Source organism: Cavia porcellus, unplaced genomic scaffold, assembly GCF_034190915.1.
Source record: "Cavia porcellus strain 051 isolate PalLab524CR breed Dunkin Hartley unplaced genomic scaffold, mCavPor4.1 scaffold_31, whole genome shotgun sequence".
Classification (NCBI taxonomy): Eukaryota; Metazoa; Chordata; class Mammalia; order Rodentia; family Caviidae; genus Cavia; species Cavia porcellus.
This window is the reverse complement of record NW_026947514.1, coordinates 41,717,046-41,789,134: the sequence shown is the minus strand read 5'-3', so window position 1 is coordinate 41,789,134 and position 72,089 is coordinate 41,717,046. Positions and strand designations below refer to the sequence as shown.

At 42.1% G+C, this 72,089-nt stretch overlaps 1 long non-coding RNA gene across 1 annotated transcript; it reads right to left on the bottom strand.

Annotated features, from left to right (window-relative positions):
• Positions 1-35,814: 35,814 nt before the first annotated feature.
• Positions 35,815-58,364, bottom strand: LOC134474176 (uncharacterized). Its single transcript, XR_010044831.1, has 2 exons — positions 58,202-58,364; positions 35,815-48,677 (listed from the first exon to the last, which is right to left on the bottom strand). It is a non-coding gene; the product is annotated as an uncharacterized LOC134474176 (long non-coding RNA).
• Positions 58,365-72,089: the final 13,725 nt, after the last annotated feature.

Below are 72,089 nucleotides of genomic sequence, written 5' to 3'. Positions count from 1 at the left end.
TGGACTGGCTGTGCAGAAAAAGCAGACGTGCATTTCTGCTCACTTGCTCCCCCGTCTGGCTGGGGTTAGATGGCAGGGAAAACGCTTGCAGTCTGTCAGCCTGGATCCCTAAATGGCCACTTGAAGTAGAATGGTCCCTCTATCTTCGCTTTCTCAGAAGAAACACCAACATTTGACTGCTTTGTGAGGATGAAATGCAAGGTGTAAAGTCAGTGCAACTTGTTCGTTACAGCAGCTCAGTTTCCCTTTAATCACTGGCCTTTACCACACGGATGAGCGCCCGATCATACCCGCATCCTGCAATCTTAAAGCAGCCCCAGTGCTACAGACTATTTTTAATTACCTTGACCTATGTCTGCTTTTGGTTCTCAGACCATATTCCATCTTAAACTTCGCCCCCAAAAGGGAGCTGGGTCAGTTCACCCAGGATTGGGGACCTCATTAGTTTGAGTTTTCCTAGCATCTGTTTACAAGGCTGCCAACTTGGCAAACACATTTGCCTTCCTCCTTAGCAGGCATCCTGTGATCCTTGGACATCAGTTATACAATTCTGACCTCGTCAAATATGTATACATTCAGTATTCCCAAGCTATGGGCAAAAGTGCCCAGCACTTTCCAAATGGCCTGAATATGCTGTCTCCAATACAAGTTCACATGTGGTTAAAAATTACATCTTCTGACTCCAAAACTGGTTTAGGCATGTAGCCACCTCTTTTCTCAGTCTCTAATAGAAGTCTGCACATTCTCAACTCCAGCTCCAACGTATAATTTTGTGCTGAGCTCTCAGGATGCAGGAGCTCCATTGGAAGTATCGTGCTGTGAAATTCATGTGAAGAAACTTCCCTCTTGTGCCCGTCAGCTGCCCAAAGCTCTGCTGGACAGTCTTAGTATAATAAAGCCATTGACTGAACCCATTTCTTCCCAGCTCACATTCAAGGATATCACACTGGTAGCTGGAAATCAGTTATGGAGAAAGTAATTTACACTTTGGATATTGGTACACAGATAAAGCAGAATTTTTTATGTACCAGAGAATTGATTGTCAATCACAGGTCGGCACAATGCTATGAGAGAAAAGACTGCAGACTTGACAGGGACAAGGCACCAATCTCCAAAGCAGTGACAGGCCCTGTTGCATTCGCAATGACGTTTATAGGGATTTGTTCTAGATTTGATGAAAAATTGGATGACAATGAACTTCCGTGGCAAATGGATACAATGATGTTAAACTGATCCAGAAAATAAGCTTCAAAAGTGGCACAGTACAATTATTTGGATGCCAGAAAGTTGGATCCAGTCAGTCATGAGATTCTGATGTTTGCTTTGCCATGGCCTGGGTACCTGCGTTGGTACCCAGAGGAAGAGAATCAATAGAAATATATGTGTCATCATGCAAGGAGACTTACAGAGGTGTCCCAGAGTTGAACTGTTCGACTCAAAAATATGGAAGCCAAAGAATAAGGACAGGGGACCTAGCACTGATATGAGGTCGATGCCTAGAAGCTCCCTGAAGAGTTGTTGGAATAAGTCTATGTTGGAAAGATGAACAAGCTGGAGCCTGATGTCCACAACAGCAGCAAAAGACATACACACAAGCAGAAAGGAGCTTCCCAGAGGAGTGCCCACTTCCCTTTTCTTTCCCTTTTATTCCATTCAGATACCAGCCTTTTGCTCTAGGCCACCCACAATCAGGTGTGTCTTCTTCCTCAGTTTGGGGGTCTACGTGTCATTCATCTCTGGAAACACCCCCACAGACACTCACAGCGTGCTCTCTAATCTGTTGGGTGTTTCCTAATCAGATCAGGTTGATATATGATTAATAATCACAGACTATTTCAGGTTTTCTGTGATGGAGGAGGGAAGGAAGATGGCCAATCTTGACGTGGCCCATGGAGCATGATGGTGTGCAGTGCACCGTGGCCCGTGCTGTTGACCTAATGCACAGCCTCAATGGTTGGTATTCTCATGTCTCAAGGTCCCCAGAGGGCAGGACAGGAGCTTCTGAAGGTCACATGATAGCAAGGAGTCTGGAGACAAATCCAGGGGTATCTGACTCCAATATGTACCCTATTTTCATCATGCCACACGGCCCAAAACCTTTTTTTTTTTTTAACCAGCGATTAAACTTAGGACCTCATGATTGCCAAGCAGGCCTAAGACAAACCCCAAGCCCAAAGCTTTATTTTCCTAATCTATGCAGTTGGGTTAAAAACCAACTATCTATACCTTAAAGAGAATTAATAACATTTTGGATCTTTTTAAAATAATCACCCTTCTAAAGTATACCATTTGCTGGTATTGGGTTCAGGACACGCTAGGCCACAATATGGCATCTTGGAAATTGCAAGAAACTACAGAAAGAAAAAGGCTGTCCTTAGACCCCCTCCTGCCTCTCCGACCTGTCTCCCCTGAGAGTGACAGCTGCCTTACCTTAAACGCAGACGAAAGGGATGAAGACACAGAGCCATCAAGAAGAATCTGAAGCACAGGAGGCACTGAGTTCTTCCTAGTTTATGACCAACTTTATGACCACCAGCTTTTGTCCAAACATACATCCACCCACTGTGCATTCTTCATCAAAACTAAATATAGATACGGTTTTCCCTGAGTCTCAAGGGATTTATTTCTGAAAGCTCCTGTGTCTTGTAAAACTCTGTTTAAATAACTTTGTATATTTTTTCTCTTGTTCATTTGTTTTCAGTTACAGGGGTGTCAGCTGTGAGCCTTGCTGCAGTGAGGAAAGCATATGCTTTCTTTCACCTACAGTGGGTATAACCTGTTTTCACAGATACTTTAGCCGTCACTACTAATTCCAGAGCATTTCATGACCCCCAGCACAGAGAAATTGCTACCCACTAGCAGTCACTCCCTAGCCGCTCTTCCCCGCCACCTCTGGCAACTGCTAATTTTTTGTCCCTGTTTATTTGCCTGTTCTGGATATTTCATATAAATGTAATCATGCAATGTGTGGCCTTCACATCTGCCATCTTTCACACAGAATAATATTGACAAATCTGCTTTAGAGTTTATGGATTTGTACCGATAAAATCCATTAAGTCAAACGGAAAATATATGCAGTTTTATTTAAAAATCAGTAAGCAGCGGAAGCAAGGTGATAAATATGAAGCATAAGAATAACATATTTTTAGATTCAATTTTACATTTATTGAATGCCTTTCATATACCAGACACAAAACACACAAAATCCCTGCCCTCATAGAACTTACATTATGGTGGAGCGAAACAGACAGATTATGATTATGGGTAGGAAAGATATGAAGATGTTTCATAACATAAATACTAGTGGAAACCTTCTCAGTGGCCTCCAAAACTCACTCTCCCTCTCCTTCTTCTGCCCTGTCCCTCTCTTCCTCCCTGTCTTTCTGTCTTTCTCTCCCTCTGTCTCTTCCTCCAAACTCTTCCATTTCCCATGTGTTAAGGCTTGTGTCAAGATGTCCCCCTAAATCTCATGCAGTCATAGCGGGGGCCAGGCTTTCTTGGATGTAGCTGAATCTAGAGTTTATGACTGATTCCTAGTGCAATGCTGGGATTACAGGTGCTGGGATTAAGGCTGGGTGATTGATGGATCACTCTGCTGATTAGATTGGCACTCCCCTAATCCTAGCAGTCTGAATAAGATAAAAGGGGCAGAAAGAGGCTTGTTTTTCCCTTTTTGCTTTTGTGTCTTCTGCTCCCTTGGCCACCATGAACTGTTGCCCCTCTGTCATGGGCCAGCCTGCCTTGGAAGTAACCAGTAATGGACTGACAGCTCTACACACTGTGAGCTGTATAAATCTTTCCCCCATTAACTAGGGGTGTTGAATATTTAGTCTCTGCAGTGAGAGAAAAGTAACCAGATACCATGCCTGACAGCAGGAGCCTCTGGGTGCATGGCATTGCCTACTTCTGATGATTGATGGGCATTTTTCCTTACCTGCAATGGACCAGTCCATGACAGTATCACCTTTCTCTTCTAGACCGAGCTCCCTTCCTCATTGAAGTCCTGAACTGAAAGGATAGTTTTTTTTCCTCTGCTTTCAATTTTGATCTTTTCCCTTCATGGCCCCTGGCAAGGAGAGAAGCATCCTGTTCCATCTTCTGCATGGCCCTTTCCCTGCTCCAAGCTGCACCCACGCTGACAAGCATGAATGTGACCTGCCAGACCCTTGCCAGGTGTCTTAAGTGTAATGTTAGCTCTGGTCTGAAGCTCCCTGAGCCCGGTGAGATGTCCCCTACCCTCCACAGCCTGCATTTCACAAATGACAGCATTGTCTACTTTAGCACCTCTACTGCTGCTAAACTTTAACAACCCAGCATTGATTCTCACAACTAGAAACATTCCAGTGTTTCCTCATACCTGCTTTACCATCTCAAACACCAGTCAAAGGTAGTATGCAGAGTTGAGTGAAAATCGATACTTTGAATGTAGATGAGACCAACAGAAATCCTAATTTTTATCTACAGATGCTATACGTGTACTTAATCATGGTCTGTTCATGGCTTTTTCATATTGTAAGAGTATTATGTGTATTTAGAAAACAGATGAGAAAAGTGAAACCAGCCAGTGTGGTCTGAATTCCTAGGCAGCAATCTAGCCCCCACTCACCCTACCCCAGCCCGCTTCTGTTTCCCAACCCTTGCTGGGGGCTAGACCTGTGCACAGGCTCATGTCTAGGTGCAGAAGGAGCCATGGCATCACTGCGGACATTAGGTCTTCATGTGGCAGGCCTGGCTACTCTCCTGGAAGAAGCATTCGCAGCAGACTGGTTCTTAGCTGGCATCTGGGAACTCAGATTTTATATATGAAGTTTCCCACCGTTCCCTGACATGAAAGGTTTCCTGTGCCTAAGCTGTTCATGCAAACAAAGTGCAAATAATGAACATTGGTCTTGCTTCCAGAAGTCTGGAGTACTGGTAAGTGCTAAAGATACAGCACCAGAGACTGGCCCACAAAAAAATCTTGGATTGGAGTCTTTAATGAGTGGTCTGGTAGACCACATTTGACAGGTTGCAACTCCTGACCCTGGGACACTGGGTCTGTCCTGCATGACTTAACAGGGAGAGGACTTGACCTTGGTTTCCCTGCATTTCACCTCGTGCACATTTTCTCTGCTGATTTTGCTCTGCCTTTGCACAGTTATAAGTCAGAGCCATGAGTATGGCCATATACAGAGGCCTGTGAGTCCTGACAAGTCATCAAACCTGGGGTGGGTCACGTGGACTACTAACACCTTAGGTATAAAGAGTTTATAACCCCCACTTTCTACACACACACACACACACACACACACACACACACACACACACACGGAACAAGCTGGCACCGTGAGAGATGCCTTCCTGATCACCCCAGGCAGTAAAGAAGTGATGCTTCTTGCTGCCTGCTGACAACCAGCACCTCAGACTGCCCCACAGCCACCTCAGATTACATAAAAGCACTCTTCCCTCTGGTGCACCACTCAGCTCACCCAGCCACCACCTTGACTGCAGCTCTTGAGAAATCTTGTGCCAGAGCCACACCCAGACCTCACTACTGAAACTGCAAAATAGTGAATGTCTGCAGTTTTAATGGCTGAATGTTAGGATAATGGTTTATTACAATAATATTCTAGGGCATTACTCTTCATTATACTACATCTGTGACTCTGTTGAAACTTATAATTGCCACCAAATTCCTTTTTTGTTGTAGTGAACATTATCAGCAAAGAGCAAAATCACAAGACAAAGGTACCATCACTTCCACTTACTGTTACAGGTAGCTTTCGCCTTCCAGGATGATCACTAGTGTTCCTTTCAGGATTTTATTGTGCCTTTTTGGTTTGGGAAGTAGAAAGGAAAGGATGTCGTCTTTCAGGGTCTTTGGGTCATGCAAACATGAGGTCCTGTTCAGAAAGGAGAGATTTTAGACACTGGGTTCGGTTACTTCTCATACATGTTATGACTCTCCTCCAGTGGCTGAAATTAGTGTGTAAAAATATGCTTCCTTTCAGGAAAGCCTTTTCCTTTCTTCAGGGTCTCAGAGGAATTGGCAGAAAGGCCTCTTGGAAGCCGAGATAAACTTGAAGGATACGTGCAAGGAGGTGGTTTATTTGTCCTTACAAAGTGGGGATGAACAGCAGGAAAAGGAAAGAAACTACCAGCAGAGGACAGAGCAGGTGAGAAGAATGAATGATCCAAGCAGAGGTTTCCTGGAACCAAGTGTATTTAGTATCAAATTTTAAGTTTTCCTTTCTTTGGTGTGCAATTCCCACATATTACACTCAAGTGCTTGGGCATCACAGCTCTATTTTACTAGTGTTTAGGGAAACAAGGGACCAGCGGATCATGCTTCTGCAAAGCGGAGCCAGGAAAGAGCCACTCGGAGAAGCGGCCTTTCCAGGAGAGGAGACAGTGACGGGCTGAGCTGACAGAAGAGTAGAGGCCATTGTCTGAAGGGGTTTTCTGCAGTCACCCACCGAAGGCTACAGAGACAGGCTGTGAGTAGGTATTACAAAGAGGTGTAACCTTTGCTAGCTAGAGGAAGCTGCAGAGTCAAAGTTGCACAAGCTTATTCTTTATAGCAAATTGCAGTCAAACCGAACTTGCTGCTTACATCCTACCTGATCCACTTAGCAATGCACTGCATTATTGAAAATTTTTCTGTGATAGTTTATATTGGCCACAAAGTATTCTATGGTATGAAAAAAACCTATAGTTTATCTTAAAATTTTTCTAGAGTTTTTTTTTGTCATATAAGTTATTTCCAAATTTTTGTCACTATTACAAACAATGCAGTAGTGAATATTCCTGTTGCTAAATTTCTTCCCCAAATAATGACATCTTTAGAATCCGTTGCAAGGAATGGGATTATTGGGGCAAAAGAAAGACACTTATAAGTAGTTAACACATTTTCTGAATTTTCTTTCAAAAAATTATACCAATTCAAACTCTCTGCCAAGAAGAACTAAGACTTTACTTTGCCCCGCCATGTAGTCAGAAATTTTTATGATTTTAACATGATGTATGTGTGCTTTTATATACTTAAATATAACATGATTGAGAATTACTTTCTAATCTGGTTCTTATCTGCAGCCTAGTTACTGTCTGTGCAGCAAAGGTCACTGCAGGCAGCGCTCGGAGCCAATGAAGTAGGCAACCAAGAAGACCACAGAACTGGCAGCTTCGTTCCGCACCACTCCCGTTTGTGGCTGTCTCTTTTTGAAGGAGGGAGTTTGAAATGGGCTCTCACTATGTTGTCCTGGCGCCTGGAACTTTCTATGCAGCCCAGGCTGACCTCAAACTCCCAATTCTCCTGCCTCAGTCTCTTGAGTGCTAGTATTACAGCCATGTGTCACAAACCCACAAAGAAGTAACCACTTCTTAGGTCAGCGCAAGCATAAACTATGGGCACTATAGAAGCACACCTGTCTTGCATTTCACATTACAATTTATTCATACCCAGGTAAAATTTCTTTGCCAAAAACAGAATGCTAAAAATGGAGAAAACACACCTTTTAAAGAACTAAAAAGAAAGAGGGGAAAATGCTCTTCTAGATAGGGGATGTGATTACTGCTAGTGCAGGGTAGGGAAGATTGTTTTTTAAAGTGAGGCTTTTGTAACAAAAGATCAGAATGGAAAATCTTCTATTTTTATCTCATTGTCTCATTGGAAATTGTGTCCTCTGCTCTTTACCATGTTGTCACTGTGGAAACTTCCCTAATAAGCAGTTTTGAGCAGGACAAAAACAGTGTCAGAACTGCTGGGTTTTTAAGTTTCCCTCTACTACCAATGATCCCCATTCTTTCTACAGGAAATACAAACCATGTTCAGATATTAAAGGTAATGAATTTGAGAACTTTTAAATAACAGATCAGCTCTGCACAAACATATGGAATATATACTAAGTGCCTGACGGGAACAAAGAAGAGGGTGACGAAGGAAGAGGCACAGTCACCAAGAGCAGCGTCTGAATGCAGGTGCGCACACGCGCGCGTGCACACACACACACACACACACATGCCACAAATCAACAACCCTTGCCCCAGTGGAAAAACTGGACAGAACTGTGCAGCACCTTGTGAGCAAGAGCAGAGAGCGTCACTAGGTGTCTGAGAACTGAGACACCTTTGTGAGAAGAGAAAGCTGCCAGAAGAACACAGCGTGACCGTTAACTCTCCCCTCCTCTGATACCTAAGAAAATCCACTCATCAGAAGAGGCTTACAGGGGCTCTAAGGTTACTCCAGTCCACAATTAGGGAACTCAAGGCTCTGGGCTGCCCGTGGGTACGGTAGGTGGCAGGTGGCAGGAGAAGCAGCCATGCTGAGGTGGACACTACTTCATGGCCAAGGAGCATACCTGTAAAGCAGAGGGGTCAGGCCCATGGCCTGTTCCTACCAGAACCTCCCTCCAGGCAGCTCCCACAGTCACACTAGGCAGCGAGACTCACAGAGGACCATGGCCAACTAACACACTCAGACTGCAGCAGCGGGCACCAAGAAAGTGCTCTGACAGGAGAGAGTGCCGCCATGCTTCCAAATCAAGGGAGCAGAAGGGCATGGCACAGTCTGCTCTGTGCTACCAAGAAAGAGATCACAGGCTGGGAAACTTAAAATAAGCAATCCTCACAGCTCTAACTGCAAGGCCTGAAATCAAGGGGTCTGGCCCTGGTGAGGCCTTCTCGCTGTGTTCCCACAGATGGAAGGGCAAGGAGGGGTGGGAGAAAATAAACAAGGCCATGTTTCCCTTTGATTGTAAGCTCACCCCTGGGATGATAGACTCATTCTGATGGCAATGGCACCATCTGTCCACTTCATATTCGTGGCCACTTCTCAGTTTCACCCAACTCTGTCACTCTGGGGATTTGTTTCCTGATGTCTGCATCCTGGAAGACACATTCACACCACAGCTGTGCATGGGGCATGGGTATGGCCAGTGGGGAAAGCTATGGGGGGACGGTGGGAAAAGAGATGGATGATACAATCCGAGGCCTGGCTTGCACGCCCAAAGTATAGGAGCCACTGCTCTGCGCACTACATGTAGTAGAAAATCTCAAAACAATCTAAGTAAATGTAAACATTTTCTTTTCTCCACCATATATACCTGGCATTGCGCATCATATAGAACATGTACGCCTGTATAAACCCAAGAAGGTGCAACTCTAATACCCAGTGTCTTGCCTACTATGGTGGCTGTGCATGGGCCCGAGTCCAACAAGACATATATTTATATAATGACAGCTATATTTAAAATTTAACTTGGCTGAGTCCTCTTGGTAACCTTGAATGTGTTTAGCTAGCTTCTTGCTGGAGCTCCTACAACCAGCACTGCCATGGCTTCATGCAATGGATCTGAAGAGCTGCAGCCAGGTCCTTGGCTTGTGTGGGCCTCATCACGTAGCTCTCCTGCCTTTCAGGAATTCTCGGGTTCTAATCTACTCCCCTGGTGTGATTTAGTTAAAATGACACTGAACTTTCATTGTGGACTCCCGTTGATGGTGGCATGAGGATGAATCCAGGAGCAGCTTTGGCTCCTTCTTAGTCTAGCAAGAACCCACAGGAGATAGGTACTGGTTCACAGACAGACTAAATCAGAATATTTTTGCTGTGCAGGTATACACAGCTCCAGAATCCCTATGCTCCCTCTCAAGGAAGACCTAGGGTGGGGTTCCATCATGATAACCAGTTACTACTTAGATGATAGGAACCCCTGCACATGGGGTGGGGAATGGAAGGTTCCAACCTGTATTTTAGGACTTGCTCACCGGTGTAGGTAGGTGTTCAGGGTTCCCACCAGGAATTCCTGAAGGAAATTGTCTCTTGAATCCAGGCTGGAGACAGTGGAATCTAATTGCAAACATGTCAAGACCAAGTACAGCACCAAGTGGGATTGAATTTGAACATTTTCACCAGCGTCTCAGCCCATCAGAGATCCTGTTCCTTTCCATAGTGTCACAGCCCCTATTTCAATTGCTTGTACTACTTCTGGTTCCCCAGGCATGAACACGGTGGCTGAGATAGTGAGCAGAAAGGCTGGTGTGAACATGGCTGGCATAGGAGTCAGATGAGCCGACACTGATTTTGGGAGAAAGCAGAAGTCAATGCCAGAGTTTCTAACCTGAGTCCCCAGAAGGAAGATTCCTCCACTAATCTCTTTAGGAGAGGCAGAGTCTGACAGGATGAGCCCCTGCTCATCTTATTTTGGACATGTTGAGTTGAAGACGCCACTGGATCATCCACAAAGAAATGTCCTCAAGGGCAAATCTGAAGCAAGCCTCTACACTGAAAATAATGCCTCCCAATGCTTGCTTGCCTGAAACCTCAAACTGTAACTTTTTTCAGAGTTAGGTGTTTTACAAATGTGATGAAGCAAGCTAAGGTAAAGTCAGACAGTATTAATACAGCAACTGGTATCCCCACAAAAAAAAGGGGGAATTTGGACACAGATGCAGAGAGAAGAGCATCATGTGAAGATGTAGAAAGACAGAAACCCAAAGATGATAGACCTGTCGGGGCAGAGGTGGTGATCAGAGATACACATCTACAAACCATGGAATGAGTCCCGAGGGTTGCCACAAGCTGCCAGCAAGTAGAACAGGCCAGAAAGAGGCTCCCCCGAGCAATGTTAGAGAGAGTGCAGGCCCCTACCACCTTGAGCTTAGCATCCTGTGGTTTTAAGCCATCCAAGTGGAAGCGCTTTATTATGGCTGCCCTAGGAAACTGGCCCAGGAGATTCCCAGGGCTGGATCAGGGTAAGAGCTGATGCTGTGGGAGGCAGGCTGTCCAGCTGGGAAGACACCCGTTGAGAGAAGGAAAGAGCCAATCTAGAGTGGGGAAAAGAACCATGTGCAAGGATAAAAATCAGTGAAAGGTCACATGTGCAAGGCTGAAGGGGGCCAGTCATGGTTGCTGACGGGAGAAAAGGCAGTGTCATGATGTTAAAGCAGGAGGATTTTGGAGAGGGAAGGGCTTGTCAGTTGACGAGATGTACCCCCACTAGTTAACAAGTTAGAAAATAAGAGAAGCTCTTAAAAGGCAGGTGATTGAGGAATACATGGGATCCCCATGTTCCAAGGAAATGAACCTCTGGATGCCCCCTGGGCCCAGTGACCCCATCAGGATCAATTAGGATTGGCTCTAAAATTCCCAATTGAGAAGTTCCAAAACAGGATCAAGAAAATCAGGGACAACATATATCAAATGATTAAAATGCTGATCATCACAGGAGGGGCTTCCATATCTGTGTCCTACACTTGGAAAAACATTTAGCCTCAAATGTTTGGGCTGAAACAGATAAAGACTAAAGAGACAACAGGAGACGAGCTAGCATGTGCAGTATCCTGCTGTAAGGTGGCAGACCTACCTCCATGTGGGACCCTAAAGGATGTCAGGATGCTCCCAGGGTTTGATCCAGGAGATGTTTACTTCCTTTTTCTGTATATCTCATTCTTTTTTGTTTTAGTTTTTAAATTGAGCGTACATGATTATTTTTAATAACATGGCTGTTGGCGCTGAAGTCTAAGAATAAAGGCCTCCTCTCAGCCAACAACACCCCCGGAACAAACAAGCGTGAAACTGAAGTTTATTTCTAATGCACTGAAACTTTTCCTGTGTTAAAGCTCTTAATTTATTCCAAAAGGACCCAATGAGGTAAAAGATATCCGTGCAACACCAGCACGTTCTGCACCTGATCACACCAGCCTGGCCACCCTAAGATCGTGTGACCTCACACCAGACCTGGCCCTCCTGCTCACAATCCCACTCAGCTTCCTCTTTCCTTTCACGGTTTTGAAGTATTTCATTCCTAATTGCCTGAAGCGTGAGTTAAATCGTCTCAGCAACCACATTTTCTGGGGTTTATTTTTTATTTTTCCTTATTGGCAAATCTTGCACATACAGAAGCATGCATGCCTTAGTTTCTTAAACCACATGTTATCTCCCATTTTTATCATATCGCATTTCCTTCCCAAAGAAAAGTGCACAGAATTACAGGCAGTAGTCATATGTGGGGGAGGGGGTACTGTTTTAATAGGAGATTGAACAAATCACTTCCAAAGTAGTGTGTCACTCCAAGAGTGCCTCATACATGGAGCGGGGAGGCTTCCTGTGAGGCCCCAAAGGAGAAGCTGACCTCTGCCCCCCAGGTGGGAGGGCAGAATGGCTGCTGAGAGAGCAGGTCCGTGGTGCGGCTTCACCTCATCATTACAGCTAATGAGTATTTCTTCATTGTCAAGGTGATCATGTGCTTTTCTCAAGACGACAAAATTTGAACTTCATGCCACTGACTATGCCCTGAGAAGGAGATATCATTTGAATGTGGTTTGTCCCCCAGGATTTGTGTGTTGGAAGCTTGGTCCCTATTTATAAGAGATGAGGGACCCTGAAGGAAGGCCAGTGGGATATTATTAGGCCACTGGGGTCCTGCCCTGCGGGGAGCTGACACAGTTCTTATGGGACCCTAGTAGATGCTGAAAGTGCTTTGATACAAGAGCAAGCCTCACCCCTCTCTGTCTCTGTGGTTTTCTGTGTAACCATGTGACCTCTCCTTCTGACACACACTCTCACCATGACGTGACACAGACCGGAGGCCTCCCCTCAGATGCTAAACAAAGGGCCCACCCAACCTTTGGACTTTCCATCTCCAAAACTGGAAACTAAATGAGCCTCTGTTGTGTCGAAAGTGCTCAGCCTCAGATACTTTGTTAAAGAGATATAAAAAGAACAGAGAAAAAAACCAGCATTTCTTGTGATATTCTTGCCAAGAATGAATAGTTTGAGTTCAATCATGAGGCGACATCAGAAAAATTCAAACATGTGGATATTCTACCGAATGACTAGCTGGTTAGCATGCTTCAAAAGCGTCAGTAAAAAAAGACAGAGGAGAAACTATTTCGGGTTAAAAGAGGTGATGGTTAGCCTTGACTGCTGACCTGGTTTGTTTGATGGTGCCTAGGAAATTAGTGAATAACACTTTTGGGATGTGAAAGAACAAATTGAGGTATGACCAGAAAAAGTACATTCACAGGACAATTCAAGAAATCTAAAGGAGATAATTCATAATTAAATTGAAATAACAGTCTATAAAATTAGTCTATAGATAAATAGTTTCATCTCAATATTAATTTACTGGTTTTGCCCATCATCCTGATTTTTCTAAGAAGTTACTATTTGAAAAAATTGAGTACAATGTGTACAGAAGTCTTTGCACTATTTTTACAACTTTTTCATAAACCTGAAATTATTTCAAAATTAAAAATGAAAATGTCAGTGGTGCACACACCGTTAGGTGAGGGAGATTGTCCTCCTTTGCCACCCTGCCTTCCTTTCAGGAACTGGCTGTGCTGTAACTTCTCAGATTGCCTTCTGGTCTCCCTAGGATTCTGGAGCTTGGAGTCATCCTCTCCCTCTCTCCAATCAAAAGGGATCTGTGTTGAGCCTGTTTCTCCAGGAACTCTTAAAGTTGATGATATGCTAAAACCATCTGAGATGAGGCACTGGCAGTTAATAATGGCCCTCTGTGTCTGCCTTTTGAAAGAAGCTCGCCTTGCAGTCAAAGGTAACCTCATGGGAGTCTTACACATTTTACAGAATTAGACGGGTACAATGTGAATGAGGGTAACACCCTTTTCAAATCATGCAAAAGGCATAAGGAGCAGGATTTTTGAGTTCCTCCTGAGGCAGAAGTGCTCACGTTAAGCTGTGTAGCAGCAGCAGGATCTGGGGAGCTTTCAGCCCTTTGGACTCCACCAGCCTCTCCTCATCTCTGGATCCAAAGTGCCTTGAATGAGCTCAGCAATCCAATTTTAAATCTGCCAGAAAGTTCTAACCCAAAAGACCCAAGGAAAGAGATAAAATTCATAGGCACTGTGCATCCTGGGGCTTCTTCCATACAAAGCAGAGTCAGAGAAATGAAGTGATTAAAAGTAATAAAGGTTCCATGATTGTGCTACAAGTGTCCTGCAAGAGGTCCACTGTATCAGTTCTCCCAAATCTCACACAGTTCTGTGATTGGGAGGCCATTAGTCAGCTTTCCATCACTGCAACAACATGCCCAAGGTAGGTGACTTAAACAAGGAAAAGTTTATTTTGGGTCGCAGTTCCAGGCATTTCAGTCTGTGCTCACTTGGCCCTGTTGCACCTGGACCCGTAAGGAGAAGAATATCATTGAGCAGTAGACCTTCTCACGTCATGGTGGCCTGGAACAAAAAAGAGAAAGAGGGCAAAGCAGGGTCCCAAAGTCCCCGCAAGAGTCATGTCCTTCCGCTGGGCCACCTTCTCAAAGTCCCACCACCTCCCAACAACACCTTCAACACAGGAGCCCGTAAGAGAGTTAAGATCCAAGCCGGGTGGAGGAGGAGGGAATGCTGGATTCTTTGCCCATTTTATAAATGACAGAAGTGAGGATTTATTGGCTTTCAGCAACTTCTTTGAAGCTTCCAAGATAAAGCAGATTGCGTTTTGGTTTTACCTGCCCAAATAACTTTTCTAATAATAGACCAAGAGAAAAATAAGCCTCGAGGATACTTTTCTTACTCTTTAAAAGCTGGGGGGAATAAGGTAGTGTGGGGAGTACCTTTCTCTCCCCAGAAACTCAGTCCCCAAATCTGGTCTTACTGGTAGCAGCAACTCCTGGGGCCTCTGCAGAATTCTCTAGGCCCATGTGAGCTCTAGGTTCTCTGTCCACTACCCCTCACTGTCAGGGTCCTGGCTGTCTATCCAAGAGCTCTTTCATTATGCTGAACTTTGGTGGGAGCACTGGAGGAGTCTGCAAAGTCTGGTGTTCAGCAAAACTGCAGCCAGTTTGTTTTCCTTTGTGCAGGTACCCAGTCTCCACAGATGGCATCAAGAAGGGGACTGCATCCCCTCTCCCATGCTGAGATCCAGCCACCTTCACACACATGGCCTGAAAGCCAGGAAGTCCACCCCTCCCTGCCTCCCACAGAGGCTGGAGAGAGGCTGAAGAGAGGCTGGAGAGAGGCTGCTGGGAGGTAGCAGATAGCAGCAGGCCCCATCTTGTTGGTCTTTGATAACCCTGCCATGGCATGTTTAGCCCAAACCTTGGCAAATAATGGTGTTCCTCTGCACTATGTGGCAGGATGTGATGCTTCAGCTTCCAGACTTGGTTTAGATCTAAAATATCCCCTTAAAATCTCATATGTTCAGAAATGGGGCTTTTGAAAGGTTATTTGATCATATTGATATGGGGGAATGAAACTGTCAGCCTATTATGAATTTTAGGATGAATTTTAGAATGAATTTTTGGAACAACGGAGGTGAAGAGTAGAATATATTTATTGAGAGAAAGAAAGCTTCTGTTTGAGAGAGAGACAGAAGGGACCTGAGCAGGTTGCCCAAGTCTCTGTCATTTTTAGGGACTTTTATAGAGTAAAACCATGGGTTCAAGGCGGGGAAAAACTGAGAAATCACAAGGCAGATGGGCATAAGGTGGGACATAACTATAGTTAGCCAAATAAGATCAACAGTTCAGGTAAAATTAATTACATTAGTGACTATTGGGGAAACCAAGTCATGTAGGAAGTGGGCAATCTTGGAGCTGTGCCTTTCCCATAGGGAGATGGGACAGTGACTCCAGGGTGATAGGGAACTAATTAGAATATCAGTTTTTAGGATGTAGGTGCATTTGTTTGACCCCTTGTCTTGAGGCCTGGCCTACGTCAGAAGGTGTCTGTCTCCCCTGCAGTTGCCAGGTATCTGCACTGGCTCCATTGAGGACCTAGCCCTGACTCACTGCCTATAATATTTCTAACTAACTCAGCTGCCTGCAACATTATGGTTGTTATGTGTACTCATCAGTGGATTAATGAGTTCATGAGTTCATAGCTGGGTGTGCTGTTGGGAGGTAGCGCCTGGTAGACGAGGTGGAGGTGTGACCTGAAGGTTATGTTCCCCTTTCTACCTCCCTCTCTACCTTCCTCTTTGATGGCTGCTATGGTGAACAGCTCTTCTTACTCCAGACTTGGTTTAGATCTAAAATATCCCCTTAAAATCTCATATGTTTGAAGCTGCTTTGAAGCTAGTCAACCCTGGAATGAATGCTCTGAAATTATGAACTATATAAATCTCTCTTTCTTCAAGTTGCGGGCATCAAATATTTTGCTCTGGAGATGGGAAAAGGACTAATACATCTCCAGTCAAGACCGCGTATAAGTCCCACCTTATGAATGAATGGAGTTTGGCAACAGACAAATCTGGATTCAGATCCTGGCTTCTCTACTTCTGTATCAGTCGCTTCATTTTTTCTATTAATTGTGTTCCTTCTCTTTGCACTTATCAGAAACTGTTTACCTAACTGATGTCTTTCTAACAGCCTGACACTATGGTGTGTGCTTCTGGGTTCCTTCCATGCCTGGCCTTCCCTATACCTCTCTCCGTCGAGTTTTGATTATTTTACTTTCAAATCATAAACAGATTTGTTAAATATTTCAGATTCCTTAGAGTAACAGGGAGTGAAATAAATAAACTTTGCTAAGACCATGCCTCTTCAACTAGAAATGATGATGATGATAACTCCCACTTCAAAGAATGATGGGAAAGATAAGCCATATTAACCTGCATAATGTGACCCATGTGGAGCAGATCAGAGTAGCCTTGGCTGACCTTTGGGTCCCCCAACACCTCCCTGGCCTTCTTCATGTCAACTTATTAGAGCTGGGGTCATCAGATCCATTTCCCAGAGAAACATTTCACTTTTTGACCAGTATAGACCATGAGCCTGTTAGACAACACTGACCTAATCATCCAAATAAAACAGCATCTGGTGGGAGCCAGAAGGTAAAGCAAGGTACTGAGCCTCCTTGTGGGGACAGGATTTGCTAAGAGAGAGCTCCGTGCTTAGTCAGCCCATGGAAGCAACCCCAAATCTTACTTCTTGCTGTGTATTGATGGGGTCCTCCTCCCTGTTTCTAATGCTACGTAACTTTTTGACATCAGCCTGTGGGCAGAAGACCCAACATTCCTTCCACTGTAGGTCATGAGATGGTAGGCCCCATAAAGCATTGTTGTCCTGGAATTCTCAGAGCTGGCCCTCATGTTCTTTCTGGAAGGTCTCCTGATAATGATGTAGAGGGAGGTGGCAGGGGAAATTTCTGCTTGGTTTTTCTTAAAAGCAGCTGGGGTAGGGGAGAGACAGAGGGAGGAAGTGGTGGAGACTGTGCCATACTGGGCTTGCATTCAGGGCAGTTGGGAGTTGAAAGGTGTCCCTGGGTTCCTTGCCTCGTAAAGCTGCACAGAGCCTCCCTGTCCCCAGTTCTGAGCCGGCAGGCATTGTCCTAAAGCAATGTGGCCTGGGCCTCCCCATGCCATCCATGAGGCCCTTCCACCTCACACAATGTGTTAGTCATCCCAGCTTCAGGAAAGGCCTGAATAAATATGGGACTCAGGCCCCGCAGCACAGGAAGGCTTTATAGGTTTTTGTTCCTAACTCATTAGATATGTTTGGATGGAGAAAGGCAGGCAAATATTTCTTTCATCCAGAACAGAGCTAAAATATTTTCCATTGTGAGCGCTCATCTCACTCTAGTAATGCCACAAGTACAAACTATAGGAGACATTGAAGAGGCGAGCAACAAGAGGCCACAAGGCCCCGACACTCTGCAGAGCTGCGCAGAAGTGAGTTTCCCGTATTTCCGTGGGGCCTGTCTGTACTCCGTGGTGGAAAACCCTCCATACATTTAAAGAGTTAGCACTCAAGCATGTCAGTACATGGGGGTTTTACAGATGTGTAGAGTCACTTCAGGGTGGTGGTAAACCCTCTCAACACAGAAAGTGAGCCAGAATTCTTGCCCTGGGACCAGAAAGACAGGGACAGTTGCTGGCCATGACATCAGTGGACGGCTTGTGACATCAGGAAACTCAAGACATCCTGGATGGCTGCGGAGTCATCGGAACCCAAGCCAGAACTGCAGTTGCCCCTCAGAGGTCCAGTCAGGCAGCATTTGTTGTTGCTGTTAGCAGGGTGGGGAGCTCAAACTGAAGAGTTTTAAAATCCCTCTCACCTAAGCCTTCCATTCTGCACTCAGTTGTGTTAGTACTTGGCACACATAAACCCCTGAGGGAGCTTAGTATTTCCAGGGGCCCCACTCCCAAGAGAGGAAAACACAACCCCAAAGAGTGCCAGCCACTTTGCAGGGCTTCTGTCAATCTCAGCACCTGAGCTCTGTGCTGGGGTGGAGGTGGGGCGCTCTGAGCCTGCAGAGCACTTGGGGAGCACTGAGATTAAACAAAAGGCAAGTTTGGGCAGGGAGTAGGGAAGGCACCCTCTGAGAGAGACGGGCAGCCATAGTGGAAGGCGGCTGGATGACTCCCACGTGGACATGCACACCCAATTGGGGTGCAGAGGAAGGTGAGGGTAGTTAGGCTCACTCAGGAGGTGGATAAAGCCAGGAAGTCCATTAGGAAAGGCAGGTGAGCACGTCGGAGGCTCGAGCCCTGCACGTTGAGCTTTGCCTCTTGTCAGACATGGCTTAGAGTTCTCTGCCCACAAAAGAAAGTAAACCAAGAGAACAACCTTTGAAAACGAGGTGGTGGTAATGGCCAGAAGGAGGAAGCAACTGAGATGCTTTTCAGTGGGCCAACTGGGTGCAAACAATCCACACTGGAAAATTATTCCGCCATAAAAAGTAAGGGAATATGAACACATGCAACAGTGGGGATAAGTAAATCTCTACATGGTGCAGTAAGGGGAAGGAGTCGTATGTAAAAGCCATACACAGACTGTATGATTCCATCATGTGGATTACCCAGAACAAGAGAACCCTTAGTGACAGGAATCAGATCAGTGGCTTCCCAGCGTGCGGGGCTCAGGAAAGAATGAGGTCTGACTGATTACACGGAGGTTCTGTTTGGAGCAATGAAAATGTTTTGAACTACTTGGAGGTGATGGTTATGCAACATTGTGAGTGTATATTGTCACCGAATTGCACACTTAAAATGGTTAATTATATTTTATGTGAATTTCACCTAAAAAACATCATAGCATCACTCAGACAAATTCACCCGGGCTTTTAGCAGAACAGATGGCAGATGTGTAAGCTGAACAGGAAGAATGAAGGTGAAGGACAGGACAAAGGGGGCCCTGACCATCATCGGGGTGGCCCCCAAGGAGGGGGTGCTCTGCACTGTGAACGTGGCTCTGGGGGGAGCCCTGGGTGCAGGTCAGCCGCTCTGCCCTGACATGGGAAGGACTCAGAGAGAAAACATTTTTTTCTGAGGCCACACAGAGCCTTTTTCCACGGCCCGGTGAAACAAAGGCCTTGGTTTCGTCGTTTTGTCAGGCCCCAAGGAGAGCTGGCCTCACAGACCTCCTTTCCACAGCATCACGGGAAAGGACCCTGCAGAAGGAGAGCTGGAGCCCCTTGCTGGGCTCTCCGCACAAACACAGCCGCGAACCCTCAAAGCCCGCCTTTTCTGGGCCCACCGTGCACCTCTCGTACTGGACGCACGGGTCGGGTGGCTCTTTTGCCCTGTAATTGCCAGTGCCAGTTGGCAGTCACCCTTGCAGGCTTTGAACCCCCATCAGGAAGTACCCAGGGTCAGAAGGAGTGACTGAAACATCACCACCACAGCAAAAATAACTTGATTTCAGAGTTTCTTATTATCTTTCTTTGATGCTTCTTAATGAATTTAAGTTTTAGATTAAAAAAGTCACACTGTTATCTTCTTAGAAGTGAACTTTCAATGAAATAAAAAAGATGGAGTTTATAGATTCAGTTACTTTAAGAGAAGAATGTTACATAATAACATTTAGTGCTCTGAAAGGCATTTTTAATATTTATAAATTTTGATATATACATAGTCCGAAAATACCTGAAATGAATAAACAACTTTTCTACATGTTGTCCATGGCCAAGTCTGAGATCAAGTATTTAAATAATGAATATAAATGCTTGAAAAATCAATTTTATGACTCCAGTAGACTAAATTTCATAAATGATTAGAGCTACGTAATGATTCTCATGAGCATGGAGTTAGTAACTACACAGTGTACTGCTTTTTGCATTTCTAGCTGAGGGCTGCAAGTCTGTTTTCCAGCTGAGTAGCTGTGGTTTTCTGCTGCTGTTGTAGCAAGAGGAGGGTGGGCAGATGCGTAACTGGATGAGTTGATGCTGATAACGATGATGAAGGGTTTTTTAAATGTTTTTTATGTTGTCTGAAGTTTCTAGTCCGTACCCTTTTTAGATTGCTTGATTGCCATTATTATTAGTCTCTGGCATTTATAGAACACAAATTCTCTTTAGACTGAATTAAATGTTAAACTCAAACAAGAACACAGACTATCTGAGATTTTGAGGACAAGGTCAGTTCACCTACTTTACTCTGGGCAGACAGACGTTGTTGACTGCCATTCAACTGGGGATTGAATTGTGTTCCCCTAAAAATTCCTGTATTGAAGTCCTGACCCTCGACACTCAGACTGTGGGCTTCTTTGGGGACAGGATCACAGTGGATATGGTAAGCTGAGGTGAGATCCTACTAGAGCAGGTTAGGGTCTGATCTCGAAGCACTGGCTCCCTTAGGAAGGGGAGTCTGCACACAGTGTGCCTATGAGGGAAGCACCATGTGGAGATGCAGGCAGAGGTAAGGATGCTGCTCCTACATGCCAAGATCCCCAGAGAGTGCCAGCAAAACACCAGATGTTAACAGAAGTCTCAGAACAAGTTCTTTCCCATAGCTTTAAAAAAGAACCAACTCTGCCAATGCCGTGGTTGGAACATCCAGCTTGAATACTACAATACCATACACTCCTATTTGGAGACATCCAGTTTAGGGCACTTTGTGATGGCAACCCTAGCAAACAAGCATGCTTCGGTGCAGAGGAGGAGCTGGGCAGATCTGGAGTGCCTGCATCAGCCCCTTCCTTTGTCTGCAGGACTGTGAATATCTCTGCAAGCAGGGAGGGATCGCAGGTTCCTGAGGCACCTCGGCCTGTGGTGAGTGCTCAGCACACTCTGCCCAAATCTCAGACTGTTCCGGACCCCCCAGGCTTCCGGGTGCAGTGAAGTGGAGCAGTGGGTTAGAGGCCACTACATCCGCTTCCCCATCCCGGCTGCACTTGGAGAACTGCTGAGCTCCCGACGGGTGGGCAGGCCCACACTATCCCTCGAGCCCAGCCGGTTTGCTGCCTCGCCTAGCCATCTGTGTGCAGAGGAGGAGCAGGGTGGATCTGGAGTGCCTGCATCAGCCCCATCCTTTGTCTGGAGGACTGTGAATATCTCTGCAAGCAGGGAGGGATCGCAGGTTCCTGAGGCACCTCGGCCTGTGGTGAGTGCTCAGCACACTCTGCCCAAATCTCAGACTGTTCCGGACCCCCCAGGCTTCCGGGTGCAGTGAAGTGGAGCAGTGGGTTAAAGGGCACTACATCCGCCTCCCCATCCCGGCTGCACTTGGAGGTCTGCTGAGCTTCCGAAGGGTGGGCGGGCCCACACTATCCCCCCAGCCCAGCCTGTTTTGCTGCCACGCCTAGCCATCAGTGTGCAGAGGAGGAGCTGGGCGGATCTGGGGTGCCTGTATTGGCCTCTCTGTGTGTCTGGAGGACTGTGGATATCTCTGCAAGCAGGGAGGGATCACAGGCTCCTGAGGTACCGCGGCCTGTGGTGAGTACCCTAACCCGGCTGTGATTGAAGAGCTGTGGAGCTTCCAAGGGGCAGGTGGGTGCACAGTGTCCCTGAGGCCCAGCTTGTCTGGAACTGCGGAGTTCTGAGCAGGCAGAGGAGGGCCATTGGTTCTGCAGGCCCAATGGCTTGGGGTAGCGTGGTGCCAGAGTCTCAGTAGCTGCAAACATAGAAGGGGATTTTCAACAGATCCTGAGGAAGCTTTCAAATAACACTTGAAACACAGAAATATAGGAAAATGACAAAACGAAAGACCAAATTACAACCTCAAACCTCCAGCCCATCTCAAGAAACCCTAGGAGGAATGTATTTAGAAGAAAATATATCCCATCCACCTCATATATCGGACACAATAGCTACTGAAATTGACAAGCAACTCCAGGAAGCTTTAAAGAAATTCAAACTCAAAATAATCTCCCAGATAAAAGAAGAAATGATAAAAGAAATGAAAGAGATTCTAAATATATCTAAAGAAAACACAGATAAAAAATTGGAGGAACTAAACAAAAACATAGAATCCCTAGACGAGCAATATAAGAAACAAACAGAATACATAATGCAGATGCACAGAGATATACAGGAAATAAAAAACTCCACTGAAAGTTGTAAAAACCGCCTTAATGAAAGTGAAGATAGAATTTCAGACCTTGAAGACAGGATTGCAGCTAGTGAACAGGAAAGGAAAGATCTTTTAAAAATAACAAGGAATCAGGAAACAACAATTCAACAACTGCAAGACAATGCAAAGAAGAATAACATAAGAATGATAGGGATTAATGAAAAAGAAGGAGACAACATAAAGGATATCAAGAGGATATTTAGAGAAGTAATAGCTGAAAATTTCCCAAGCATGAGATCAGAAACTGACATCAGGATCAGTGAAGCATATAGAACTCCAAATAGTCATAACCAAAATAAAACTACACCCAGACATATAATAATCACCATCCCAGAAATCCAACACAAGAATAGATTATTAAAAGCTGTCAGAGAGAAAAGACAGATCACTTATAAAGGAAAACTTATCAGAATCATAGCAGACTTCTCAGCACAAACAATAAAGTCAAGAAGAGCATGGAGTGAAGTATTCCAGATCCTAAAGCAAAATGATTTCCAACCTAGACTGATATATCCTGCAAAACTATCATTCAAAATAGATGGTGAAATACGATACTTCCATGACAAAGAACAGCTGAAGAACTTCATGAACACCAAACCAACCCTGCAAAAAATATTGAAAGACAGTTTAGATACACAAAGGAAAAAACCACTAAGCAAAGCAAATAATTAAACAGAACAGAAAGATAAAGATGCAACAGCAGAGAGATAAGATTCCTACAATTAACCAGCATTTAACAGTAATAACCATTAATGTAAATGGTCTCAATGCACCAATCAAAAGAAACAGACTAGCAGAATGGATCAAGAAACAAAATCCAACCATATGCTGTTTACAGGAAACCCATCTAACCCAGAAGGATACTTACAGATTGAAAGTCAAAGGATGGAAAACAATTCTTCATGCAGCAGGAATCCAAAAAAAGGCAGGAGTAGCCATTCTGTTTGCAGACAACGTGAACTTTAAACCAACAATGACAATAAAGGACAAAGAAGGTCACTACATACTCGTAAGGGGAAAACTCCAAGAGGAGGAGATAACTATCTTAAATATATACGCACCAAACTCCAGAGCACCCAGTTATGTAAAACAATTATTAACAGAAATGAAAACTCAAATTATCAGTAACACAATTGTAACAGGAGACCTTAATACGCCATTGACACCAAGGGACAGATCAACCAGACAGAAAATGAGCAAAGAAATAACAGAACTGAATCACACCTGTGAACAAATGGGTTTGATAGACATATACAGAATGTTCCACCCAACAACACCAGAATACACATTCTTCTCAGCAGTACATGGATCATTTTCTAAAATATACCATATATTAGCTCACAGAACATACTTAAACAAGTGCAAAAGAGCTGAAATCATCCCTTGCATGTTATCAGATCATAGCGCTCTGAAATTAGAAATTACTGATAAAAGATACTGCAAAAATCCCGCAAACACATGGAAACTGAATAACACTCTTGAGTAATCAGTGGGTCACAGAAGAAATTAAAGAAGAAATTAAACAATACCTAAAAGAAAATGAAAATGCAGATACAACCTACCGGAATCTGTGGGATGCAATGAAAGCTGTCCTGAGAGGAAAATTTATTGCACTGAGTTCCCACATCAGGAAAACAGAATGAATACAAATAAATAACTTGATGCTACACCTCAAACAGCTAGAAAAAGAAGAGCAAGTCAAGCCCAAAGCAAAAAGAAGAGAGGAAATTATAAAAATCAGAGCAGAAATCAATGCAATAGAGACTAAGAAATCAATCCAAAGAATCAACAAATCAAAGAGTTGGTTCTTTGAAAGAATAAATAAAATCGATAAGCCACTAGCCAACCTTATTTTAAAAAGGGAAGAAAAAGCTCAAATTCATGCAATAAGAAATGAAAAAGGAGAAATCACCACAGACCCATTAGAAATACAGAAGATCATCAACACCTATTTCAAAAACCTCTACTCTCAAAAGTTTGATAACACAGAAGAAATAGACAGATTCTTAGAAGCATATGAAGTGCCAAGGCTAGATCAAGAGGATGTAAAACTGTTGAACAACCCAATCTCTGTAAATGAAATTGAAAATGTAATTAAGTCCTTACCCACCAAGAAGAGCCCAGGCCCAGATGGATTCACTGAAGAATTCTACAAGAAATACAAAGAAGACCTAATGCCGACACTCCTCAAACTCTTCAATGAAATTGAAAGGGAAGCAATCCTTCCTAAGTCATTCCTGGAAGCAAATATTACTCTAGTACCAAAACCTGAGAAAGACCCAACTAAAAAAGAGAGCTATAGACCGATCTCCCTAATGAACACAGATGCAAAAATCCTCAATAAAATATTGGCAAATAGGATCCAGCAAATCATCAAGAAGATTATACACCATGACCAAGTGGGATTCATCCCAGGAATGCAAGGATGGTTCAACATACGCAAATCAATAAATGTAATCCACCATATCAATAAAGCCAAAAATAAGAATCACATGATCATTTCTATAGATGCAGAAAAAGCCTTCGATAAGGTCCAACATTTATTCATGATAAAAACTTTACAGAAAATTGGAATAGATGGTCTTTACCTCAATATAATAAAGGCCATTTATGACAAACCAACAGCCAGCATCATACTAAATGGCCAAAAATTGAAAGCCTTTACTTTAAAATCAGGCACAAGACAAGGATGTCCTTTATCACCACTCCTATTTAATATAGTACTGGAAGTACTAGCCAGAGCAATTAGGCAAGAAAGAGAAATAAAAGGGGTAAAGATAGGAAAAGAAGAAGTTAAGTTATCATTTTTTGCAGATGACATGATACTCTACATAGAAGACCCCCTAAACTCCATTGAAAGACTCTTAGATACAATAAATAAATTCAGTAATGTGGCTGGATACAAAATCAACACTCAGAAATCAATAACATTCCTATACACAAACAACAAAATCACAGAGAGGGAAATAAGAGAAACTGGACTATTCACATTAGCAAGCAAAAAAATGAAATATTTAGGAATTACTCTTACAAAAGAAGTGAAAGACTAATACAGTGAAAATTATAATACACTGAAAAAGGAAATTGAAGATGATCTCAGAAAATGGAAAGACATCCCTTGCTCATGGATAGGAAGAACAAACATTGTGAAGGTGGCCATTCTCCCAAAACTGTTATACAGATTCAATGCAATCCCAATAGAAATACCATCAACATACCTTATAGAGAAATCATTCCTAAATTTCATTTGGAACCAGAAGAGACCTAGAATTGCAAAGGCAATTCTAAGCAGCAAAGACAAAGCAGGAGGCATCACAATCCCTGACTTGAAGTTATACTACAAAGCAACAGTAGTAAAATCAACATGGTATTGGAATCAAAACAGAGCTGAAGATCAGTGCAATAGATTAGAAGATACAACCACAACTACAAGCACACTCAACCACCTTATCTTTGATAAAGGAGCCAAGCAGGTTCACTGGGAAAATGACAGTCTCTTTAATAAATGGTGCTGGAAAAACTGGCTCTCCATTTGCCGAAAACTAAAGCTAGACCCATGTCTATCACCATGTACTAAATTAAAATCTAAATGGGTCAAAGATCTGAATATTAAAACAGAAACACTAAATCTATTGGAAGACAAATTGGGTAGAAACCTTGGAGACATAGGAGTAGGTAGAGAATTCATGAACAGGACTCAAACCGCACGGGAAATACTTCCCAGAATCAATAACTGGGACCACTTCTTATTAAAAAGTTTCTGCATGTCAAAAGAAATCTCCAGCATGGTGAAAAGAAAACCCACAAACTGAGAAAAGATTTTAGTGAACTCTCTCTCAGACAAGGGACTCTTGTCTAAAACATATAAAGAATTAAAAAAACTCAGACCTCCAAAATTCAAAGATCCAATCCAAAAATGGGCATCTGAGATGAATACGCAATTCTCAGATGAAGAAATGCAAATGGCAAATAAATACATGAAAAAATGCTCATCATCATTGGTCATTAGAGAAATGCAAATTAAAACCACACTGAGATACCATCTCACTCCTGAAAGAATGACCAGGATCAAGAAAACCAACAACAAATGCTGGAGAGGCTGTGGGGAAAAAGGAACTCTCCTACACTGTTGGTGGGAGTGTAGACTGGTACAGCCTTTGTGGAGGTCTGTCTGGAGATTTCTCAAAAAGTTGGGATTGTAAATACCATTTATTCCAGCTATTCCACTTCTAGGCATATTCTCAGAAGAACTGAAAGCATCATACCACAGTGATATATGTGCACCTATGTTTATAGCAGCACAATTTGTAATCGCCAGATCTTGGAAACAACCCAAGTGTCCATCAACTGAGGAATGGATAAAAAAGTTGTGGTATTTTTATACAATGGTGTACTACTGAGCTATAAAGAAGGATCACATTGAGATATTTATCAATAAATGGGCGCAGCTTGAGACCATACTCATAAGTGAAATAAATCAATCTCGCATGTGTGAATACCGAATAGTTTCCCTAATGTAAGTAATGATTCAAATATATAAAAATATGTGGTAATCATGATTCCCCATTATGTGGCCTTGAAGCCTTATAAAATTTTCACTTATTAATTAGAAAGGCTTTATTCTGGGCTTCTTGATATGAAAATATTTGAAGCTATAGTATATGAAGTTTTATCCAAATATTTCAAGGAAAAAGACACACTATGGTAACTACGATTAAATCGGGTTATTTGGTGGTGAAGCATGAGGTTGCTGAAACAGTCATGCTTTGACCTCTATTGTTATATTGTTATGTCCTGTTTTATCTCAATCTCCCCCTTATTCTTTTAAAAAAATTATTTAGTCATTTCTTATGTTTGTCTTAATTAAAGAAAAAATTTAAAAAATTAGGATATATAAATAGTAACACTTTTTGATTTCCTATTAACTTGTTTTGAAGTCCTGTGATACTGCCACGTTCTTGTTTTGACTGATTAGACTCTGTTCCATTCTGTGCGATATTATCAAGTTTGAGGGTATAGGCAACTACTTTGAAGGCAATAAGATTCACTAAGATGCCCATTCTGGTTTGACTATTGTCTCCTTTGGAAGTCCTGTAATGTTTACAATGCCTAAGTTTTATTGGTCTTGTTCTCTACTGTTTTGTCCAACTTTATTATATCTAATGAGATAGAGAATTCTTTTTAAGGAAACAAGAGACAACGTTGATAACCATTGTTGACAACCTTGTACTCTGTTCTACATCATGTGCTATGTCTATCCTTGGTTTTGACTGACAGCTTTGTTTTGCCATATTTGACTTTATTCTCCCCCCCCCAAAAAGTAATAAGAACTAAGGAGTAATAAAATCCAAAATGTGTAAATTTTGTTGTAAAAAAGAGAGGGGGAAAAAAAAGGAGCTCTAACGGATATAACAGCAAGTGTGTTTAGGGGTGTTAAATAGCTGACTATATTAATGTTTTTGGATCATTGAACACAGCTGTTTGCAGTCTCTCTGTTTGAATGTCCACTTTGTATTCTTTGATACTGTGATTTGAGCAACTATTTCCAAGATGATAATATGTAATCTATTAACAGGTGATTTCTTACTGTTATTTTTTTTTGTAGTTCTGTATTATGTATAACCTTACACTGCTTTGTTTTGTTTTGTGTTTTTCTCTTTTTCCTCTTAAATAAAATTAAAAAAAAACAAGCATGCTTCTCACCTGCAGCCACTCCTCTCTGCTTCTGTAGCATGTTGGAATCTTGCTATCATTTTAGACCCAGAGAATGAACTATGGTTACTCTTCCCTGTAGCCCACAGGCCACCTGCAGCTCTAGACAGTGAGGGCTGCAGCCCCACAAGCTCATAAATTTTTAACAGTGTTACAGTGACTTTCAGAGATGCTTTCCATGACTTGATTTCATAGTGTTCAGGTGTGTAAATGACCAAGGACTGCTGTGCAGAGGGGGACACCCTGTGTCACTGCCTCTACATACAGTCAAATCAATCCCAGGAGCACCAGAAGTGATGTGTGCCTGGGTGAGTTGGCAAATAAAAAGCAAAGTTACCAAGAATAGTGTTTTAACCTACAATAGTAATAAACAGCTATTTTCAAGGACGAGGCACAAGAAAAAGTTAGATCAAAAAGCTCTGACGAACACCTTGAAAACTCACTAGAACTTGCAGCCACTTCATTGATCCAGACCCTGTGCATCAGTTTCACCAAAAAAGTCCAAGTATGCCACTAGTTTTCTCATATTCTTCCAGAAGACCTACAGAATGGGAGAGAAATTTGCCAAAGATTTATCTTTCAGAGCATCAATGTCCAGAACATATAAGAAACTTAAAAAAAAAAACAGCTACAACAAAACAACCCAATTGAACAGCAATTGGCAAATGATACAAGCAAGTAAAAAGATACTTCTCAAAATAAGTACAAATGATGAATAAATATATGAAAAATGCTCACTAACCATCAGAGAAATGCAACTACAGTGAGATATAGTCTCATCTCAGTTAGAGTAGTTATTATCAAGAATAACAACAAATACTAGTGAGAATGTGGAGAAAACCAAATCCTTGTATACTGCCTGTGGCGATACATTAGTATAGCCATTATAGAGAACAATTCTGAAGTTCTTCGAAAAACTAAAATAGATCTACCACAAGCTCGAGCTATCCACCAGGAATATACCCAAAAGAAAAGAAAGGCGAATAATGAAGAGATTCTTGTGTTTCCATGTTTACCACTGCACTATTCTCAATAGCTTCGATATAAAGTCAGCTTAAGTGTCCTTCAACAGACGAAGGGGTAAAGAAAATGTGAGATAGCTAGAGAGGCAGGTAGACAAAGAGAAACACACACACACGCACACACACAAAATGGCATATTAGCCAGTCATAAAAATAATAAAATCCTGGCATGTATAACAAAAAGGACATTACAGTAAGTAAAAGGACCCAGAAAAAGAAGTGCCTCGTGTTTTTTCTCATGTGTGGTCGCTAAGAAAAAGTCAGTGTGCAGTCAGGGATATAGGTTGTGAGTTCGATTCCCAGTACCAAAAACAGAGAAAGACAATGGGAGAGTGGGATAGATTTTTGTTTTTATTTTTTTAATTTCACCAAGGCCAACTAAGTGGCAGCAGTGAGAGTAGGGCAAATACTGATGCACTGGAACAGGACAGCCAAGAAAACCAGGTACAGAAAGGAAAACTGAAGGAAGAGCACCCAGATCCAAATCCACCCTCAGGGGCTGGCAGGGGAGCAGGACCGCTCCTGGACAGGACCCCTTACACCCAGGGCTCATGCATGAGCCGTGTTGGGAAAGGGTCCATTCCCCTGAGGGGGCAGCCTGCACTTCGGCAGCAGCCTGGCCGTTGCAAGAGACTTCTGACCTTCTTCTACCCACCCCGTTGAGAAAAAGAAGAGAGAGCAAGGAATTTGCAAACCAGGGCATCAGAAAACCTGAAAGCCAGGAATCGGTGTCTGAGAAAACACAGATAGCTGCTTGCAGAAATTGAAAACAGTCACAAAACCCTTTAGGAGCCTGGCTCTGACCTGAGAAAACTGTCACTGGGGGTCATGCCAGCAAACTGTGATTCCATGATAACAAAAGGAACCAAGGCTGGTGCAGGAATTGGTCCTCACCCATTCTTCCCCCAAATGCCAGAGTATTCAGCCCGCCCGATGTGCTGCTGACTGCCATTGTCCACTATTAATCCCTGCCAGGGGCATCGAACACAGTGGGCCCTGAAGTTCTGCTATTTTCAGGTTGAAGCATGACACTTTGGAGAGAGTGAACAGGAAAAGACCTCAAGTGCAGAGTTTAAAGTAGCAGCCTCCTCACGTGATATCCAGGGGTGCACTTGGCAGAGGGCTTGGGGAATGTTATGGCTTATATCTAGATGTCCAAAGACTCATGTAGTCCTAAGTGGAGCTTTTCAGAGGTGGCTGCATCTAGGTGTGTGATGCTCAGATCAATGGTGTGATTACAATCAGCCCACTGATTAGACTGGCACAGTTCTAGGTGTAGATAATGGAAGGTCTACCCTTCTACCCCCTCTACGCGTGTGTGGACAGGACACATTATAAAAGACAGAAAGAAGGTCCCCAACTGTCACTTACTGCTGCTTCACTACTTCACTGCTCTGCTGCCTGCTGCCTGCCATGAACTGTTTCTCCCCTGTGATGCCCCTCTTCCATGCCCCCGGCCTTGGAGCTAGCCAACTGTAAACTGAAACCTCTACAAACTGTAAGCCAAATAAACCTTTCCTCTAACTTTGGGGGTTGGGTGTTTTGCCTCAAAAACAAGAAAAGTAACCAAGGCTGGGAGGGAGACCACAGGAGCAGCTAAAAGATTTGCTGTCAGTGAAGGAAGTGGGTGTTGAGGGGGTCCTTGTGGAAATCAGCAGAAAACTGGGTACATTAAGCTAATCATGCCAGGTACAGCATGATCCCTCATCATATTAACCAAGGGGGTATATCAGTACTTATTAGACAAGGAGATTTAATGCAAACTATGCAGCTATACACGAATTTACAACACTGTCTTACAACGGCTCCTAGAGTTGAGTGTAGAAGAGCACAGAGGGTCTGTCTACATGCTGGAGATCTGAAGGTTCCTGTCAAAAGCCTGGAGCTCACTGTAGTGACCTGTGTGAATCTGTATTAGATGATTAAACGAACTGCGCTGCAAGCCAGGAGAGGACGTCTGAGGTGAGGGTAAAGACTCCTCAAAGAAACAGAGGCAGCCTTCCTTCCTTGTCTCCCTTTTATTCTGTCCAGGTGATAAGCTTATTGGTTGCCAGCATGCACACCCTGCAAATCTTCAGTAAATCCCTTCAGCCAAACCCAAAACTGTGCTTATCCCATTTAGTTGGGTGTTTCTTACTCAAATTGACCAATCAGTTACTGACAGTTTGATCTTAAAAGTGAAGGTCTGTAGTTAGCTGTGAGCAGAATGTGATTTGCAGGAGCAAAGTGAGTTTAATAAGTCATCCAATCCAAGCCATCAGACACCAATAGGTCCAGACTTTCCCACGTGTGGACATGAAGGGGATAAGTTCACCCCTCAATTTCAGACTGTAGTATATATAGGAAAGCTTTAGATTCCATGTTAAAGATACCAAGCAGAAATACAAGGTGATTTTTTAAAAATATATAAATCAGACAGAGAAGCTTAAATTTTGCATGGCTTCTCTTTTTTTAAAGAGAAAAATCAGAAAAGAAAAACAAAAAGCAAAAGACATAAACTATAACAGCATACTCAAAACAATAACAATATGGGTTTTCAAAACAGAATGAAAAAAATTTAACAATGGTTGTTATATTGCATATTGTCTTTTCTTTCAAAGAAAGAAAAGAAAATAGAAAAACAGAAAAGAAAGGTAGAACAATACTGAATTTTAAAAAATTTAACATCATAGATTCACTGGTTGATGCATTACTCATTGTCATCTTAAAAAATAGTTGCCAAAATCACAAAATCAAAGCACAAATAGTGGTTAGACACTCAAACATTGACAGTGCAATCCTTCTGTTCAATGTTCCAACAGAAATTCAGTAATATGGTCATCTATCTTACACACTATACACACCATTAATGGCTTCTCTTATATGAGAAAGATAAAAAATTTAAAGAGCAAAATAAAAATGTTTAGAGGCAGTGGAGACAGACCTTTTGCAAATGAGAAGAATGTCTAGAGACAGAAGGAGGAGGAAGGATGGGCAGAAGAAGAGGACTAAAAAGTATTAAGATGAAATAAATAGGGACTGGGGATTTAGCTCAGTGGTGCAAGCACTTGCCTGGCAAATGTGAGGTCTTGAGTTAAACTCTCAGTACCAAAAATAAGGAAGATGAAATAGGTACATTTTTACCAACTCCCCATGATGAGTCACATATATGTATTTTTTAAAAATGGGACGCGATTACTAAAGAGTAGGAAAGGGTCCGGTAGAGGACTGGCAAAAGGAAGCCTGACTTCAATCAATCAATAATTTATGCAGGATGAAAATGCCACACTACACCCCATTAGTATACGAGTAAAGCACATTAATAAAAATTTTAAATATTCTTCTGTAACTGCGTTTTCTTACTTTGCTGCTTCTGCTCCTGTTAATTTTATGCCATCACAGAATGCGTTCCTTAATGTAGACTCACCAAACTCTGTCTCTCCCACATTCTGTCTGTCTCCTGAAGTCTAGGGAGAAGACAAGGAGGGAATTCAAGTGACCTCAGGGTTTTTTGTGTGAAGATAACATTTTTCTGCTACATATCACCAATTTTACTACTTCACCAGGAGATGTGGCAAGGGTGAGATAGACAGGACCAATATCACAAAGCACAGTTTTCATGTAAATTGTTTTTAATAAGGAGAAGGAATACACCCTACAATAATTACAAAATTATAACCATTGCTTATGCCAGTAACATAGTGGTTTGTTATCATCTCCAGAGTGAGGATCTCATATTATATACCCTGCACTGTGCTGAGAAGCTTAAACGTGTGACTTCACTTACATTCCTAAGCCCATGACTGTGTCCTTCTGTACCCAGTTTCACGTGAGCACAGGTACATGAGGAGCCACCCTGCCCAGATCTGTGCCTTGGCACAAGTGCCAAGCCACCACACACTTAAGCAAAAATCCAGAACAAGACCAAGATCTGACTCTGCATGCCACCCATGTGACCTGGTCAGAGGCATCAAGGGAGCCTCAGCTAATGCCTTGAGCTTGGATAGAGGCATCTGTTGCTGTGCAGCTCCAACACCGTCTATCCCAGACGTGACATTTTGTGAGATCAGCTCCAACATGGTATAATCTGGATGTGACACTTTGTGAGATCAGTTCATTTCCCATCTCTGAACTCTGTCCTCCAAACAAAAGCAGGCTGGCACAGCCTTCAGCCTCAGAGAGAAATATCTGACTTCTGAGATGACTGGAAAGGCTTACCCAGGCATGATTTTTGAGAAGCTTCTCTTCCCTGGTAAGACGAGCTCTGACTTACAGATGTGCATTATCACTTCCTGACAATGTCTACAGGGAAAGTGTGGTTCTCCCTGTGTACATCCTTGGAAATGCCTGGTGTGCATGAGCTCAGAGCTCAGAATGGACTCTCTGTGTCATGTTCTTCCATTAACAGTCCTTGAGCAGGTCATTATCTGTGGACCACAGATGCCCCAAGCACTTTGCTCCCCACCTGCCCCATGAACATGCCACCTATCTCCCTTCATGGGGGAGAAACTTTTGTTTGGACCACTCAGAATACATTTCCGCCAATGCTTGGAAAGAGAAATTTAACTTTTATTCAACTATGCATTTCCATTTCATGAACTGAGAAAAACCAACCCTACTGCCTGTTCCATAGCTGAACCTTGACACCACCGGCTCTTGAGTGTCCAGAGAAGCTGAGGTCACTCTGAAGAGTGAGGTGTCTTCCCTGCTTAAAGCTGTGGCCCTGCCAGCTGGGTCTCAGATGAGTCCTCAGCAGGGGGCTCTTGAGCTCAATACAAAGGTCGAGATCCTGGTCCTAGAAACCAGGGATCCTCTTCTCAGCCGGTTGGCTTGGTAGCAAACCCTGGGGCCAATCTCAAGATCAGCAGGCCAGAATCAAGTGGTGACAACTCCCAGAGAAGAAAAACAAAAAGAAAACTCACAAAGTCCTAAGGTCAGAATCAGACAAAACCAAAAAGGCAATGAAAAGAGCAGATGAAGAGAGAGCGGCAAACCTCTCCTGACTGCACACCTAAGCTGGGCTCACCTGTTCCCCTCCTTCTGGCAGCTATCTGCTGTATTGCAATGATAGTTTCCCTCCACACCTCCAGTGAGAATTTCAGAATCACCTTTGGCTCCTTTTTTTCTCTCATTGATACAAATAACCCATCAATAAATCTCGATGGCTCTTTTTATGGTTTTACAGCAAACTGACAAATTATAGTTACATATAGTTATAGGGTACAAACCAATATCAGTACAGTGTGGAATGATTAAACTCCAAGCTAACTGGTATATCCATCACCTAACACACTATTGTGTTGAGAACATTTGAAATTTACTTTTTTAGCAATTTTAAAACATAAGTGATTATTAACTAGATCCACCAGGTCATGCAATGAATCTCAGACTATTGATTCCTCCTGTGACTTTGTATCCTTTGGCCTATATCTCCTATTTCCCTCACTTCTAGCAGTGTGGTCATGTGGAGTTTGTCTATCTGTACCTGACTTAGTTCACAGAATAACACATCTTCCAGGCTCATCTATGTTGTTATAAATAATAGGACTTCATTCTTTCTTAAGGCTGAATGGTATTTCATTGTTTACATATACTACATTTTTCTTTAGTCATCCATCTAGCACTAGGTTGACTTTATAACTTGGTAACTGTGAATAATAAGGCGATAAACAAGAGAGTTCAGTTATCTACTCAACACCTTGATTTCAAATTATCTGAGCACATAGAAATAAGACTGCTGGATCAGAGTGTAATTCATGTATTTTGAAGATCCTCGTATGGGTTTTCATAATAGCCTTACCAATTTATATTTCTATCTTATCAACTTTATTTTAAAACTATTTTCCCAATAGAATCACTTCTAATTTATTCACAACTACCATCCTAGTCCAAGTCACTATCATTTCTTGCCTGGGTTAATGATAACGTCCTCTTAAGTGGAGTCTCTGACCATCCTCATTTGGCCCTTTTCCTTTATTATCCATCTGGCAGAGAAAGTAATATTTTGAGGAAGTATTTATTTTAAAACTTAGGTTGGACTCTTACTTCTCTGCTAAAAGTTGTCCAATGAATGTTCAGCCTGAGAGCAGAATGTGAAGGTCTCCCATATGCCCACCCTCACGAAGCCTTCACTCTGCTCTGGTTGTTTGCCTCCTTGCCTGGAGCCTGGAGCACACTTTCCAGGATTCACACCATGGTTGCTTCCCTTTCTTGAGGGCTCTGCTTAAACACCACCTCTTTGGGTCTTCCTGATTTTCTGCTTTTCACCTGCTGAATTTTTCTCCAAAATGCATATTATTTGCATATCGTCTGTCTCTTATTACTATAATGTAGGAGACCAATATCAAATTGTGTCTTTACTCAGTAATAGTTGAAATGTCAAAGGGACACATGGTCTAACCTATGAACTGTACTGCTGCTCCACCTTCATGCATTTGGGCAGCCGACTTAATCTTTGCATCTGTTTCCCCACTGCAAAGTGGATGCAGTAAAATGTGCAAAGGAACAGACAAAGCTTTCTCTTCTCACTTCATTACTCAAGGCTGGCATGGCATCTATTATATCCACTCAAAGGATCTAATAAATTATGAAAACATGCTTTGGAACCTAGAAGAGTTTCATTTTGACACATTACTTCCTTTTTCTTTTATATGTTAATTGACCATTTGTATTTCTTCTGTGAAATACTTGATCATAGCCAAAAACCTAATATAATTGTACAAAATAATCAGTTTTTAAAAATCCAATGCAGGTTCCCATAAAAATGTAATCTTTTTCCAATAAAATTATTTCTTGGGGAACATAGTTTGATGAGATATAAAATAATTGGGATTTCATGTAGAACAAAGGAAGATTTTTCATGGGCAACAAAGAATCTTGTTTATAAGGTATTCTTTTTATTTTTTAAATTTTATTTTAAAGAGGGTAAAATTAAACAGAACAAAACAGAACAAAGCAGATCAGAAGAAAACAATGTAAGAGACACAGATTTCAAAGCAAGACAAAAACAGATCTTCACCATCATTTTGTCTCTTGTTTTTTTCTAAATAGTTGTCCATATCTTCACACACAATGAGTCCATACAAAACAAAATAGTATTAAACTGATCAGAACAGGATAATGAAGGCATTTTAGGTCTGCAAAACCAGACAAAAAGAAAGTTAATAGTGGCTGCCATAATATCTCTCATTCTCTTCAAAGTAGCTGTCCATATCTTTATGTATGTTGAAATTAAACAATACAAAACAGACTACAATCACTCTGAACAAATAACAATAGTATTTCTGGATTTCACAGCATGATAATATGCTACTATGCGATCAGCACTGGGTACCTTAGTGTCTCTTTCTTCAAAGTAGCTATTCATTTCATCATGAATTATATAATCAATTCTCATAAACTGTTTAGGAGAAGTTGTATGCATGTATGAGAATCTACATGTGTACCTATCCTTTCTGTATTAAAGGGAAAAACAAAACAAATTCCTAGAAAAACATGAAACAAAAAAGATAAATAGATACCAATAGCAAAGAGCCCAAAACACTGAAAATACAGGCCTTCAAATCAAGGTGGTAGGAGCATAACTAAGGTTGATATTTTTACATAATGATCTTCAAAAGTTCCTCAGATCACCATACAATAATATGCACGGTTGTTCCAATCCTACGAATGTTAGCATTTTGTTCTAAGAACTTGTAGAATTTGTAGCATGATCATCTTAATTATCCTGTGTGTTTACCTAATTTTAGATATTTTTTCTTTTCCCTTCATTTTTCTTCTTCCTCATTTTCCCTGAGATATTATTTTTCCCCTTTAAACAGATTCTTAACCTTTTACTGTACTTATTGAGTATTTTATATCTTAGGTACGCTTGCCATTTTTTATACTAGGGAGACTACACAGTATTTACATATGTGAGTTTGATTTATTTCACTTATGAGTGTGGTCTCAAGTTGCATCCATTTACTTATAGATTTCTCAATGTGATCATTCTTTATAGCTGAGTAGTACTCCATTGTATAAAAATATCACAACTTTTTTATCCATTCCGTATTTAATGGACACTTCGGTTATTTACAAGATCTGACTATTATAATGCTGCTATAAACATGGGTGCACATATATCACTGTGGTATGTTTTCAGTTCTTCTGGAAATGTGCCTGCAAGTGGAATACCAGAGACTCTGCATGCCGCACTTTGTTCCCTCTCGTCCTGGATGGGTCCAGTAAACCTTCTGAGGTGCAGTGCCTTTTAAAGCCAGGCTCTGGGTAGATAGCTCAACTTGTGGAATGTGCTTACTTAGCTTACTGAGCCTGCAGATGCTGTGCAAGAGCAAGAGGTGAGGGTTTCCACAGAGCAGGACAAAGGCAGCCCTCTTCCCTCAGGGCAGGGACACAAGGACCTGTTACCTAAGCTCACTGGAAGAGTCTCCTTTGCCTTGGAACCTTTCATCAGCCCTCAGAGAGAAACCTTGAGATCTAGGAAGAAACTATTCTATGACAGACTATAGGGTACTGACTTATCAATATTCTGTTTTACTGGCCTGTTAGTATTTATTGGACCACTGGTCACCAAAGAGAAAGCCAGTCTCCAAGATGGGAATCCTGACCAGTGTGTGCTAAGTCCTGTGGAAGCTTCTCAGTGATTTGCACATTGGTGCCTGAGAGGTAGTTCCATCTCATCCTAGGCAAATATCTGTGGCTTGCTTCCCTGCAAGATGAAAAATCTAGTGTTCATACTAGAAAATACTCATGCCCCAACCTGTTCCTTTCTCAACTAGAACAAACATTTGGAAATGTTTCAGAGCTCAGGAGTCCTGGGGGATCAGTTAACCCAGTAAGCTTGGTAACTTGCCCATCCCCTTGATGTGTCCAGGAAGAGTCCTGACAAGATGCACCCATGTCCTCCAATGAAGGGCTCTTCCCCTTGAAGCCTCCATTCACCCACTCATTCATGGACAGAGACAATCATTCACTCAGCGGATTTTGGTAAGCAGCACTGTGCACCAGACCAGGTGCCAGTGGCTAAGGGTATCGTGGTGAATTTAGGGAAACAACATCACAGAAAAACAGCTTGTTCAGATGTTGGTAAGGAGAATTAAGGTGATCAGCTAGCATGATGTAATGCACAACAAGAAAGCAAGACCTTACTAGTGGTGGTCAGTAAGTTGTCATGGGACGGTGATATCCAACTGAGATATGAGTGACACAAAAGAGTCGTACATGCAAATAGGTGAGGTAGACTGGGGACAAAATGTTCCAAACACAGGCTCCCAAACACAAGTCCTAGAGCAGGAAAGACAGACAGCATCAGAAGAGCACAGAGCTTGAAAGGAAGGGAGGAGAGACTGTTCAGGCCACAGGCACCACTGATGTCAAGTTTTGTAGACCCACTGAAAGGAGTTTCATATTAGTCTACCTAAGGAGATTCTGTCTCTTTGTTTGCATGCACTTGAACAGAATATGAACAGGGTTGTGGTTGGAATGTGATCCTCAGTGCTAATTAAAAGATAATAATGAGGTACAAGGACATGGTTACCAGGTAATTGCTTCCATCAGTGATGGAAATGCATTCATTTTTCCAAACCAAAGCAATTGATCCTCTTAGTGATATCCAGGGGCACTGATGGCACCTGCACTGGGCCTGTGATTAGTGCAGATTTAATCAGCTCATGGATGGATATCAGCACAGAGCTTGACAGTGCCCTAAGGACCCCACCTCCCTGGTTGATGTTTACAATGGGATTATTGTTTGACTGCAGCAAATCAAGGGCCAGAGCAGCTCATCCTGCAGGCACTGCACTGGTGTGGATAAGCTGCCTCCTGACTATTAATTTTGCCAATGAATAAGGCTTCCACATATTGATTTGATCCAACTGGCTGGCCAGCAACTCACACCGTATAATAAACAGCACATTGCTTTGGAATATTCCTGGGCTGACATGAGACAGGCAGAGAGACTCTAAATGAGCTTGTCACCACCTGGGCTTTAACCAAAAAGAGTCAAATTAATGCAGAACAATGAATCAGCCAAACAGCCAGATGTTGTCTTTCTACCCTAGTACACATCCCTAAAAATCACATCCAATTGATTATGACAAGGAAAATTCTCAAAATACTCTACTGTGTATAAGAACAGGCAGTCATGGCCACCTTCCAATTGTGATAATTATATTCTATAGGTCAAGAATTTCCTCTGCCTTAGGCCTTCAGAAATGGAGTGGAGTGTCTACACTCACAGCCTACTACCTCACCCTGCAAGGACCTTCAGTCACAGCAGTGTCCAGGAGTTTAACCATGCACATGTGCACAGCCAGATTCTCAGAGCCCAGGATGATTTTCTCATTTGTGGAACAATTTTATGCCTACTGCTAATAAGGTACGCACATATTAAATAAAAGGATGTCTAACTGAGAGAGAAAAATGTGTAGTTTCAGTGTTGGGTGTTCATAGTGGAAGCCCATTGGCTTCTAAGTCACAAAGGACCTCATTATAATAGCTTGGCCTGGAGTGCACTCACAGGGGACTGGTCCCATTCTCTTTTAGGGAGGAGCATGGAGAAAGCTCTAATGCTGTAGAAGCCAAGCTGCTAGAGCTAAAATCAAATCGAAGAATAGAGGCAGCCCAGCCAGCTGCTGTTTGAAAGACTTGAGTGGCTCATAAATACGTATGTGTACCCTTTCATGAGTATATTAAATTTTACATATACATGATTGGTTATGGTAATATATCACAATGGATCTCTATGTATGCACTCAGCATGGAACAGGACCTCCTGGGCCCCTCTACACCCTTCATCCAGCAAACTCATCTTTTGACTCTTCTGAGCATTTTCCCTTTCAGAGTAAAGCTTTGACTGCTTCCTTCAGTCACATGAGCTTGCAGGCACTGATTCCATCACCAACATGTGTGATGGCTTTGCTGTGGGTCCTGATTCAGCGTTTAGAGAACACGGTACCCATGTAATTTGGAAAGTTCATTTTGGCCAAATTCTATCCACAAACAAAGAGGAGCAAGGGCAGGGAGTACTGTGTGATTCACGTTTTCTTACTACTCTCTCCCTGTTGCCCAGGACAGCGCAGTCCCAGGCACCAACTGTAGGATTCAGGCCCTCCAACCAGCAAACATTTAAGACAGTTGAGCACTCTTTATTATCATACTGAGTCTGCATCCTACCTATATAACAATGGGAACATAGAGTGTAATACTTCATCTACAAACTTGGAAAGATGTTTTTAAGATCAACCTCTATTACAGTTTATCAGAGTTGTCCTATTTTTTTTTCATGTATTCTTAACATTCATTTTCTCTAGCTCTCCAGAAACACTGAGTGTATACCTCAAAAATACAACAGGGTAGGGAAACTTGGAAAAGGTGGTTCCCCCTTGGGCAAGAGAAATTTACCTGGATGTGAAGATTGACTGATTATATCAATTTGAGTAAGAGAATTCCCTAAAGTGATTGTCTGTCACTTGGATAGTATAAAAGGGAGATGAAGAAGGATGGATCCTCTTCTGTGCTTTGGAGGAGCTCCAGTCTTCACCTTCAATTGGATATCATCTCTTGGCTTCCAGCACAGATGCTTCTACCTTCCATCACAGACGCATCAGCCTCCTGATACAGGCTTGCACAGGACACTGCAGCAAGCTCCAGACCTTCAGCCAAATCCTTCAGTCTCCACTGTGTAGACACTCTCTGTATCTTCCATGACTGACTCTATGGGGGGCCATTGTAGGTCAATCTTGTAGATTCTTTTATACTTGTATATCCTGTGTTCTATCTAGTAAGTGCTGACTGACATGCTAGGCAGATGAGGAAACATGAATTTCTGGTCTTAACACAAATATTCAGTCAGGGAAAGGAAGGTCAGGTGACAAAGGGACATTTCTGTTAGCAGGAGAAAACACCTTATAGGTCCTGGCAAATGAGTCCAATGATTCCACAGAACAAATTGGCAGCAGAAGTCTAATGGGGATGCAGCCATCTCTGGGAGGAAGGGGAAACACACAGAAAAGGGAACCCCAGGGAGTGAGGCAGCTGCTTCTGTGGTCTACAAGATAAGGAAAACATAGCCTCCAGGGTAGCAGTGACAGACACACTCCATCACCACAATCCTTTTGCAGAAAATGCAACCTTTCCCAGATTTACAGGAAAAGTCCAATTATTTTATTTTACTTAGGTAAAGGAACAAATGCCTGAGAATGTCTTGTGCTCCCTGCATTTCAGAAAGCACTCAAGGATAGAAAATGCTAACCACAGTGAGTAATTATCTGTTACAGAACATGGTTAATGATTAGGTTCCAAAATGTTAACTACCAAGCTTAGGAAAAGATTACAAGGGCTTCATAAGGGTCCCTCCAAGCTGTGTGACTGTAATGTGACCTGAGGAGCCTGCTCTTAAATGCAAATACTTGTTGCCATGGTGACAAGAGACATCCTCCCAATCCCTGGCACCACACAAACCCCCTATTTGAGTACAATATGCTTTTAACTGAAAATAGGTTTTACAAGTAACCAAAAATAGCAGATAATACCCATTAATGATCTTATCTATCAGTTGTCCTATGAGGACCTAAAGTTGCCAAATGTGAATCTAATCCTAAGCAAGTATTTGCTCTTAAGGCTCTCATTCTATTGTTTTGACTGCTTTAATACTATCTTGATTTGTATTAACTTTTTTTTAATCTAAAGAGAAAAACAAAACAAAACAGTAAAAGGCTACAAGTAATACAGAATTTCAAGAGAAAAAATATACAGTAAGAATTCACTAGTTAATAGATTACATATTGTCATCTCAGAAACAGTTGTCCAGGTTACAAAATTAAAGCATACAAAGTGGACATTAATACAGTGAGATTACAGACAGTTCTGTTCAATGATCCAACAAAAACTCAACAAAAATATGAGTTACAAACTTAAATATACTTGCAGTTATATCCTTTAGATCACTTTCTTTCCTCTCTTTTTTACACTAACAATCACACATTTTGGTTTCCATTACTCCCACAGTTCTTATAACTTTTTCTTTGAAGAGGAAAAGAAAAAAAAAAAAGAAACAAAAAAAAAACAGAACAAAGAAAAACCCAATGTGACAAAGCAAAACAGAGTCAGTTAGAACAGGAGGATGGACATAGTATATAATGTAAAAAGAGATTACTAGGTGACCAACAATGGTTACCATTATGCCTCTTATTATCCTAAAAAGAGTTGCCTATATCAGCTGGTATATAAGCATTGAACAACACAGTACAGAGCAAGACCAATAAAACTCACATTGGAGACCTTCCAGGACTTCCAAAGAAGATAATAGTCAAACAATAATGGGCATCATAGAATATATGGTTGCCTTCAAAGTGGTTGCCTATACCCTCAAATTTGATACTATTAAACAAAACAGAATATAATAAAATTAGTCAGAACAAGATGTGGAAAACAATACAGGGGTTCAAATTAGGTTAATAGGAAAACAAAAAAGTTACTATAATATATCCTGCTATTTTTAATTTAGTTTTCCTTTAATTAAAAAATAATAAGAAATAAATTAATTTTTAAAAAAAGAAAAAGGGGGGAGATTGAGATAAAAAAGAACATATCAATAGAACAACACCGGTCAGAACTGAACAATTTAAGCATCATTGTGTTTCACCACCAGATAGCCTGACATTAATAGTAGTGACCATAGTGTCTCTTTCCTTGAAATATTTGAATCTAACTGCATATACTATAGCATCAAACTTATCAAGACAGTGTGAAACCATTCAAGAGAATGAAAGTATTGCAGGGTATTTAGAACCAGCTAACAGAAACCAAACATCGGTTTCTATATTATCTCTTTGCCTATAAAAAATTTTGCTTATACTATCGCATACATTAAAATATAATAAGATACAACATGTTAAAACCAATGGAAACAGATGAACAACAACTCGATGGGGCTTCAAAACAGGATGATATTAAAACAGCACTAGCTATTATGCTGTCTTATTTTCTTCAAAATAGCTATTCGTAGTATCACAGACAATAAAATAAAGCAACCCAGATTAAAACCACTCCAATTAATGAGAGAAAACATTATATGGCTTCAAACCAGTGTGACTGAGAATTATAATTACCACATACTTTTATATATTCTTATCATTTCTTACACTAGGGAAACTATTCAGTATTTATACATGTAAGTTTGATTTATTTCACTTATGAGTATGGTCTCAAGCTGCGTCCATTTATTTATAAACATCTCAATGTGATCATTCCTTATAGCTGAGTAGTACTCCATTGTACAAAAATACCACAACTTTTTTATCCATTTCTCAGTTGATGGACACTTAGGTTGTTTCCAAGATCTGGCTATTACAAGTTGTGCTGCTATAAACATGGGTGCACATATATCACTGTGGTATGATGCTTTCAGTTCTTCTGGGAATATACCTAGAAGTGGTATAGCTAGGTCAAATGGGGCTTCCAGTCATAGGCTTCTGAGAAATCTCCAGACTGACCTCCACAATGGTTGTACCAGTCTACACTCCCATCAACAGTGCAGGAGAGTTCCTTTTTCCCCACAGCCTCTCCAGCATTTGTTGTTGCTGGTTTTCTTGATCCTGGCCATTCTTTCAGGAGTGAGATGAAATCTCAGTGCGGTTTTAATTTGCATTTATCTAATGACTAATGATGATGAAAATTTTTTCATATATTTATTTGCCGTTTGTATTTCTTCATCTGAAAATTGTTTATTCATCTCAGATGCCCATTTTTGGATTGGGTCTTTGAATTTTGGGGGTCTGATTTTTTTTTAATTCTTTATATGTTTTAGACAGAAGTCCTTTGTCTGAGGGGCAGTTCACTAAGATTTTTTCCAGTTTGTGGGTTTTCTTTTCACTGTTAGAGATTTCTTTTGATGTGCAGAAAATTTTTAATAAGATGTGATCCTATTATTGACTCTGGGAAGTATTTCCTGTGCGATTTGAGTCTTGTTCATGAATTCTCTACCTACCCCTGTCTTCAAGGTTTTTACCCAATTTGTCTTCCAATAGATTTAGTGTTTCTGTTTTAATATTTAGATCTTTGATCCACTTAGATTTTATTTTAGTATTATATGGTGATAGGCATGGGTCTAGTTTTAGTTTTCAGCATATGCAGGGCCAGTTTTTCCAACACCATTTATTAAAGAGACTATCATTCTTCCAGTGAACATGTTTGGCCCCTTTATCAAATATAAGGTGGTTTAGTGTGTTTGTAGTTGTGGTTGTATCTTCTAATCTATTCCATTGATCTTTGGCTCTGTTTTGATTCCAGTGTCATGTTGATTTTACTACAGTTGCTTTGTAGTATATCTTCAAGTCAGGGATTATGATACCTCCTGCCTTGCCTTTGCTGCTTAGAACTGTCTTTGCTATTCTAGGTCTCTTCTCACTCCAGATGAATTTTAGGAGTGATTTCTCAAGATCTATGAGGTATGTTGATGGTATTTTTATCGGGATTGCATTGAATCTGTATAACAGTTTTGGGAGAATGGCCATTTTCACAATATTTATTCTTCCTATCCATGAGCAAGGGATGTCTTTCCATTTTTTTGATATCATCTTCAATTTCATTTTTCAGTGTATTATAATTTTCCCTGTGTAGGTCTTTCACTTCTTTCGTGAGAGTAATTCCTAAATATTTCATTTTTTTGGTTGCTAGTGTGAAGCATGTTGCCTCTCTTATTTCTCTCTCTGTGATTTGGTTGTTAGTGTATAGGAATGCTATTGATTTTTGAGTATTGATTTTGTATCCAGCCACATTGCTGAATTTATTTATTATGTTTAGGAGTCTTTCAATGGAGTTTTGGGGGTCTTCTATGTAGAGTACCATATCATCTGCAAATAATGATAATTTAACTTCTTCTTTTCCTATCTTTATGCCTTTTATTTCTCTTTATTGTCTACTTGCTCTGGCTAGTATTTCCAATACTATATTAAATAGGAGTAGTGATAAAGGACATCCTTGTCTTGTGCCTAATTTTAAAGTAAAGGCCTTCAATTTTTGGCCATTTAGTATGATACTGGCTGTTGGTTTGTCATAGATGGCCTTCATTATGTTGAGGTAAAAGCCATCTATTCTGATTTTCTGCAAGGTTCTTATCATAAATGAATGTTGTATCGTATCAAAAGCTTTTTCTGCATCTACAGAAATGATCATGTGATTCTTACTTTTGACTCTATTGATATGGTGGATTACATTTATTGATTTCCGTATGTTAAACCATCCCTGCATACCTCGGATGAATCCCACTTGGTCATGGTGTATAATCTTCTTGATGATTTGCTGCATCCTATTTGCCAGTATTTTATTGAGGATTTTTACACCTGTGTTCATTAGGGAAACTGATCTGTAGTTCCCTTTTTCAGTTGGGTCTTTCTCAGGTTTTGGTATTAGAGTAATATTTGCTTCCAGGAATGACTTAGGAAGGATTGCTTCCCTTTCAGTTTCATTGAAGAGTTTGAGGAGTGTCAGCATTAGGTCTTCTTTGTATTTCTTGTAGAATTCTGCAGTGAATCCGTCTGGGCCTGGGCTTTTCATTGTAGGTTAGGACTTAATTACATTTTCAACTTCATTAATAGAAATTGGGTTATTGAGCAGTTTTACATCTTCTTGACCTAGCTTTGGTACTTCATATGCTTCTAGGAATCTATTTCTTCTGTGTTATCAAACCTTTGAGAGTAGAGGTTTTTGAAATAGGTGTTGATGATCTTCTGTATTTCTATTGGGTCTGTAGTGATTTCACCATTTGCATTCCTTATTGCATGAATTTGAGCTTTTTCCTCCCTTTTTAAAATAGGGTTGGCTAGGGCTTATCGATTTTATTTATTCTTTCAAAGAACCAACTCTTTGATTCATTGATTTTTTTGGATTGTTTTCTTAGTCTCTATTGCATTGATTTCTGCTCTGATTTTTATTATTTCCTTTCTTCTTTTGGCTTTGGGCTTACTTGCTCCTCTTTTTCTAGATGTTTGTGGGGTAGCATCAGGTTATTTATTTGTATTTGTTCTGTTTTCCTGATGTGGGAACTCAGTACAATAAATTTTCCTCTCAGGACAGCTTTCATTGCATCCCACAGATTCCAGTAAATTGTATTTGTGTTTTCATTTGTTTGTAGGTATTGTTTAACTTCTTCTTTAATTTCCTCTGTGACCCACTGATTACTCAAGAGTGTGTTATTCAGTTTCCATGTGTTTGTGGGAGTTTTGCAGTATTTTTTATCATTAATTTCTAATTTCATAGCGCTATGATCTGATAACATGCAAGGGATAATTTCAACTCTTTTGCATTTATTTAAATATGTTCTGTGAGTTAATATATGGTCTATTTTAGAGAATGACCCATGTACTGCTGAGAAGAATGTGTATTCTGTTGTTGTTGGGCGGAATACTCTGTATATGTCTATCAATTCCATTTGTTCACAGGTGTGATTCAGTTCTTTTATTTCTTAGCTGACTTTCTGTTTGGTTGATCTGTCCATTGGTGTCAATGTTGTGTTAAAATCTCCTGTTATAATTGTATTACTGTTAATTTGGTTTTTCATTTCTGATATTACTTGTTTTATATAACTGGATGCTCTGGAATTTGGTGCATATATATTTAAGATAGTTATCTCTTCCTCTTGAAGTTTTCCCGTAACCGGTATGGAGTGACCTTCTTTATCTCTTCTGATCATTATTGGTATGAAGTTCATATTGTCTGAAAACAGAATAGCTACCCCCACTTTTTTTTTGGTTTCCTGTTGCATGAAGTATTGTTTTCCATCCTTTGACTTTGAGTCTGTGAGTATCCTTTTGGGTTAGATGTGTTTCTTGTAGACAGCGTATATTTGGATTTTGTTTCTTAATCCATTCTGCCAGTCTATTTATTTTAATTGGTGCATTGAGACCTTTTACGTTAATGGTCATTACTATTATATATTGGTTTATTGCTGACATGTTATATTTCTGCTGTTGCATCTTTATCTTTTTGTTCTGTTTAATTGTCTGCTTTGTTTATTGGTTTTTTTCCTAAGTGTATCTAAACTGTCTTTCAATATTCTTTGCAGGATTGGCTTGGTGATTATGAAGTTCTTCAGCTCTTCTTTGTCATGGAAATATCTTATTTCTCCATTGATTTTGAAGTACAGTTTTGTAGAGTACATCAGTCTAGGTTGGAAATCATTTTCCTTTAGTATCTGAAACAATGCTCTTCTTGCCTTATTGCTTGTGTTGAGAAGTCTGCTGTGGTTCTGATAGGTTTTCCTTTATAGGTGATCTATCTTTTCTCTCTGACAGCTTATAATATTCCATTCTTTTGTTCGATTTCTGGGATAGTGATTATTATATGTCTGGGTGTAGTTTTATTTTGGCTATGGCTATTTGGAGTTCTATATGCTTCATTGATCCTTCATTGATCAGTTTCCAATTTCATGTTTGGGAAAGTTTTCAGCTATTACTTCTCTAAATATCTTCTTGACATCCTTTATGTTGTCTCCTTCTTTTTCATTTATCCCTATCAACCTTATGTTGTTTTTCTTTGCATCATCTTGCAGGTGTTGAACTGTTATTTCTTGATTTCTTATTATTTTTAAAAAATCTTTCCTTTCCTGTTCACTAGCTACAATTTTGTCTTCGAGGTCCGAAATTCTATCTTCACATTCATTGAGGCAGTTTTTACAACTGTCAATGGAATTTTTAATTTCCTGTATATCTCTTTGCATCTGTTTTATATATTCTGTTTGTTTCTTATATTGTTCACACAGGGAGCCTATCTATTTGTTTAGTTCCTCCAATTTTTCTTTAGATATGTGTCTTCTTTAGATATGTTCAGCATCTCCATTTCTTTTATCATTTCTTCTTTTACCTGAGAGATTATTTCTAGTTTGAATTCCTTTAAAGCTTCCTGGAGTTGCTTCTTTATTTTGGTTACTATTGTTTCAGGTATTTCAGGTATATGGCATATCTTTTCTTCTATGTACATGGCTCCTAGGCTTTCTTGGGATGGGCTGGATGTTTGAGATTGCGTTTTGTCTTTTTCCTGTATTTCCGTGTTTCAAATGTTGTTCCAGAGTTTCCCCTGGGCATGTTGGAAATTGTCTCTTATGTCCTGGGCTCTTGGGACTCCTCTGGTAGTGTAGCTCCCTCCTTGGGGAGCAGAGCCCCTGGATTAAAAGAGGGTTGCCAGGCTCTTCTCAGGTAGACCTAAAGCCTCCTCAATCTACACAGTTTCCCCCGCTGGTAGCAAAGCTCCCCTGAGGGAAAAAAGGCCACCTGGTGTCATCCAGGCAATCCCAAATCCTGCTAAGCCCAGTCTAGTGTGGCTGCAAGCCCAGTGGACTCCCAACCCACCAAAGCCAGGATCTCCTACTCTCCCAGGGATTGGATGTTGTGTAGTCATCCAGCTCCTTGGATGGCAAAGCTCCCCAGGCTGATAGAGGGTCCCCGTATGGCCTAGCTAGGCCTCAAACCTCCTCAGCAGGGTGCTCCCTCCTCTAGGCAGTGGCAGTAGTGCTGGTGCTCTCCAGGTCAAAAGAAGGTCACAGACGAGGTCGGAGGAGGTTCCAGCAGCTCGGCCCAGCTCCCTCCTTCTGGCCGGCAGCTGTGGTGAGCTTCTCAGGTGGGAGAAGTGGCAGGTGGGGCTGGAACAGAGTCCCTCCACTCAGGTGTGCCCTCTCCTTCAGGTGGGCAGCTGTGGTGTGCTCCTCGATTTGCATTAACTTTTGAATGTGAAGGTGTGGATGTCTATTTCAAAGAAAACAAGAAACTTTATGGTAGCCACTGTTGATTTCCTGTTGTCTTTTTCTGAAATCCTGTGTTATTTGCACTGTTTTACTCAGCTCTGCTTTGTTTTGCTTTGTTCTCTTTAAAATAAAAAAAGAAATTAAAAAAAAGAAAAGAAACCTGAAAGCTCCTTATGAATCTTCACTCTCCCTAGCTCAGCTCACATATGGATGCCCACATCTCCTAATTTCTAAAATTCAAATTCTTGCTTGTAGTATGTGCTTCTGCAAAAACACATCATCATTGGTTTCTTTGAATATTTCTTATATTTCACTCAAACTATAGGAAATAGCATATAAAGTATTTGGAGATAAACACTTACCCAGAATGAGTGATGATTTATGGGGTTCAGTAATGAAGAATAAAAAAAAGTAATGAAGAATAGGGATTTCACTTATTTTATTGCCTGTTACCTCCTGGGGGGAAGAGACAACTGGTGACTCATTTTGGGAATGAGTAGATTAGAAGGCCTTGGTCTGCCAGGCCCAAGAGAAATCCCAGGGTGAGAAGAATGCCTCCCTGGCCTACCCACTTCAGAGAAATGTGGTCTGCAGAGGGCATCAGAAGAAAGCAACTAATTCTTCTTTTCAGGAACTCTAGATTTAAAAAAAAAAGTCTTTGAATTTCCTTCCATTGTTTTGGTGCCATCTAGTCTGCCTGGTCCCTAAATCCTTCCTTAGGTCTGACTGGATGCCGTCCTGATTTTCTATGATCAGTCTCCTGCCTTAATCATGTAGAGTTCTACCTGGGCTGGAGCACTAGTGCTCTTAGTACTCAGCCCAGCTCGTGCATAAAATCTCTGTGGGATTTCTGGTTAGTTCCTAAAGGCACCTCTGTGAATCTGTCACTAAGGGTCCAAGGAGGTCTCCTCAAAGAGGACACAGAGACTTCAACTTGCCCAAATAAGTGTCCCACGGAGTAGGTATGCTTTCATCACAGAAAAGCATTTCAGGATGTGTTAGTGAGAGGTGCAGCAGACTGTGAAGCAGATCAGAGGTGAACATACCCAGCAGAGGGTGTAGGCATGTGAGGCGGGGCATCACAATTTGGGGCTGGGGTATCTGTGTGGTCTTCAGGGTGTGCTCAAGACAGATAGTCCATGATGGGTGTTGCTACTCTGTTGGGTGACCTGGTGAGCAGGCTGGGTCAATATGCAAATCAGGTGCCTGTGTTTGAAGTTTAGAGATGTGATACCCTTGGGGTGAAAACTGCACAGCCTCGTCTACAGGAAAAAAGCATGGATCCAGTTTATGGATGTATTGCATCTTCCTGGAGGCGATGGGTCCTGCTGTTGGAGGCAGGAGAAGGTCGAGCTCTTCCTAGCTTTCCAAGATGATGATAACCTATTTAGAATATCTATCAGTCACTGTCATTTATCTCTAGGGGAAGTAGGTGGGTATATTCCTCTCATTTTTTGTTTTGAGGCCTGATCCTAAAAGGATATGTCTCCCCACAGTAGCAATGGATCCCTCTTCTTCTGTACTGGCTCCTTTGAGGGCCCAGCCCCTTCTGACTGCTTATACTATCTCTGCCTAACTTAACTGTCTTTAACAGTGTAAAGATCCATTAACAATCGCCTCTCTGCCCCTCAATGGACACAACTTTCACTCCCTGTCCCCCTCATAGGGCCTTCGCTCCCAGGTCCTCAGTCCTACCCTGCCCACTGTCTCATGCCCTCCACTCATTTCATTCATACCCTGCCCAGGCTCTTTCCCGGCCACCCCTCTTACTTCATCTGGTTTGGAATAAGACTTCACGCCTAGTGGAAACCAACTTACCAATGCGACACTCAATTACCACATTGGGAAAGATGGGAATTTCTCATTCTCCAAAAGCATGCTATGTGGGAAGTGAAGGCAGCATGGCATCCTTCTCAAATCCCCTCCCTCCCCCCACCGAGGGGCAGAGTGAACAGGCATCTCCAACAAATTGCCTGCGAAGGCCTTTCTTCCAGGCTGCTTTGACCCTCCTCTACTCACAGGCGTGTTCTTTTCTGTGACTGAGAACCCCATTCTCAGACCCTGACATGGACAAGGCCATAGGAGTTCACCAAGGTCACCTCAAACTTCCTCCTGTCCCCTTCCCCCAATCTTTTCTCCCTAGCTCATTGCAAGGCCCTAGGCCTGCACAGTTCTGAGGAAGCTGGAGAGCTATGAGGGCTGATGTCACACACCTAGCACATGGCTGAAGAGCACAGGGAGGAGAAGCACCTCTGTGGGACCTTTCAGCAATATGCAGCAGGACACCAAGAGCAGGCAGACAGTCTCTGCTCCCTACAGCCAGGGTCCAGTGCTTGCTGTCTGTCATAACCCAAGAGGCACAACAAGTACTTCCAAGAGTAACTTTATTTGCCCCTAGTGTGGCTTAAAAATGATTGTGAAATTTTGAACACTGCTGCTCTGGAGTCTGAGCGGGGCCTGTGACTCACTGCATAGATGATACTCTGATTGTGCTTGAAATGTCCCCTCTTGGAAACCAGCCACAATTCTCAGCTGCAACCCTGTGCCATATGGAAAGGCCATGCAGAAGAGAACCAAAGGGTGCCAGTGACATCCCCATGTAATCTCCCATCCAACAGCCAGCACCAACTGGCAAACTGGTGAGAAGCAGAGCAATCCCTGGTAGGTGCAACCTAATCTCACCAGCCCAGGGTCACAGCTCTGGGTGGCACTGCTGGAGCAAAGGTCCAGCCCCCTGTTGCTGCTTTAAGAGTAGAATTATGGGTGACTTGTCACACAGGGTGGATAGTTAGAACAGCTCCTAATGACTACAATGTGAAGTATATGTTTTTGTTATCTCTATTTTACAGATGAGGAAACTGAGGCACAGCGCATCTAAGTAACTTATTGTAGGAGATGACCTGGGCAACTCTCCGTGAATGCAAAACAATTGCTTCAACATTAGTTAAAGGGAGCCCTATCTCCATGTACTGATATGTACAGAGCTGGCTAAGCTATTTTCTTCTCCCTTCAACTGGCTCTAAGCAATGCAAAGGTACTGATATGTAATCCTTAAAGCCAGCCAGTAGTTTCCTGTTTCCTTACATCATGTTCCCTATAAATGGTTTAGCACAGAGACATGACAGCCACAAGACAGGATGCTCTGACTTCCCAGGGCACAAATGTTTGCATATCAGAAACTAAAGCAACAGCCTCGTATATCATTCAAATACTTTCCTCAGTTGAGTTCACAGGTTGGTCTTTCTGTACTTCTCCCTGCATATTGCAGAGGTGCCTGCTCTCCAGCCCAGCTCACACTGCTCATGTAATTCCCACCAATCTCACCAACACTCGTCCTTGAGCCACTCCCTTCCTTATGAGATAGTAAATTCTGGATGAGGACTTGGATCAAGGCCTTTGTTCTGTGTATCCTCACCTGCATCGGACTCAGGACCCCTTGGCTACCTGTAACTTTGAATATGTCTTAGTGTCTTTATTCTCACCATGGGTTACACTGGAAATGGTAGATTGGAAACAACTTGCTGGGATTCCTATAATGTTTCAATGGGATTACAGTTATAAACTTCCTAGACTTCAAGGAGGACAGAAAAAGGAATTACAATATTTGGGTTACAATAACTTATCATATTCACAACTATGGTAGCCTTCAGTCTTATATCCAACCCTAAAGCCCATGTTTCTAGCCTGTCTCAAAGAGCTTATGACTTTGTGGGCCACAAAAAACAGCCTCAGATAACTCAGCCATATATATGCAACCTTCTCTTCTGCACTTTGTAATCACTCCGGAGCTAGGGAGTAGCACTATCTCAGACTCTCCCGGAATGAAAGAGAAAAACAAGAGAGGGAGAGAGAGAAGGAGAGAGAGAAACAAAGATCCGAACTATTCTTATTATATAAAACTTCTATTATTCTTTAGCACAGCTGGACAAACGACTGCCTGGCAGCCATACCTCATACATTGTCTGTTTTTGTAAATAAAGTTTTGTGGGAACAAAGTTGATCATTCATTTACACGTTGTCTATTATACTTTGTCACTATATGGCAGGGTTGAGTAGTGAGACAGTGATAGGCTTATAATGCCTAAGATAAAGTTCACCAACCCCAATTCTGAGACAATGGTCACTAAATCCAAGCATGTTTAGGGGGCTTGTTAAAGCAATATTCATTCCCCAACTTTTAGAGGCTTTGCTTCAGTAAATCTGTAATAATGGAGCCAAGAAATTCATATTTCTCACAAGTTTCCCAGTATGGCAGGCAGCTCTTACTCCAACAGGCAATGATCCTCACTTCCTGGCATTCATACCCTTGTGGAATAATTTCCTGAGTGTAGACTGAACTTGCCGATCTGACATCAGATCCAGATTTAGATTATATGAAGAATGCTGGGTGTTACATCTCTCTTGCATTCTCATCCTGAAGGAGGCTGTTCTGGTTCAGACTTTGAATATCCCCCATGGCATGATAAAAGAGAGAATATAAAGTAAAAATAGCCTTTATTCTAAGGATGCGGAGAGAACTCCATGACCACCGGGGCCTAGCTTTCTCTGCCGAAAACGTGGGGCATGGGATATACATATAATTTCCGATTGGGGTGGTGCTTAGGGCAGACATTGCTGACTCTAGAGCAGCCGATTGGAATTTTCTTCGCCTGTAAACAGGAGCTGGGGAAAAAGAAGGAAGTGGTAGGTGTTCCTGCTTTGGCCTTCTGCATCATTAGACCACCATAATTTCTACTGAAGCAAGAACCTTTCACCCCAAAACTCTGATGTGTTCAGAGACTGGGCTTTGGGAAGGTGGCTGGGTCATCAGTGATGCTATGCTCATCAGGGGTGCTATGCTCATCAGTGAATTAATCTGCTAAGGAGTTCAGAGCCCTGTGTGCCATTAGGAGGTCCGAGAATGCAGTCACTGGTGGCAGGTGCATCTCACTGGGAAAGGTGCATCTCCATCTCTGGCTCCTCCTTTTGCTCTCTCTTCCTCGCCACTGTAATGTGAATCCTCTCCTCCACCAGATCCCTCCATCATTTCCTTCCTGCCATGGAGTCAGTCAGCTATGGACTCAATCATCTAAAACCTGTGAGCCAAATAAACTTCTGTCCCACAAATGTGGGTTTCAGGTATTTTGTCGCAGGAACAAAAGACAAGTACCACCATTTAAGAAACAATGTGACCAGGCCGTGTGTTCAGAGACAACAGCCACATGATTGAACCTAGTAATGGATTCTCCTCCAAACTGAGTTGACTCTCCAGATAAGGCAAGAGCTCCTGCTCAGGGTTGACTTCATGAAATAGCTGGAACCTGACTTTCCAGCTAAGCCATGTGGGAGACACCTCCAGTGACTCCCTTTGAATCCAAAATAATTACTGTGACTTTGATTATTTGGAGACTCATTTCCTTATACTGTTATGTAAAAAGCTGGCTAGAGTATTTCTTTCTCTCTATAACCCCCCAAAACAATTCCACTGCTACCTTAATTGGATTATGTACATTTATCCTTTTGCATGTCTTTATCTCTGTAATTTACAGAGATGCCAATCTTGCACCTGGCCAGCCAGCTCAAGTTACTCACCTAATTCCCACCATCCTGATTATCACTCATCCCTGAACCACCACCCTCCTTCACAAGATAATAAATGCTGGGAGAGACCTAGGATCAGAGCCTTTGTCCACATGTCCTCATGGGATTGGATTTGGGACTCCTTTGCTGCCCTTAACTTGGAATATGTATTGTTGTATTTCCTCTCGCTATGGGTGGGTTGCATTGGTAGATCAAAATTAACTTGCTGGGATTCCAATAATGTCTCAATGGGATTACAAATATAACTTTTTAGATTGTGAGGAAAACTAAAAAGAGGATTACAATAGTTGGTTGACTAAACTCAATATTTGGCGTTACAATACCAGCTATTACCACATTAGGTATCTTCCTGAGAGTTAAACACATCACATTACAATGGCATGCACTTACCCATGTTTATAGAAGCACAACTCATAACAGTTACATTTTTGAAGTATATTCTACATCCATCAATAGGTGAATGGATAAAGAAAATGTATATACACAATGGAGTACTACCATGCCATAAAGAACGCTAAATGTGTAGGAAAATGGATGCACCTTGAGAAAATAATATTAAGTGAAATAAATCAGACTCTCAAACTTAGATATCAAATGACTCATCCTATATGACAAACCCAAAGTATAAATAAAGAGCAAATACAAGATAGTTATTTGGAAAAGGGAATTTGTATCATTTGCAAATGGTGTTATGGCTTATATTTAGATGACCTCCAAAGCCTCATGTACTGATAGGTGGGGCTTTGGGAGGTGGCTGGATCATGGGTGTATGATACTGTATTAGAACATATGACAACTAGATCAGTCCACTGGTTGGTTTAGCATAGTTCTGGGTATGGACATTGGGAAGGCCCAGCCTGGGTATGAGTAATACAATTCTGTGGGCTTGCAGACCGAACAGAATAAAGAGGCCAAGGAGAGCTGGCTTGTGCTTCTTCCTTCCTGCTCTGCTGTGGACTGTTTGCCCTCTGCCCTGTTACCCTGGCTTGGAGCCAGTCAACTGTGAACTGAAACCTCTGCCAACTGTCAGCCAAAATAAACCTTTCTCCTTTTAACTTACGTGTGCCCAGTACTTTGTCCTAGCAATGAGAAAGTAACTAAGGCAAATGGGAAAGGGACCAAGAGAAGGAGGGAGAGTGATAGAAGGGAGAAGTAAAAAGGATTAAGATATATTATATACTTGTGCCAACTCCCCACAATGAATGTAATCATTATGTACTTCAAAAATGTGGTAATAAAAAGATAATTGACTTCATGAGATCCAAGAAAAAAGTCCACCTATAAGAAGGTGGAATTTGGATGGCCAGAGCTGACATGTCTAACTTTATTTTTGCTACCAGGATGGGAAAAGGAGTCTAGAAGGTTGATCCCGTGACATTCCAGAGCTCTGAGGTAACATCACTTCCCTATCTAATCAAGTCAGGACACTGTAGAATCCATTTCTTTAGAGCCCAGGTTTCAAAGGTGCAGTCTTTTCGGAACAGCAGTCTTAACATCAACCACCATATTTGGCACACATTGTAGCCTAACAAAATGAACCCAAAATGTAGTGGTTTAAGGCAAAAAACCTGGCCTACCTCACAGTTCCATAGGTGTGCTTATTGTAAACCCAAATATCGAGTTCAGTCATCCAAGTATTGTAATCCTCTCTCTAGTCTTCCTCACAGTCCAAAAAGTTATATTTATAATCCTATTGAGACGTTATTGGAATCCCAGCAGGTTAATTCCAATCTACCATTACCCATGCAACCCACGGCAAGAGTGAAGACACAGAGGCCTATTCCAAGTCAAGGGCAGCCCAGGAGTCCAAATCCAATCCCATGAGGACATGCAGACAAAGACCTTGATCCTAGGTCTCTCCCAGCATTTAGTAACTTAAGCTGGCTAGTCAGCTAGAAAGAGATATGTAGAAGGATCAATCTACATAATCTAATTAGGGTAGCAACAGATTGTTTTTGGGAGGCTGTCACTTTGGTTTTTGATATGTAAACTCTTGTGCCCTGGGCAGGCCTACCTAGCCTCTTTTCCTTGAGGTTCATACCCAGTTGACATTCTCGGAGCTATTGGCTCTAATATCCCACCGTGCTCATATCTGGTACAGAGAACAGTATTGGAAGAAACAGGACTGTCTGTTGGCTTTAGAGATTACATACCAGCACCTCAGCTAGTCTTACTGGCAATGCTTAGAGCCAATTGAAGAGAGAAGGAAATACCTTAGCCAGCTCTCTACATATCAGTATAAGGAAATAAGTCTCTAAATAATCAAAATCACGGTAATTGTTTTACATTCAAGGGAAGTCACCAAAGTTGTCTCCCACAGCTAGACTGACTGGAATTTCTGTTTTCAGTGTTTTGAGGAACTTCCATATTGATTTCTACAGAGGTTTTGCTAGTTGAGTTTCCCACCAACAATGTAGAAGGGTTTCTTTCTCTCTATAGCCTTACCAGCAGTTGTTATTATTTGATTTCTTGATGATAGTCAATCTTTCTGGAGTAAGATGAAATCTCAGTGTTATTTTAATTTAAATTTCTTTAATGGCCAGATTTGTTCATTTTTTCATGAACTTATTGGCCATTTGTACTTCTTCTGAGAAATGTCTATACCTTTCAATTGCCTATGTTTTTTATTGATTTTTCTTTATGTTGGGGGTTCTAATTTTCCTTTTAGTTCTTTATATAATCTTGATATTAGTCCTCTGCCGATTCCCTGGCCAAGTTTTTCCACTCTGTAGGTTGTCTCTTTACTTTATTGGTTGTTTCCCTCACTGTGTAGAGCCATTTAAAAGTATTTTATATGTTATAAAAAATAAAGTTTCATAATCAAATAAGAGAATAACAATGGTTATTATTCTGTGTGTATCATTATCATCAAAGTAATTACTCAGAATACAAGATATAAGTAGATTCTTATAATAAAGAAACAAACAGATAATAACAAATTTATCTTTTCAACAAAGATAGACTACTAGTATAAATGTAATCAGTTAGAATAAGTATATTGGAATATCTCTAAACTAATAAAATTTGTAGTTTGTAGTAGTACTGGCACTTCTCTCTTCTATTTTATAGAACTTTTTAATTTGATATAATCCCATTTGTCAATTTTATTTTATTCTTTTTTAGTATGAAATTGAACTTGGAATCCTGAACTTGCCAGGCAGGCATTGTGCCTCTGAGCTATATGCCCAGCCTCCATTTGTCAATTCTTGATATTACTTATTTCTTGTGCAATTTGATTTCTGCTCAAAATGTCCTTGCCTATGCCTGTATCATCAAGGATTACCTATTTTATCTCTCAGAAGATTCCATGTTTCTATTTTAATGTCTAGGTCTTTGACCCCTAATTTTATTTTACTGCATCGTCAGGGCTGCAGATTTGGATCGTCCTCTGCATACAGATAGCCTGTTTTCCCAATCCCACTGGCTGAAAAGTCTCTTTCTCCCAGTGTACATATTTGGTGCCTTGGTCAAATATCAGGTACACATATGTTCCTGGGGTTGTTTCTGCATTCTCCGTCCAGTTCATCGGTCCATGTGTCTGTTTTTGTGCCAGTACCAGGTGATTTTATCACTGTGACCCTGCAATACAACCTGAAATGAGGGACTGTGATGCTTCCCACTTTGCTCTTTTTGCTCAAGATTACTTTTCCTATCCTGGGTTTCTTCTGCTTGTATGTGAGTCTTAGGATATTCTTTCTCTAGTTCTGCAGAAAATGCTGTTGCCATTCTCATTGGAATTGCATTAAGTCTGTATAGAAGTTTCAGTGCTATGGCCATCATGCTGATGTTGATTCCACCAGTCCAGAAACAAGAAGGGGAAGGGAATGAGGCTGGGGCCCCCAGCACTCCTGTCACCCATAGCTATGGTGGCAGGGGGTGGTCAGGAGATCAGAGCCCCCAGCTCTAAGGAAACACATGGGCACAGAAGGGGTGGAGAAAGCTTACCTTCACAGAAGGTTTTATGTCTGTTTTACTCCATTCCACTGAGCAGCTGCAGGGACCAGTTCTGTGCTTGTTTTTTCCTCTGGGCTGAGTTCAGTGAAGACACAGGAAGCAGGGTATTCCACAGCACAGAGGTCTTCTCCTCTTGTTGACTGATATATCTGCCCACCTAGAACTGCACCTGGAAAAGAACAGGTGCTCAGGAATACTGACTGAGCTTACTGTTTGGTTTGTGTTGCATTGAGGTTTGAACCCAGGGTCTTCCCACAGAGTTGCAACCCTAGTCCTTCTTTATTCTTCATTTTGAGGCAGTATCTTCATCAATTGCTTAGTTGTCCTGTCTGGGCCTCAAACCTGCAATCCTCCTGCCTTCCAGAGTGCTGGATAACAGGTGTGTGCCACCACGCCTGGTTTAAACTTTTTTAGCACTTCAAGATAAGACCTACCCCAGAGATACTGACCTCCTTAAGACCATAGATAGGGTGCGCTTCTTTCTCCACCCCCATCCCTAAGTGTCCACAAAGATTGGGGTCAGGTTCAATCAGCTTAGCCGAGTCCTTTGCACTGTGGAGATAAGCACTGGCACAAGGGCACCAACCCTGGGCTACACTGACTTCTACAATCTTCAAGGAAGAGAACTGCCCTTTCCATGAAGAATCAGGTACACAAAGTCTACAGCTATCCCTGGAAAGCTTCGAGTCGCAAGTGTCAGACATGAATTGTCTTAGTACGAGGGACACCAAGAGGCTGGGCACAGTGAGGTTCTCAGGTGATTACCATCTATGTGTCTACTGCCAAAACTATGGTATTTCAGAGAAAAAGGAATCATCTTTGTTTAACAAACTCAGAAGAATCCCCTGTCCAAAGCCTGCTGCCCAGTGAATACTTAAAGATTTATTAAATGAATGAATGCATGAAATCCTAAATACAATAATATATTTCTTGGTTACAATTTGGAAAAAGTTTTTTAAAAACGTCCTATTTGTGAAGCCAGAATTTGTACCCCCACACCCCCCCACACACAGAATGTTATTGAGTTTTGAGTGTTGACTTTGTATCCAGCTATGCTGCTGAATTTGTTTATTCTAGTAGTCAATTAATGAGGTTTTTTGGGTCTTCTATATAAAGTATCATTTCATCTGCAAATAATGATAATTTACCTTCTTCCTTTCCTATATTTATTCCTTTTATTTCTTTCCCTTGTCTGATTGCTATGGCTAATATTTCCAGAATTATGTTGAATAGGAATGGTGATAGTGGACATCCTTGGCTTGCTCCTGATTTTAAAGTAAAGGCTTTCAGTTTTTGTCCATTTAGTATAATGCTTGCTGTTGGTTTGTCATAGATGACCTTCATCCGACTGAGGTAAATACCATCTATTCCATGTTTCTGTATCAAAGCCTTTATATGTGTCTGAGATAATCATGTGTTTTTTGGTTTTGGCTCTGTTGATATGGTATTTTACATTTATTGATTTTTGTATGGTAAACAATTCCTGCATTCCTGGAATAAATCCCACTTGATCATGGTGTACAATCTTTTTGATGATTTGCTGCATTCTACTTGCCAGGATTTATTGAGAATCTTTGCATCAATGTTCATTAGTGAGGTTGACCTATAGTTCTCCTTTCTGGCTGGGTCTTTCTCTGGTTTTGGTATCAGAGTGATACTTGCCACCAGAAATGAGTTAGGGAGAATTGCTTCCCTTTCAATTTCAATGAAGAATTTAAGGAATATTGGTGTCAAATATTCTCTAAGTTTTTGTAGAATTTAGCCATGAATCTATTAGGACCTGGACTTTCCTTTGTTGGTAAGTTTTAAATCACATTTTCAACTTCAGTAGCTGGCATTGGGTTATTCAACATTGTTATATCTTCTTGATTCAGCTTTGGTAATTCACATGTTTCTAGAAATCTGTCCATTCCTCTGTGTTTTTCACCCTATGTGAGTAGAGATTTTCATAGTAGGTATTCATGATCTTTGAATTTCCATGGGCTCTGTAGTAATTTCTCTCTTTTCAGTCCTTATTGTGTGAATTTGATTTTTTTTTCTTTTTCTTGATAAGGTTGGCTAGAGGTTCATCAGTTGTGCTTATTCTCTAAAAAACAGCTCTTTGATTCCTTAATGCTTTGTATTTTTTAAATTTAATTGCATTAATTTCCATTCTGATCTTTACAATTTCCTCTCTTCTATGAGCTTTGGCTTTGACTTGCTCTTCCCTTGTTAGAAGCTTGAGATGGAGCATTGGGTTGTTTATCTATGATCTTTCTGTTTTCTTGATGTGACAGTTTATTGCTATATCTTTCCCTCTTAGGACTGCTTTCATTGTGTCCCATAGGTTATGGTATGTTGTATCTGCATTTTCATTGAATTGTAGGTATTGCTTTATTTCTTCTTTAATTTCACCTGTAACCCACAGGTTGTTCAGAAGGTTGTTATAATTTCCATGTATTTATGCAAGTTTTGCGATTTCTTTTGCCATTAATTTCCAATTTTATTGCACTATGGTCAGATATTATGCATGGGATAATTTCGGTGTTTTATGGATTAATAGATGGTCTTTTTCGGAGAACATCCCATGTGCAGCTGAGAAGAATGTATGATCTGATGTGATTGAGTGGAACACTCTGTAAGCATCTACTAAGTTCATTTACACAGGTATGATTCAGTTCTATTATTTCTTTGCTGACTTTTTGTCTAGTTGATCTATCTTTCTGTCACAGTGGGGTAGTAAGGTCCCCTACTACAATTGTGTTCTGATGTATTTGGTTTCTCATGTTCATTAGTATTTGTCTTATATAGTCGGGTGCTCCTGTATTTGGTGCATATATATTTATGATTGTTAGTTCTTCTTCTTGAAGTTTTCCACTAACAACTATGTAGTGACCTTCTTTATCTCTTTTAATCATTTTAGGTTTGAAGTTCACATTGTCTGCAAACAGAAAAGCTACCCCTGCTTTGTTCTTGGTTCCTGATGCATGAAATACTGTTTTCCGTCCTTTGACTTTTAATCTATGAGTTTCCTGTAGAGTTAGATGTGTTTTTCATATACAGCATATTGTGGGATCCTGTTTTTAGACCCATTCTGTCAACCTTTTTATTTTTGATACATGAGCTGAGGCCATTTATATTTATGGATATAATTGGTATGTACTGGCTCAACTTTGTCATGTTATATTCCAATTGTTTGTTTTCTGCTTTTCCCCCTTGTTTAATTGCTTGCCCTGCCTGGTCATTTCTAGAGATTGTGGTCATTTTTATCTCTATCTCTTTCAGTACTCTTTCTAGGGTTGGTTTGGTGAACATGAATTTCTTCAGTTGTTCTTTGTCATGGAAGTATTTTGTTTTTCCTTTAAATTTGAAATATAGTTTTTCTGGATACATCAGGCTAGGTTGAAAGTTGTTTTATTTCAGGGCTGAAATACTTTACCACAAGTTTGTCTTAACTTGAAGGTTTGTGCTGCAAAGTCTGCTGTGATTCTAATGGGCTTTCTTTGATAGGTGAGTTGTATCTTTTATGTAACAGCTTTCAGTATTCTGTTTTTATGTGGTATGTCTGCAATCCTAATTATTATATGTCTTGGTGTAGATTTATGTTGGTTGTGACTGTTTGGCATTCTATATGCCTCACTTATGTATGTATCAGATTTTTCCTCATGTTTGGGAAATTTTCTGCTATTGCTTCTGTGAATAGCTTGTCAGTGTCATTCACATTGACTCCTGCATTTTCATTGATGCCTATTAGTCTTACATTGTTTCTCTTGGCATCATCTTGAAGCTGCTGGATTGTCATTTCATGCTGCTTTGTTATTTTTAAAAGTTCTATCCTTTCATGATCACTAACAGCAAACCTGTCCTCAAACCTGTCCTGATCCGAAATTCTATCCTAAGCTTCACTTAAATGGTTTTGTCAGCTTCCAATAGAATTTTTGTTTCTTGGGTATCTCTTTGAATTTGTTTCATGCATTCTGCTTATTTCCTATATTGTTCATTCAAGGTTTCAATCAATGTCTCATGTTCCTGTATTTTTTTTAATCTGTGTCTTCTGTGGCTGCATTGAGAACTCCTTTACTAAAGTTGTTATTTCTGTCTTTACATGAGAAACTATTTCTAACTTGATTTCCTCTATATGGGTTTGTTTCTTTATTTCATTTGCTATCTTTTCAGAGATTTCTGGTGTATGACTTTTAAAGTCCTCTATTTCAATGTTGCCTGTACTTGCTCCTGGTGGACTAGATGTTTGAGATTGCATTTTGCGTTTTAGTTTTGTCATTTTCACCTTTTGGGCTAATATTTGGTCTTTCAATCCCAGTAGTCTCAACTGTCAGTAGTGTGTATCTTAGGGTTCTATTGTGTGGTTGATGTTTGTGTGATACAGAAGAATGCCAGTCACCTGTATTTCTCCTGCAGGGCTTGTTGGGTGAGTCCTATATTCATCCTGGGCTGACTAGCCTAGAGTATTGATGTAGGTCAAACCCTTAGTTCCTGCTGTTACTATGTTAGGTTATTCCAGGTCACCAGATCTCTCTATTTACAGTGTTTGTGTCGGCTGAGGCCCTACTGTGTCACTAAGTGTCTCATAAGCCCTTTCAATTTTCTCCAAGTTAGGGGAGGTCAATTGACACACTCCTCGACCTGCCTGATATTCTCGGTGTGGAAGAGGGAATCACCCACACTCTTGCCAAGCTTGCCAAAGTCTTACAGTTGGAGGGAGCTTTACTACTGTTCCTATTTACCCACTGAAGGCCTCTATTTTAGGGACAAATTCACCACACTTACTGGAACCTGCTGAGGTCTTCTTTTGAGTGAGGGGTTACTGAGTCTCCCATCAACCCAGCATAGGTAATCCAGTGCAGTCCATGGTTCTGGGAGAAGGGGTGGGAGCCAAATATCAACAGCAATACTAGGTCCAGGAAGTGGGGAGCTTCTTGGTGAGGGCAGCAGGCCGGCAGCTGTCTGTGGGGCAGGGTGCAAGGAAGGCACACTGGCATAGGTGGGCCAGGATGAAGGGTGGCCCCTCCAAGGAGGGTGGTCCCTGAGGCAAGGTGCATGGGAAGTACACCAGCATAGGCAGGCTGGCTGAGTGGAAATTATGAAAGAAAACTATACCCACTGTGGTTTCTGGAGGTAAATACATGATTAAAGGTTGATGCTTACTTAAAAGTTGTTCTTGTGTGAGTGGAATTTAAATTTTTGTCTCCATATTGAACATTTTATGGAAGAGAAAAGACAGGAGACTTAGGCTTGGGGGCCTGAATCACTTGGTTTAGCAGCCACTCTCCTCCACAAAGGAGGGGCCTGAGCTTCTGGAATGCTAATGACTACACCAACAGAGCTACAGCATGGTATCCATATCTGCCCAGACACAAGCATATGTCCACAAACATGTGTATGATTTATGAATAGGCTTTTTAGGCATATGTTTATGATTAATTATCAGTATAACCTAGCCAACTCCATATGTGAAATGATATTACCAACATGCCCATTTTGTAGATAATAAAATTGAGGCTGAAAACATTATTTGCCCATGGCTTGCATAGAATAAATCACTCAGCCAGGACTCACAAACCATCAAGCTGCCTCCTCACTGCAAGACCAGGGTGCCCCTGGATGTCCTTGGACAGCAGCTATCACCCTCAGTCACAAGATACTGCAGACAGGTTTCAGGTTGGAAATGATGTGCTCTCCATGATTTACTATAAGCCCTTCCAAATATGGATGAATCCCATTTTCTACAAAGCTATGTAGACTAATAATTATGGTATTTTTACAACACCAAATTGACTTTAAGAGCATAGTGTACACTGACTTTAGAAACACTGCAAGTGGGAAGGGAAGAGAGATAACACAAGTAAAATGCTCTCTGCCTCAGAAGCTCATGGTCCTCAGAGGGATGGAACACCCCAGAGGAGGCCATTAGGCTCCATAGGCCAGCAGGACTGCACTGCTAGTGTATAGGCCAGTCCTGAGGTTCTGGGGACACCTGGAGGACACAAATCTGGTCCCTGACATGTTGTATGGTAGCTATTGGCCTTGTGGGGCTGTCTAGCCTCCTGGTGAGAAGTACTTGTTCCAGGCCCTTGTGCAGCTCTGTGCCCCAGTGGGCAGCTCCTCTGACCCATCCCTGCAGGGCTTGCACAGGACTCAGGACAGCCAGGTTGTGTGATGATGGTATCTTACCTTCTGCCACCCCTAGCCCTCAGCCAACAACCATTCAGCATTGGTGGAGCAATAACTTGGTTTCTTGGTCCCCCCCCCCACGACCGTGGGGCACATCCCCAAGGGATGTTGGCCTGTGTCAGCTTCCAGAATCCCTAGGAGGAGTAAGTGTCACTCAGTCAGAGTGACTTGCTCAATAATAAACCTTTCACTGTTTCTTTCAGTTCCTTCCCTGTCCAAGTCTCCACTCCCTTACCGAAGCTCCCTCCCAGGTAACTGCTCTTGTTCAAATCCTTGTTTGGGGGGTTTGTTCTTTGGGAATACAACCTGGGCTATTTGATATCTCAGGCCGCATCATCCAGAGCCTACAGCTTAAGTCCACATAACCTATGCTTCTGCCAGAAATTTTTACCCTGGAGCAAGTAAAGAATACAGGGCAGTCTGAAACAATGACAGTATATGGTCATCAGCAAGGTCTCCAGTGGCCACTGAAAGAGAGCCTGGTACCACCTGTAGAGTCCAGGGGCGCACTCAGGGGCACAGCAGAGTTATTCACTGAGACATTCCATGACATAGCTTTAACTGTGGTCCATCCACTGCTGCTTATGGTGTCCAGAGAGAGACTAATTTATGAGCTCCGTGGAGATAATTGAATGTAGACCTCCAATAGACACACTGGGGCCTGGACTTGGCCATCAGGGACCAACAGTTCTGGAGTGGGGATTTTATTTCTAAAATTTTAGAAGTGGAAAGGACATTTGACCTCACCCAGTATAGTCTCTTTCTTAACAGATAAGAATAGTGGTGCCCCAACAAGCTTACTTAAAGTAGAGGTAAGAGGTAGAATCTTGAGCATGGTGTTGACAGCCAAACAGGCTGATGGCAGATCTTTGATCTGAGGTGCCATTATAGCCTGAGTGATTTGATAAAAGTCACTTAAATTCTCCAAGCTCCAATTCCTCAGTACAAAGTTATGAGATGATCTATATTAAGCATTTAGCAATCATTCATTAGGATGTATTTTGGCTCTACAGAACAGAAGACCCAACTGAAAATATCACTGTCCTGGAACACAAAAAGTCTCAGAGCCAACAGGCACTCCAGTCCCTGCCGGGGGACGGGAAGAGTGGGACGGCTTCTGGGTAAGGAAGCAACAGTGTCAACCTCAGTTTGCCAGTGAACAGAAAGTGCCAAATACATGTTACTCTACTGGAGTGTGTTTTTCTCCCTACTGTCCTATGGCAACTCTTTCTTTGGTTGAAGGTCACTTGTCAAAAGATAACATTACTTAAGAGTCTAAGTACTGTTGTGACTTCATGATGGGTTGGACAGAAGGGAAATGTTACAGAGCAGAAGGAGGTTGTGGAGCTGGGAGCACACTGGAGAATGAGGGAAGGAAAGGCAGGTGGATCCAGGGCCTGTGGGAACAGGAAGTAGCTAGCAGACATGCTTTTGCCTGAGGCCTCCTCCCAGCTGCACTTTAAAGAATAGATTTTATACTTTCACTGTTTCTTGTGAAATTCAAATTCCCACTTGTACGAAGAGCATCTTAAGCAAAATGCAAGCTGGGAAACAAAGCCTATTAGAGGCACATTGCTGAGGGCAGAGGCCTTGGCTTTCCAGTGTAGTCTGCCCTGAGGCAGCTGGTGCCACCAATGACCTGGCTTGTCAGGTTCTGTTCTGAGTGAAACATTGACCCTCAGTGAACATCTTTCTTTTGTGCACAATTTCATCTTGTGGTGTTATGCTCATTACAGCTATAGGAACATGTACCATATAGCCTAGGCTGGACCTTGTAGGCATGTGTCCCCAACTGTAAGATGACACATAATTATATCCGGCTCAGCTACCCAGTACCCTTGATGCTTTTCCATAGCTTCCCAGAAGGGATCTCAGAATTACAGCAGCCATGTGAGCAACAGATAACTTTCCAGGGGTCCAACAGGGGCAGCCTGCAGATCCCTGAGCTTCTGTCTCCTCACAGCCAGAATGAAAGGGAGCAGTATATCTCTGTCTTTGTCTCTGCTCTGTCTCTGTCCCTCTCTGTCTCTCTGTCTCTCTGTGTCTGTATCTGTGTCTGTATTTGTCTCTCTATCTCTGTGTCTGTATCTGTGTCTGTATTTGTCTCTGTCTCTGTCTCTCTCTCCTCTGTCTCTCTGTCTCTGTGTCTCTCTGTGTCTGTATCTGTGTCTGTATTTGTCTCTCTATCTCTGTGTCTGTATCTGTGTCTGTATTTGTCTCTGTCTCTGTCTCTCTCTCCTCTGTCTCTCTGTCTCTGTGTCTCTCTGTGTCTGTATCTGTATCTGTATTTGTCTCTCTGTCTCTGTGTCTGTATCTGTGTCTGTATTTGTCTCTGTCTCTGTCTCTCTCTCCTCTGTCTCTCTGTCTCTGTGTCTCTCTGTGTCTGTATCTGTATCTGTATTTGTCTCTCTGTCTCTGTGTCTGTATCTGTGTCTGTATTTGTCTCTGTCTCTGTCTCTCTCTCCTCTGTCTCTCTGTCTCTGTGTCTGTATCTGTCTTTGTCTCTCTCTCACACACACACACAACCACACACACACACACACACATACACACATCACAGATGAGTAACATGAAAAGGTCCAGACAAAGCAGAGAGGCTAGCACTCTGTTTCATTAGCTAGCCTGTGCTGTGAGAAACTCAGACAAATCTCCATTATGACTTCCAAAAAACAGGCTGGTCACAGTCCCTGCCCTTGGAGAAAGAATAAAGCTAGGCGTTCAACACTGCAAAGACAAAGACTCAACCCAGCTGCAGATTACCTGAAGAGTTGGGAAGACCAGCTCCTGAGCAAGATTTGTCCACAGACCTTCATGACCTGTTTTCTTGCTTGTCCTGGGAATAAGCCATCTTGGTTCTGAAGGGAGCCCCTGGGTACAAACAGGGTCCTGTGCTTCCTGGTATGGCCTGGGCTGGCAGCTTCCCCCACCTCCATCAGCCAGGACTGTGTGGGAATCCAACAGGATGATGTTGTAAGGAAGTAGCCACAAGACTGGACACTGGAGCTGGTGCTGGTGAGGTCAGTGTCACTGCAGCTGTCACCATGGTCTGAGCACTGTGGTCACAGATCTGCCCACAATCCCGACTGTGCTAAGCAAGTTCTTCCAGCAGGTGACAGCAAGGGTTTGGTCTGACAGTGTCGCCTGTGGCTCACTTCCCACTGCAGTGTGAGACACAGCTCTAACTCAGCATGACTCATACTTCAGACTGCATTCTTTTTTGTTTTCAGGGCTGTCTCCTACCTTTGGGGTATTTAGCAGAAGCCTGGTCCTTCCTCCCTAGAGACTTGTGTTTTCTACTGTGGCAATGAGAAATGTCCCCAGCATTGCTAAATCACTACTAGCTAAGAACCACTGAGATAATTAAATGATCATAATGGGTTTCTTAGGCAGCATCAAAGAATATACCCATCATTTTGGCTAAAAATCACTCGCCTTAGGCAATGTTTTTCTAGTAAATCATGAAAGCATATTCATTTCAAATATTTTACAAGCACTGCATTCTAAGGAGGAAAGAATGAACTAGGGGAAGAATTTGGTGAGCTTGTAACATTTGTACTTATGCACATGGCTGCTTCAGCTCTGTGCCACTAATTTTTGCTGGAAAAAGCACTGGGCAAGAAGCAGGGTTAAGCCTTGAGCTCCAGCCTGTGCTGCCAAAGACTCAGTGCTCTGGGTAAGCATCACTTGTGGTCAGCAGCCTCTATAATTCAACTCTTTTCAAATTCTTTATCAATCCCTAGTTCAGCATTCTAGGGCAGGATCCTACTTCCAAGGGCCTGTGTCAGCAGGAGGCCTGTTGGAAAGACAGGGGCTTAAAATGTTAATGAATGCGTGCATGGAGCCTGTCTCTGGCCATTCTCCCTCAGCTAATCCTGTATCCCAGGTTTACTCCATGGACAGGCTTTGCCCCTACCGCCCACCCACTCCCATTAAAAGAGAAAAGGTAAGAACCATAGCAGACCTCCAGTGAGGCTTCTCCAGCCAGGCGTGTAGCTCTTGGCTGCCCTGGTCACTCACAGTGACCCCTCCTATGGGTTCTCTAGGGACATCTGGGGAGACCTCGCTGAGCCCCTACCTCAAAAACATGTAGACCTAATTTTTCTCAGGGGCAGAAGCAATATGGCTCCACAGGGAATGAATGGAGATACCCAGAGATACCAGAAGAATGGCCTGAAAGATGGCTGACCCAGAGGCAGGAGAAGAAGATAAGAATCTAGGGAGAGGAGGCCAGTAAGGGAAGGGATATTTATGGAGCTCTTGTCATGCACATGTCACCTCCTTTCCTGGTCAGCACAGCTTCAGAGGAAGCTGCTGTTACCCCAGTCTCACCAACAAGCAAACTCAGAGAAGGCAGCACACTTGTTTTGGGTCAGCTCCTTCTCAGTGTTCCTGGTTCAGGGATGCTCCTGTCTTGGTTTCCAGGTTCTTTTCACCTAGAACAAAGAACTGAACTAAACGAGCAGAAATGGTGACAATGTTTATTTGAAAAAGATAAAAGTGAAGGGTAAAGGAGAAGCTGGCACTGCAGAGGGAACTTGGGCTGAACAAAAGAGGAAAAATAAAAAATAAAAACCAAAATAAATACACCCTGGAGAATGTAGCCCACAGGGTGGGCTGCACAGGAAAAGCCACTGTGGCGTGCTTTCGGCAGCATCCCGTCTCTTTATGTAGTCCACACATGGCAGGGCCTGCAAGAACTCCCACAGGCTGGCCCTGACATTTATTTGGTGCTTGCATCCTGGGATCTGGTCATGCTTCCACCCCAGCCAGCTCTGCCATGCCTGCTTTCCTACCACAAGCTGAGGCAGGGTTCTTGCCCTTGCGGCACAGTCACCTGAGAAGTTTTACAAAAATACAGATGCCTGGGAGCCAGGAGCTACTGTGAAACCAGGCACACTAGTGTGTGAAAGTCCCGGGTGGGTCTAGAAACACCACCCTATACAAAGGACAGAGCAGGCAAGCACAGACAGAGGACTATGTGGTGGGTCTGACATCGTCGGCCTGGTCCAGTCAGCCACTCCAGAGTCACACAGTGCCGCGGGTGGCTCCTCCCCATTGCTCCTAAGAGAGGGCATTGAGAGCACTAAGAGAGGGCAGGCCATGTTAATGTCCACCAGGGAAAGTGCTGGCAATGACACAGCCCTCAACTCTGCATGCCGTACGACATCCAGAGAGCCTGCCTCTGCACATGATGGTCCTCCCAGGGCTCTGCTGTCCCTTGTATTCCTGTCCATCAGGGATGTCACACTGGGCAATGTCTAGAGGTATCTTTTCTCTCTGACACTTGCAGGAAGAGGAAGAAGCCACTGGCATCTAGTGGGCAGAGGCTGGATTGTTTCCCAATATCCCATTCCCAGGATGCCCATGCTTGAGATGCCCTGCTATAAGAATAACAGCCAGTATTAGGCGGACATGAAGCCTTGAACATAATGCACTGCCAGGTTAGAATCTTATCTCTGACCAAAATCACAGAATCACAGTACCCAGAATCACAGAATCACGGAAACCTTTCAACAGGCTGCAAAGATAACTGGTCTAGCTGATGTCCAGTCAGGTTTTTAGAGTAATCTCCAAATAGAGCTGTGCAAAATTTACCAAACTAATCTTCCAAAGACTGATGGAGTTTACTTCTGATGAAGTTATTGTAAAGTGGCCAATTAACCAAAAACCTGGTATCCTTTACTGCACATTAATTTAACAAATATTGCTAGCTGCCCGGTATGTTCAGAGCACACTGCCTAATTTCCCTGCTGAAGAGTTGTCCACCATGAAATCTACTTCTTTGTACGTGAGCCCAGTGAAATATCCAGGTGAGGTTCACAGGCTGAGAAACCAGCAGTCATCACATGGGTTGCAGTGGTTTAATTGTTTTCTGGTGATAGCTCAAATCAGACACGGTCACTTACCAGCCATGTGACCTGTACAGGTAGCTAACTCCTCAGCCTCGAGTTCCTTCTCTAAGGTGGGGGTAACAGTACTACATGGTCGGTGATTGTATTAGGAACAAATGAGTTAAGACCCCAAGAATCTATAAAGCAGTGCCTATTTTGTGCTAACATTTTGATATTTTCCATTTTAATATTTTGTTATGTGTTTGTATTTATCTTGTATGGTTGTGTGTGCTGCCTTCTTCTTGAGAGTTGGCAGGTGGCTTTAGTTATAATACATCTGGAAGGACAAGAGAAAAATCTACTATCAATGTTAGAACTGAATTTTGAGCATGCTCATTTATTGCAAGTTATAGCCTCAGTGCAGAAAAGCTTATTATGAATATACAAATTGCACAGACTACAGAAAACTAAGTACATACAGACTCTGCCAATACACACATTCTCCTTCATGAGGATGGGACAGGCTCATTTAAATGAAAGTTTTGCAAGTTTGCTAGGTTGTCTTCACACATTTCTCTCCTCTGTGACTTTCAGTTCAGTATGTCTCTTTCCCGGCTGGCATATAAAGCGGATAACATTCACTCTGAGTTTCCCATCCAGGGCCTCAGGCCCGCTTAGCAAAGCTGAGCACCCAGCAGGCTGATGCAGTCCCCCTCTACCCCAGCTGCTGTCCATCATCAAGGCCTTAGAGCAGAGAGTCACCCTTGGAGAAGAGCTCTGGCGGCCACAGCATTGTTGGTTGGGGCAGATGAAATCCAGAGGACTCTGCTTCCTGGGGTAGCTCCAGCCCCACTCTGAATCCATGCTGCTCTTGACTGAGGGCCTCAGGTCAGCACTAGACCAGGGGAAACCTGAGTTTTCCAGATGTTCTCTTGTCCAAGGGTCAGAGTCCAGGGATATGTAGTAATCTGGTCCTGAATTGGAGTGGAAAGTGAAAATGGTGCACATGGACAGGGCCCTTGGCAAAGACAATTATGAAATATGGGGAAAATCCATCCAAATATTTATCCATGGGGCTCTTGTAGCACTTTTGAGTGCAAATACATGTGAGTAACCAAGACGACCAAAGTGACCTTCAGAAACATGAGCTGGACCCAGTGTCACCATCTGCCAAAATGCCAAATACTGGCCAGTTTCCCCAGTATTTGAAGGTGATCACACTTTCACTTGAGAAATAAGAAAATAGAAGGAAATAGACAAAGAATAACTTCTGGCATGTGAAAGATGCAACCTTCTCTACTGGTCTCTCTCTGAATACCACCTCTCCCTCATTCTCTCTTTTTTGCTTCTCAAAATATAGTCTGTGGATCAGGATTATCTTCACCATCAGAGATCTTGGTAGACATGCAAAATACTGGAAAACTCCCAGACCATGAAATTCAAGATGCACAGATGCTTCAAACGCACATTCAGGTCAAAGAGCACCAGTTGTTTTCTTTTCCTTTTTCAAGTCTATTAAATGCACACCTGGTAGGGTGGTGATCACCGTAGGAAGAAACTCAAAACATCAGTGGATTTAGTGGTTCCTTTCTAGTGCATATCACATAAGGCAGCAGACAAGATGGAGCACCATTTGCAGAGAAAGCAACAACTTTCATCTTCTAATACATAGGAGAGGCCTTTTAGGTGAGCTGGAAACTGCTGCTGTCCCTCCTGCCCATGTCCCATGGGCCAGAACTCACAGGGCAACCTGACCATAGCCAGCTAAGCTGTGTCATCCAGAAGTGCTCTCTGCAGAGGACAGGCAACCCAGACACTGATGAAATGGACATGTCTGGCTTCTCATGATGTGCCTCATGTCTCAACTTCTCTATCAA